Source organism: Ambystoma mexicanum, chromosome 13 (genome assembly GCF_040938575.1).
Source record: "Ambystoma mexicanum isolate Mex_15411 chromosome 13, UKY_AmexF1_1, whole genome shotgun sequence".
NCBI lineage: Eukaryota > Metazoa > Chordata > Amphibia > Caudata > Ambystomatidae > Ambystoma > Ambystoma mexicanum.
Genome location: NC_090938.1, coordinates 158,506,383 through 158,578,471, shown reverse-complemented (window position 1 = coordinate 158,578,471; position 72,089 = coordinate 158,506,383).

The window sequence follows — 72,089 nt, the reverse complement described above, 5'->3', positions numbered from 1 at the left end:
ACATCTACAGGAATTCCCCAAATAAGACTCTTAAAATGTTCTAATATCCACTTTACTCCAAGTGCTTCTTTTTCTATTGTCGAATAACTTCGCTCAGCACCTCTTAATGTCCTTGATGCAAACGCTATGGGAACTACTTCTCCATTTTGAACTTGTTCCAAAATACCACCTAAACCTACATTGCTTGCATCCACTGCTATTCTTGTTCTGGCACTTGAATCAAACAATTTCAAAGCTGGTGCTTTATTAATCATAGTCTTTATCTTTTCAAACTCCTTTTTACATTCTTCTGACCAAACATATTTCATTCCTTTGCACATTAACTTCCTCATGCTTTCAGTGTTATCAGAGTAGTGATCAATAAATTTGGAATAATATTCTGTGAGACCCAAAAAACTCCTCAACTGGTCTTTATTATTTGGTTCTGCAATTTTAAGAATGGTGTCCACCAAAGATTCTTTAGGCATAATGCCTTTATCACTTATTCGGTGACCCAAATATGTCACTTCATTTTGTTTTATTTTACACTTTTCAATCTTGAGTGTCATTCCCTTCTGCTGTAACATTTGCAGCACAGCTAACAATTTTGCATCATGCTCCTCTTGAGAATTTCCTGACACCAAAATATCGTCCTGGAAGTAATACACTCCTTGTAGACCTTCAAACAGATGATGCATTAACCGCTGGAACACTGCAGCAGCCGAAGCTAACCCAAACGGCATTCTCTTGTACCTAAAAGCTCCCAATGGCGTCACAAAAGATGTCAAATGTCTCGATCCTTCCTCAAGTACCACCTGATGGTAGGCCGACGACAAATCCAAAGTCGTGAAAAATGTTGCTGGACTCATAGTGGATAACATCTCTCCAATATTCGGTAAGGGATGTCGATCAATCCATATGTTGGCATTTAAATCTCTTAAATCGACACACATCCTGATGGATACATCTGTTTTTTTAACCAATACAATAGGCGATAACCATTCCGAACTTTCAATTGGTTCAATGACATCTTGCTTGCATAGTTTCTCTAACTCAGCCTTTAATGCATCTCTGGTGCCGATGGATATACTTCTCACTTTATGTACAACTGGTGTCACACCTCGTTTGAGAATAATGCGATGCTCAAATCCTTTAAGCAAACCAATCTTGTCATTGAAGACATTTGGAAAAGTTTTTGCCAAACCCTCTGCATTGTCACACACCTTTTCAGAAATGCACAGAATGGGTACACTTTCTCCTGGATGAATTTTGATATTCAATGCAGCTTGCTCCCACCATCCTACTATTGAAAAACCATCCTCCGCCACATACAATCTGCAGTATGTCTTGCGTCCTTCAAATTTCAATTTCACCCAAACACAACCTATAATATTGATAGGTGTCTTTCCATAACCTGTTGCTCTGGTGTTTGTCATCTGTAAATCTTCCATCTTCTTCTTCAAAACATTTACATACGTTTGTACATCAACCATAGTATAAGGGGATCCTGTATCCACCATCACTTGTAACGTTACACCATCAATATCCATAGGAACCCAAGATCCTACTCCATCATCTCTTGGTGTGACAGTAAGTATCTGGACTCTATCCTCTGCCCGATCTGTTATTGCTACCAAATTACTGGAATCAGCATTCTCCTCGACAGCTCTCACGCCCACGGTAGTTGCATTTCTGCTTCTATAAAATCGACCAGTAATCCTACCAAATCTACCATTAAATCTGCTTCTTCCTCTGTTGGTGCGACACATCTTTTCAAAATGTCCACTATGTCCACACCTAAAACACTCTGCTGAGAATGCTGGACACTCTTTTTCCATGTTTTCGTGTTTGCTCCATCCACAATATGTACACCTATCACTTTGCTTGAATGCACCTCCTCCATCTTGTCTGTAACCACCAGATGTCTCTGACCTGACCATTCTCTTGACCATGGCAATCAGTTTTTCTTCTTGGTTGTTTTGCTGTTCATCATCTATCCCTTGGACTGACTTAATTCCAGTGAACTCTGGTTTACTTTGAACCTCCCTCATACATTTTTCACCCATTTCCATTGACCTGGCTATCTCCATAGTCTTTTCTAATGTGGGATTTTTCGCCTGCCACAGTCGTTGCTGAATGCGCGGGTCAGCCACATGCAACACTATCTGATCCCTCAAATATTCATCCGTGACCCCTGTGAAAGCACATGTGGTCATTAGTCCTCTCAATGCAGCTACATATGAATCAATACTTTCTTCTTTGCCCTGTTTTCTTGTGAAAAATCTGTATCTTTCCAAAACAATGTCGGACTTATTACCAAAATGTTTGTTCAATTTAGCAACTGCTATATCATACTTCCTTGACCCACTTGACGCTTCACCCCATGTTTCTTCATCCTGTTCTAGATCAGGTAATGATCTAAATATCCTCAAAGCTTCAGTACCAATGCAGTGTAACAAAGTTGCTTCTTTTTGATCATCATTGAATTTAGCCCCTCCAATCGCTCTCAAATAAACATGAAAATTGTCTTGCCACTGCTCCCAAGGGCATGTTGGATTACCAGGAGCCGACAAGAATTTTATAGGAGCAGCCGTGTTTTGCATGGCTAAAGCTTGATGATGATTAGTATGTAATGCCCTACTCATATGTAGTATCTTCTGAATTGTTAGTATACTTCTTTGTTTATTATCATTTGCTCTTTACAACATTTTTTTTTTTTTTTAATTTGCCCAACTTCCTGTCTTACGGCAAAAAAAACCACAAACTAAAGTCAGTAATGCCGTGCACCTATAAGCGTTGTATTAATCTCCGTTTGTTTATCTCCTTCGATACGTTGTAACTGTAACAAACAGCTGATCGCCGTAAGCGCGATCGTACCAAAACAAGTTTTTTTTTTTTTTTTAAATGGCGGCACGCAACTCACGTACGAGGGTCCTTTACTCTAGCCTCAAACGACGGTTGATCCACACACTCTCGCGCTGCCCTCGATATCCCTGGTAAAGTGATTTCTTAACTTCCTTGATGTAATGTTACTGCTTCCTGATGCCGCTCACCCGTTCTTCGTCATTAATGTCTCCTCCGGCACAGCAGCTCACACAAACCGACCTTTACACCATATAACCTTCACTTCCTCTCTTTCTCCTGTCGGGGGCTCCCTCCACTGATCAGCATCCTCGTCGCCAATTGTTGTGAAATTCTTAATGATGTTGACACAGGTAACGCATGTATATTTGGATTATTTATCAGTTTAATCGGAGGAGCCCCCGAAACGGCCTTCTCAGCCAAGCCACATCTTCGTATATGATTCCATCAACATTCTGGAATCATATACGAAGATGTAACCATGGTAACAAACCAACATTCTCACAACTGCGGCGATGCTTAATCAATAAAAGATCCCAAACCTGGCTCCAAGTTTTTGCCTTCCTGCAATCACTAAATCACCCCTGTGGCACGGCGGCTCGTGAGGGAAACACCCCGCAATGCCCTGTACATTGACTTGGCACTGTGATACATTTTAAGGCACGCACCATTGTAGTATTCATGCGAAACTGCTTCGGTGCCCCGTGTAGAACATAAAACACGCCACCCAACCACGTAAACATTCTAAATTATCCACCCCAACGGGTTCTGGTTTGAAAGTAAACCTTGCTTGCCTCCCCTGTTTAACACTACCGTGGACTTGAGTTTGTTCAGAAGAAGTACTTCCCTTTAAACCACTGCATATAGGCGCCTTATAAATGCCATATCATATGCTGCGCTAACAAACGCATGCCGAAAGCATTTCCCCCTTCTCTACTGTATGTCCGTTCCAGAGTAGGCTCCTTCACCGTAACCCCTTTGTGTCTCAGCGCGTTATAAATGCCCCTTACATCTGCCATCCTCGTTGGAAGCCAGTTCTTGCCCCACATGCCGAATGCGTGTTAATGAATTGGCACCTAAACGCGCGCTGCAACCGTGCTGCAAAGGCAAAAACATAATTCCCATAGCCGGCACTGTATCCCAATTGTCCAACAAGCGGGGCAATTTTCCAACTGACAGAAACAAGTTACTGCTGGACCTGCCGAAACCTTATCCACATTATCTCCCCCTCAGCCTGCACACGTGATTTGAACTTGCTTCAAATGTTCCAAGTAAACTTCCACACTTAAGAAAAACATGCAGCCCATACTTTAAAATTTGAGAGTGACTGTATAAAACTACCTGCCATGGCGTCCAATTTAAAAGCAATGGCTATCCACTTGTATTTTCACCAGCCACAATACCAAACCGTAATTGCCCCTGGTGCGGTGACCACACGGTGCAAAATGTACAGGTGCCATACCCACCTATTTGAGCCTGACACGGGGCCCTAACCGTAATTAAACCTGCCTCTACTTTCAAATGCAGCCTTTCCACCCATAATGAACTGTCTGCAAACTTAAAACTGCCCAGGAACCACGTCCAGCACCTGGTGCCAAGCCAGTGTGGTTAAATGTTAAATGTTAAAGGTATTTGTACTGCACACCGTCACCAACGGAATTGGTCCCCAGGCACTCTGGCGGTTCTGTAAACGATAAGGTGGGATGGGTTAGTAAGGTGAAGAGGGAGTAGGATAGTGAGAGGAGTGGTGTTCTGTTGGCAGCTCCAGCTCGGTATACACCAGATACTGAGCTTTGGTGCAGGTATTGGATCGGTGTCAGTCCGCGTGTGCTGTTGCTCCGGCTTATGTGTTGTTGCAGTGTTGTGAAGTGCATGCGGCTTGTGGTGCGAGAGATGGTTGTGTGAGTTTTTGAGTGAGATAAGTATGCAGAGTTTGAGGTTATATTGGTTAGTGGGTTACCTGACCTTTAGCATGCTAACATTCACAGTTTTCTCTGAGTGTGGCACTTGTTGGCCTTCACAGTCTTATCTAGAAGCGGCGCAGGTCAATGTTCAGAGTTCTATCTAGGTGTGGGCATGCTAACATTCACAATCTTATCTAGAAGCGGCGCAGGCTGGTGTTCACAGTTCTAAGTGTGGCACATGCTAACCTTCAAGTTTCATCTGGGCGCGGGCATGCTATCCTTCAATCAAAACCTATCTGGATGCGACGCAGGCTAATGTTCACAATTCTGGCTAAGTGTGGACATGCTAATATTCACAATTCTATCTAAGTGTGGACATGCTAATATTTACCAATCTGTCTAAGTGTGGACATGCCAATATTCACAATTCCATCTAGATGCGACATAGGCTAATGTTCACAATTCTATCTAAGTGCGGACATGCCAATATTCACAATTCCACCTCGATGCGACGCAGGCTAATGTTCACAATTCTATCTAAGTGTGGACATGCCAATATTCACAATTCCATCTATATACGACACAGGATAATATTCACAATTCTAGCTAAGTGTGGACATGCTAATATTCACAATTTTAGCTAAGTGTGGACATGCTAATATTCACAATTCTATCTAAGTGTGGACATGCTAATATTTACAATTTTAGCTAAGTGTGGACATGCTAATATTCACAATGTTAACTAAGTGTGGACATGCTAATATTTACAATTCTATCTAAGTGTGGACATGCTAATATTTACCAATCTGTCTAAGTGTGGACATGCCAATATTCACAATTTTAGCTAAGTGTGGACATGCTAATATTTACCAATCTGTCTAAGTGTGGACATGCCAATATTCACAATTCCATCTAGATGTGACGCAGGCTAATATTCACAATTCTAGCTAAGTGTGGACATGCTAATATTATGGCACTCTATGTCATTGGGAGGAAAGATAGAGTGGCAGTGGTTTTCTGGAGTAGAGTAATTGCTCCACTCCCCACCCATGCCACACTCACAGTTTTTGTTGGTGTCTGTTGACTGCTGACTTCACTGGCTTCCCCTGCGGACACATCTTGGAGCTGCCAATGTAGGAGCCGTCCTTGGCCTTTGTGTCCTTAGCCACAGGGGCTGCTGGGCAGAGGGCTGCCCTAGGAGGGTTTATGATTTGTGGCCAAGAGACCAATCAGGATGCCGGGGGAGGGTTGGGAGGCGGGATTGGGCTGGGGAAGGAGGGTGGGAGGGAGGAAGGGGACTGGAGCGCCGAGCGCGCTAAAAGCCATTTTCAAACACTTTTACAGTGTTTGAAATGGTTGTGGGGCCATCTGGGGGCTAAACTCACCGTGGGCAGCATCTTCCAGAGTGATGGAGGTGGCGAGGACGCCACGCTCGTTTTGTTTCGCTGCCCTGCCGCATGATGCACACCTGATGTAGTCCAAACCCTCGAAAAGCACCAACCTGCTGCCGTATAAGACTAAATCTATCAATTGCAACCCTTGTCCCCGCACCACGGTCTAATCCCTTCCAAAGCAAAAAACACTATGAAGTATTACCATCTTGACCCATATTCACCTGCACCGCGTTTCAATCCCTTCCTTCCATAACAAACATGATGCATAAATGCGGCCTCACTAGGCTGCCTCGGTCTAAGCACAGAGTCTTCAACACAGCCGACTGCATGAGGCTCGTTCAGAATGTGTTGTTTCAAACCCCTCAACATGCCCCCTTTTACCCACACGGCACCGCCGCTAACCAGAAACCCCTATCTACCGCCTATCGTATGCAAGCGCCTCGAAACGCCTGGTGAATAGGCGCTATATTTTTATAACTACCATATTATACGTGGTTTAATCCATTCCACAACATAGACGATGCATTTGATTCATAATTAGAAGTACATTTCTTTCGACGCATTTTCTTTACTATTCGCATGTCGTGCTCAAAACATACCTACACAAATCCACTGCATCCACCCCTCCCCCCAGGTGCGAACGCGAAAAACCATTCCCTCTGGCCTTAAGGCCCATCAAATCCTCATGCACTTTTCATCCACTGCACACGAGGCCCGACAAAAATTAGCTCAATGTTTACACATATCCAAATGCATTGCAAAAGTTCATCAAAACATTGGCCAAAAGTGGACGATGGTGCCCAATAAAAATTACCTCGACAAACCCAACTAACAAACCCGGCTCTCTGCGCCGCAAACTTAGCTCACACCCAAGCAGTGTCCCCGCCGCCACCCCAATGTGACCCGGCACCACCACCTCCCGCGAACTAAATAAAGGCAGTCCCCCATGGCCCCACCACGGCCAACAAAGCATCACAACCTCCATACTCACCAAATCCAAGAACCCGGAATTGGTCTGCTGCTGCCCAACGAGAATCCAACTGGAATCAAACAGGCGATTGTCAGTTGAATGTAATCCAACGGATGAGAACTGCAACAGAGGCCGCCTTTGCAGTCCTCATCTGTATTTGTAGGCCTTCCCAGGGCCTGGCCGGAAATGCCCGCCCTGGGGACGCCCTCCCCCCACCATGACAAAGCGGAAGGGGGGAACTTCCCTGCGGAGGGGGGGGGCTGCCAGAGGGCTAGTACGTCCCCTTTTCATGCATAGGTGCATAGGTGGGTTGTGTGTTCCAGTGGTGACTAATCTGATCCAGAGGATTGTGTGGGATATGCTGGTGAGGAGTTGGAAGCGGCAGGTTAGTAGTTGGTTGATTTCATTTCAGTCCCTATTGTGCCGTTGGGAGTGTTGACTTTGTGCTGGTCATTGGGAGTTGAACAGCCAAGTTTTCAGTCGTTTTCTGAAGGTGAAATTGTGTTCTATTTTCCTGATTTGCTTTGACATTGTGTTCCATAAATTGGCAATTAGGTGTGAGAATGCGGTTCCTCCAAATGTACTTTCTTTTTGTATTGTTTCCTTTAGATTATTAATGAATTTGGCTCCTTGTCCGTGTAGTGTTTTATGGGCAATGTGGACGGCAATGCAGAGGGCTTTGAAATGAATTAATGTTTTTACTGGGAGCCAGTGTAGACTCCTTAGCGCTGCTGTGATGATGCTCAGGAGTATCGTTGCTGCAGTGTTTTGGATGCACTGGAGTTTTTTGGTGAGCCGTTCTGGCATGCCAAAGTAGAGACTGTTTGCATAGTTGATTCTTGATAAAAACCAGGAATATGATTGCAATGAAATAAATGAGATGAAATAAATTAATAGACAAACCAAAATGAGCTTCGAGGGGATTGGGTCCTCCGACGTATTCCATATCTATGACAGGTAATGTCCACAGCTGTGCTGCTTCGAAAAATCTTTGGCGTCTGCATCCTGCGTCGATGACGTCGATGCGCCGTCCCCGGGACCTCCTCCGACGGCCGCCGTCACCCGATGTGATAAGTAGGACGCACGACACCCATAGCCTCAGTTCCGTTTTTTCTGCAAACATGTTCTCTTCGTGGATCTCGGTACGCCTCGACTCATTGGAGTTGCTGTTTTCTATTCTCGGTTCGTTGAACCTGTTCGGTTGGTTGTGAAGACCTGTTTGTGGCGATGTCTTTCTCATCTTCGACCCTGCATCCGGGCTTCAAGAACTGTGGGCACTGTGGGTCAAAGATGTCGGTCACGGACTCGCACGACGCCTGCCTCTGGTGCCTCGGGGAGGCCCACGATACGGACGACTGTGTCGACTGCCAGTCGCTCACTGCGAAGGCCTTGCGGGAACGCAAGAAGAAGCTGTCGCTAGGCCGGTTGTCTAAGCCCCGGAAGTCGAGGTCTGCAGGGCTTTCGACCGATGACTCGAGGGGTGACTCTCCGCATCGTCGTCGGAAGTCCGGGGGTCTCCTTCCGGGAGTCGGTCACGCCACTCCTCCGCCTCTTCTAGGCATTCCAGGAAGCGCCGGCATAGGTCGCCTTCCGCGTCCTCTTCCGAGGACTCCGCCCGTCGGCGATTCGCTTATCCCTCCATGCAAGCGACACCGGAGGAATGGGCTTCCTTCGGGAAGCAGATGCTAGCGATTCTAGAATCGCAGGGCACAGGTCCATCCGCGCCTCCGAGTGGGGTCGGTTGGCACCGGTCGAGAGACACCGCCCGTACGCCTTTGGGCTCGGGTGGTCAGCACGGCTTGCGGGAGAGGTCCCGCTCGGACACGGGTAGCCGTTCTCGCCATGCCCGTTCCAGGTCCCGGTCCTCGACACGCTCGAGACCGCGTGATCCTGTGCCGTCTTCGAAGAAGACGTCGACACCTGTGGCGCGGAGGTCGTCGAAGATTTCTCTCGAGGTTCCGTCTTCGATTGGGTCGTCGACGCCGTCGGCGCCCAGGTTGTCGAGAGACACGCTCGGAGCTCCGGCTTCGAGGACTGTGTCGACGCTGCAGATGATGGAGGCGTTGCAGCTGACGTCGACGCCGATTTGCTCGATGTCGACGCCTTTTCTGTTGACGCCGGCACCGACTCGTTCAGCGCCCTCGACGCCTTTTCTGTCGACGCCGGCGCCGACTCATTCGGCGCCCTCGACGCCTTTCGAGGCGATGGTGTCAGAGGGGCCCCATGGCACGGGGTTTGCCCCTAAAAAGTCTGTGGCTAAGGTCTGGCACTGCTTTGGTCCACAGAGGTCTTCTTCTCCTCGCCTGGAGTACATTTCAGAGGGTGATGAAGGCTCTGATGGCAGCCTAGTTCCGGTTACGGTTCCAGATGACCTTATCTCGGGCCATAGCCAGTTTGATGACCTGAGGCATTCACTGCATGATGCCAGTGGACTGGACACCTCTCCGGAGGTGGAATTTTGTCGGCCGGAGCCTGGCACTCATGCCGATTCGTCATATCGGCGCCTTATGTCTCGGGTTACCGAGTACTTGGGTTGGTCAGCTCCCCCAGGGGAGTTCGTTCAGGATGATCTCACGGACATCCTTGATCTCGGTCCACCCACTGACCCGGTTTTGCCTTTTCATATGGCTCTGCAGAGAAGGGTGCCGGCAGCTTGGACTGCTCCGGAGAGTCTCCCGGAAGTGGGCAAGTCTTTGTCGTGAAAATACCGTCCAGCCAGTAGCGACCCCTGCTACTTGTCTAGGCACCCCACCCCGGAGAGTTTGGTGGTGCAGGCGGCTACGGCGTCGGCAAAGCAGGCGTCGTATCCTACCATCCCTCCGGATAGCGACGACAAACATTTTGACGGCTGGGCGAAGAAAGTGTTTTCTTCTGGGGGTTTGGTGCTTCAGGCGGCCAACTCCATATGTGCCTTGTCTCGTTTCACACACACTCTGTGGAACTGTGTTGCATTAGCGGCTGATCATATTCCCGAAGGGGACGAACGGGATGGTTTCCTTGCTATGGTTCAGGATGGCAAGGATGCCATGTGTGAGGCCGTTCAGTCGGGTTTGGACTTGGCGGATTGTGTCAGCCGGTCCATGGCAGCGAGCACCGTAATGCGCAGGTTTGCGTGGTTGCGCAAGTCTGGGTTCGCTCCTGATGTGCAGTCCCGGCTCCTCAACATGCCCTTTGACGGTGAACACCTTTTTGGCAGCAAGGCTGACAAGAGCCTTGAGAGGTTGCAGACCTCCAAAGCTGCAGCAAAGTCGTTGGGCGCTGCAGTTCGCCAACCTCTGCCTTTTCGTCCTAGGGGACAGCAATGGAGGGGAGGTTCCTTTCGCTATTACTCGTCCTTCAGTAAAGCGAGAGGAGCTAGCAGTCAAAGAGGCCATCGTAAGAGTGCCAGAGGTGGAAACAAAGGTACTTGAGGTGCCAAGGCCGCTCGGGCAGTTGCCTTTTTGCCGTCAGGCAACGCCGCAGCCGCTACCACTCAGTCATGAGGCCAGGTCCCATGGTTTGCCGGTTGGGGGAAGGCTGGCGCAGCATCTTGTAGAGTGGCAAGCCATTACTTCGGATGTGTGGGTTCTGGAGATCATAACCCACGGCTACTGTCTTCCTTTTCGGCAGAGGCCTCACGACAATCCACCAGGGAACCTCTCTTTGAAGAGTCCGGATCCGCTCCTTGCGCAGCAAATTCAAGCCCTGCTGGAGAAAGGCACCATAGAACTGGTGCCTGTAGCGGAGAGGAACAAGGGATGGTATTACCCTTATTTTTTTATTTCAAAGAAAGACGGGGGATTGAGACCCATCATGGACTTGCGAGGTTTGAACAAACTCCTCAGGAAGGACAAGTTCAAGATGGTGACTCTTTCTCAAGTCCTCCAGGCCCTTCAACTTCAGGACTGTTGGTGTCTCTTAACCTCAAGGATGCTTACTTCCATATGCCGATCCATCCCGAGCACAAGAAGTACCTGAGGTTAGCGGTTGGCGACTCGCACTTTCAGATTCGGGTCCTGGCGTTCGGATTGACCTCCTCCCCGAGGGTTTTCACCAAGCTCATGGTGGTGGTGGCAGCGCATCTCAGGAAAGGGGGATTCATGTCTACCCCTACCTGGACGATTGGTTGATCAGGGGGAGCTCTCCCGAGCAAGTCCTGGATCATCTGTCCGTCACCTGCCACTCCCTTCATAGGCTGGGCTTCTCCCTCAATTTAAAGAAGTCCCATTTGACACTAATGCAGCGGCTCCAGTACATCGGAGCAGTGCTCGACACGTCCCTGGGGCAGTGTTTTCCTCCTCAGGTGAGGGCTCTTCACATTCAGCAGATGGTGCACAAGTTTCAGTTTGCCCAGAATCTCCCAACATCCGAAATTCTTGAGACTGCTCGGCCTCATGGCATCCTGCATTCTTCTGGTGCCAGAGGCTCGTCTGCGGATGAGATCTTTGCAGTGGGCACTCAAGCTCCAGTGGTATCAGTCCTCCGGCAGGCTGTCGGACCCTGTTCAGGTGCCACCCTCGGTTGCCCGGGACCTTCTGTGGTGGGCCGTCGAGGGCAATCTGATGAAAGGGGGCCCATTTTGGCTGCCCTGGCCGGAGGTGACGATCGTGACGGACGCATCCCTCACGGGATGGGGAGCTCATGCCAACGAGTTGACAGTCAGCGGTCTTTGGTCTCCGTCGGAGTCCAGACTCCATATCAATCTGTTGGAGCTGAGGGCCGTCAGGCTAGCCCTGAAGGCTTTTCTGCCGACTGTGCACGGAAAGAGTGTCCTGATTCTAACAGACAACACGGTGGCCATGCACTCCTCAACAAAAAGGAGGGGCAGGGTCACTTCCGCTGTGCATCTTGGCTGTTCATCTGGCCGGAGACGACAACGAGACGGCAGACGCTCTGAGCAGGCAGAGCATGAGCTCTCACGAGTGGGAGCTGGCTCAGGAGATTGTCCTGGAGATCTTCGCCCTTTGGGGGACCCCTCAAGTGGATCTCTTCGCCTCCAGTGTCAACCGGAAGTGCGAAAGGTTTTGCTGGCGGGAATTTCCTCCAAAAGGAGCCTTAGGAGACGCGTTCGTGGTGGAGTGGTCATTCCCACTGTTGTACGCGTTTTCTCCAGTCCCCGTCATCCCGCAAGTGCTGCGGAGGTTACGGAGGTTCGGTTCCCGGATGATCCTCATTGCTCCAGCGTGGGCCCGGAGGACGTGGTACCCGGACCTTCTAGACTTGTCCATCTGCTCTCCACGTCGTCTTCCCTACCTAGACGATCTGCTCTCAGGGGAGGGGGGTCAGGTTCTCCATCCAGAGGTCAGATCCCTCAATCTTCACGCTTGGCTTCTGAAAGGTTGAGGTATAAGGATTGGGACCTCCCTGAAGATGTGATAGAGGTGTTGCTCTCGGCCAGGAGGCCAGCAACTAAGTCTCTGTACCGTTGCCGTTGGAGAAAGTTCTGCGACTGGTGCAGAGTTCAGAATGTGGATCCTTTTGAATGTGACATTCCCAGGGTTCTGTCTTTTTTGCTTTCTTTGGCCCACAGGGGCTTGCAAGTGGGGACCATTAAAGGTTACCTGGCGGCACTGTCCATATTTAAGCGCTCGTCTGAAGAGTGTTCCTATTTCAAAATTCCTTTAATTTCGCAGTTTCTGAAAGGGCTCACTAATGTGTTCCCTCCGGCACCTTTTCTGGTGCCAGGCTGGGATTTGAACCTTGTTCTTAAGTTTCTTATGGGTGCTCCGTTTGAGCCTTTACATTCTTGCCCTTTGAGGCTGTTGACTCTGAAAACTGTCTTTTTGGTTGCGGTTACTTCCGCTCGCAGAGTGAGTGAGTTACAGGCACTTTCAGTTAAGCCACCCTTCACTGTGTTTCATAATGACTGGGTTGTCCTTAGAGTTCGTCCTTCTTTTCTTCCGAAGGTGGTTTCGGAATTTCATTTGAGCCAGAAGGTGGTTCTTCCGGCGTTCTATCCTCCTCCACATCCTGGTAAGGAAGAGGAGAGGCTCCATAGGCTTGATCCTCGGAGAGCGTTGAGCTTTTATATTTCGCGCATGTCCCGGGTCAGAGTGGACAATCAACTTTTCATTGGTTACGCTGGAAAGCGTTTGGGACAAGCTGTGACCAAACAGACTTTGTCTCGTTGGATTATTTTAGCTATCTCTGAGTGTTACCGCTTGGCGGGTAAGGACCCTCCGGCTCGCTTGCGGGCCCATTCTACCAGAAGAGTGGCTGCGTCTACTGCCCTGCAGAGGGGAGTTTCTATTCGTCACATCTGTGATGCAGCCACCTGGGCTTCAGTACATACTTTTGTACGTCACTATTCCCTCGATTCCATCAGAGGGCAAGATCTGGCCTTTGGCAAGGCAGTTCTCTATTCCGCAATTTGATTGGGCATGCTAAATTTGTATTCAAAATTCTTTCCCACCTCCTTGCTTGGTGCTGCTTTGGGAGTCTGTCATAGATATGGAATACATCGGAGGACCCAATCCCCTCGAAGAACAAGTTACTTTCTTACCTGGTAACATTCTTTCGATGGGGTGGTCCGACGACATATTCCATATCGCTCCCTCCCTGCCTTCCCCGCTGCAGAATTTCTTTTGCGATTGCAGCTTGCGTTCCGCAAGGCCTTGTGTGTCTGACTGGCAGAAAACTGGTAGCACACGTTCTGGGAAAAAACTATAACTGAGGCTATGGGCGTCATGCGTCCTACTTATCACATCGGGTGATGTCAGCCGTCAGAGGAGGTCCTCGGGGACGGCGCATCGACGTCATCGATGCAGGACGCAGACGCCAAAGATTTTCTGAAGCAGCACAGCTGTGGACATTACCTGTCATAGATATGGAATACGTCGTCGGACCATCCCATCGAAAGAACGTTACCAGGTAAGAATGTAACTTGTTCATCTACAAGTAAAACTATAATACTTACTCCGTTTTCCAAAATCCCTGCTTTGAGCAAAGACATCCGTCTGTTCTGTGCTCCTTTGAAGATTGCTGACACCGCTCCCTTAGCGAACTCTGTTAACGTTGACATTTCAAAGCTAATTTCAGCACAATGTGAGAAGATCCCAGAGCTCGATACACAAGGGGTATCTGATACCACTATATTACAAGTCATTAAATCACTGCCGGAAAAAGAAAAGGAGCGTAGACCTCACCTGACAATAGTGGAAGAAACTTCAGAGAGTGAAGAAGTATTTTCAGATATTTCAGTCCACGCAAGCATCAGAGGAGTGATGTCCTCGCATACAGCTTCTCCAGACTATCATACGCAGTGCTCAATGGATTCAAGTATTTCATTAGCCTCTTCCTATATTCAACCAACTCAGAGGCGACGTCTATCTACCAAAGAACAAATCAAATCACCTACCAACAATGGACTAATTGAAATCACCTTGGTGGCGGTACATTCAACGATACAAAGTTTATTTAAATTATTTGAATCCCTTGAGTCTAAAATCAATCAACAATCTTCTCAAATTGAACAAGTAGCAATTGGATTGTAAAACATCGTTATAGTCACCCTTCACCATCACTGCAGAATCAATCTAGTGAAATAATTGAGAATATGGACGTTCAAAATGCAAGGACGCACCTGGTCACAGCAAGCACAGTAGTCCAGGCACTACCAGTCTTTACGCAAATTATACGTCTGATTGAATCTGATGAAGTGATTACAGTGGATCTCAACTCATCATGGGTGAGTGTAGAGAATCAACCTGCTGACTGTTCTCAGAATACAAGGAAAGAAACTTATGATGTCTTTAACAAACGTTCCCGCGTGAAAGGATGAGCTAGACATCTAATGACTAAACCCTACCAAACAAATAGCAAAGTAAATAAAATATCTAATTCTCAATCTCGTGTCCAGGTAATTGACCTGACTAAATCTACCCAAGGATTCCAAAAATTGAAGTCAGTCACAAAAGTGATAGCAGTATCAGAAACAAATACACACACGACCCATAATGAAGGCACAAGATACCAAAAGCAAATGTTTGCAGCACAACAATTGAACCACTCGCCTTTAAACCAACTGGTAACTATCCTTGAAACAGATGCAGTAGACAATTCGGCCGCACACAGATCACTTTCAGTCTTGGCAAAGTGCACACAGCCATCACTGACAAACACTGAACTGCAGGTGCCAAAAGAAAAAGAAGACACAAAAAATATAAACGACCAGACTGCAATTATTAAAGCAGCAGTGGATGCCTAACTTCTACAACGTGTAACTGAAACTACAATTACCGCTCCCCTAAAAGTGTTGGTCCAATAGTACCTCATTCAAGTATTAGAGAAAATCTTCATTCCTGTATGGGTCAACAAAAGACATTAGATTGTAACATCAGCACAAATGGCTGTGTAGCTTTACCTGTAAAGACACAGCAAAGAAGTGTTCCATTAAAAGAAAATACAAACAACCAAGTAAATGCGGAATCTAATTCTAAATATCATAAAATGGAAAATAAAAAGAACAGTTACTCAAACTACCACACACTGATATTGAAATGTTGCGATGCCCCATATGAAAAATACGACCGGTGCCGGACAAGCATCTTAAATATATTTAATGACGTACATGAATTGGAGGATATCACGTCGGCCGATATTGTTCAGGTTGAAGTTATATGTGACATAAACTTATCTATTGTACGGCTATGGATTAAGTCAGGTTTAGTCCTGAACACACTTTGGAGAGCAAAAATTTAGCTATTTAAAATGGGCTTTCTATTGGTGCAGGACCCGGAACGAGCTGCCCAAAAGAAAAGAGTGGAATAACAAACACCTCTAAAAATCAATCAAATAGAATGCCAATGTTCCTATTGCGATTTGGCTCCAAAAATACATACACAAGAAGGAGTCTACATACAAGCACAACCATTACTTCAAGAGAACAAAAATGAAATGGTGTCATTGGCAAGTTGGAATTCTAGGGGGAATAGCCATTTGCAATGGGGTCAAAACACAAACATAAATGAAGTTGACATCGTAGCACTACAGGAGACGTGGATGATATCAGCTCCAGTGTGGGATGATCACGACTTGATTCTGCTTCCATCGATACCTGCCCATAAAGGGTGCCCTATGGCAGGCTTGCTAGTTGCAGTAAAAATCAGCTCAGGTCTAAGCCTATAATCATGGGCATCTCCTAATAATTTTACCCAACTCGTCAGAATTTCAAATGGCAAACAAGAACTTGCACTTATTAATCTATATAGAAATCCAGCAGCCATTTCTGACAAAACCTTTTATAAAGATCTATCTGCCTGGTTTGAACTTATAGCAAAATCAAACGAAATCACAGCAACAATATTGTTTGGAGATCTTAATCTTAATTGTACTGAACTAACAAGTGGGATAAAAACTCAGGAGGTTATCAAATGGAACAACTTCATGAAAGATGCCAATATGAGGATGGCTAATGGCTCTTTACTGGGTGATGGTCCATCGCAGCCCACATTGCAGAGAGGAATTTCTAGGAGTTCCACTGATTATGCATTTTTATCTGAAGATCTATTCATGATGGCGACAAAATTCGAAATAATAAAACAAACATCAAGCGATCATCACATGTTGATAATAACGTGACCATGGATTGACATTTTAACTGTATGACGACTACAATGGATGACCCAGAGACTAACTGTTAACAATGCCAAATCACGCTTCAAATGGTCTCCTGATAAATTATCCTCATTCAATAATGTGCTTTGTGTTCAACAATCGTGGCTTCACTTTGAATCTTATGTAGGAGCATTGTCATCGTTCAAAAATGTGTACAATTCTAAAGACATCTGTTTGAAGAGACATAATCACACATTTGATCTCCAAATCCAATAAGCAAAAAAAAACCTATAGAAGAGAACTGAGATCTTCTTATCAGCTCCCCTTCGTTAATAGAATACAAGCACGCAAATCCATAAAATGCAGGTACAGAAACTGGATACGAGCAAACAAAGCAAAAATGTTTCAACGAGATAGTGAAACCTTTATGCTCGCAGCATCCAATAAAAATGCTTCACAAATTTGGACACTATTGAATAAAAGATCGGGACAGAGACAGGTCCAGTCCCAGTTAAATGGTGTACCAGAGAATCAATGGGTAGCGCACTTCTTGGAATTATATGCTGATAAGAACTTTGATGTTTACAACTACAAAATTCAGACTGAGTCGCTGTGGTTCCTTGGGTGTTGTGAGGTAATAATAGAAGAATTCATACTCAAGTCATCATCCTCACGTGCTGCAGGCCCAGATGGCCTCACAAACCACCTGCTGAAACAACATCCTAAGCATTGTGCGATTATTCTTAACAACATCTTTCAACATATCCTCAGCACACAAAAGATAGCAGAATCTTGGTGCTCGTCTCTCATAGTTCTCATATTCAAGAAGGGCGATCAAGGAATTCCATCAAATTATCGGCCCATTGCCTTACTGGACTCCCCTGGAAAAAATGTCTCTCGTTTAATCTTGAGAGATTTTAATAGATGGACCCAAGCTGGTAAACATCATGACCGGTACCAAACAGGATTTGTGGCAGGAATGGGCACAGCAGTAAACTTATTAACACTCACAGGGTAATTCATAGAATTTCGCACAAAAGTGGCGCACGTGGCTGGCGCACAGTGTGCGCGTGCGAATGTCTGCGCCAGCCGCGTGCGCTAAAATCGATATCCGCGCACAGCGTATTCATGGATTTCAGCCTCCAAAAACAGCCGTGGCGCAGAGCGGCACAGCGACCCTGCAGCTGCGCCAGTTACGCCCCCAAGAACGCCCTCGCGCAAGGAAAAGCCATCAAAATTCCCAATTATTGCAAAGGGCTGTGCTAACCCTGGACCAGTATACAGGGCTGCCAAACAGCAAACAGCGAGCGGGGAACGTGTATTACTGCAGTGCGCGGGAAGTTCCACAAGCGATTTCAGCAGGGTACGTGTATTTCTAGGGTGCGGGGAAGTTCAACACGCGATTACAGCAGGGTACGTGTATTACAGAGGTGCGCGGGAAGTTCCACACGCGATTCCAGCAGGGTACATGCATTTCTGGGGTGCGGGGAATTTTTACACGCGATTTCAGCAGGGTACCAGTATTACTGGGGTGCGCGGGAAGTTCCACACGCGATTTCAGCAGGGTACGTGTATTTCTGGGGCGCCAGGAACTTTTATATGCAATTTCAGCAGGGTACCTGTATTACTGGGGTGCGCAGGAAGTTACACACGTGATTACAGCAGGGTACGAGTATTACAGGGGTGCGCGGGAAGTCCCACACGCGATTCCAGCAGGGTACGTGTATTTCTGGGGTGCGGGAAAGTTTCACACGCGATTTCAGCAGGGTACCTGTATTACTGGGGTGCGCGGGAAGTTCCACACGCGATTCCAGCAGGGTACGTGTATTACTGGGGTGCGTGGAAGTGTAACACACGATCACAGCAGGGTACCTGTATTACTGGGGTGCGCGGGAAGCTCCACACGCGATTTCAGCAGGGTGCGTGTATTACTGGGGTGCGCGGAAAGTTCCACACGCAATTTCAGCAGGGTGCGTGTATTACTGGGGTGCGCGGGAAGTTCCACACGCGATTTCAGCAGGGTACGTGTATTACTGGGGTGCGCGGAAAGTTCCACACACGATTTCAGCAGGGTGCGTGTATTACTGGGGTGCGCGGAAAGTTCCACACACGATTTCAGCAGGGTGCGTGTATTACTGGGGTGCGGGGGAAGTTCCACACGGGATATCAGCAGGGTACGTGTATTACTGGGGTGCGGGCAAGTTTCACACGCGATAGGCCCTGTGCGAGTGGGGTACGTGTATTTCGGGGACGCAGGGGAGTCCTACACGTGAATTGGCAGTGTGGGTCCTCCCAGGTGTTCCGTATACACCCTCCACGGCCCCTGCAGGCAGACCACACCACAGGGGACTACCCTGCAACCCTGGTCATGTCCCGCAGGCAGCCCATCCACCATGGGCATGCCCCCCCAGCCAAGCCACATGTCACCTTGCACTAGTGATCACCAACGCATTACCCCCTTGCACCCCCACCACACAGCAGTGCAGGGCACCTGACGGCAGGCACACACTCATCTCCCCCAGCACCCCCACCCCCCAGCAATGCAGGGTACCTGCCAGCAAGCCCCCACTCATGTCCCCTTGTACCCCCACCCCCAGCACTGAGGGTCACCTGCCAGCAGGCCCCCCCTCATGTCCCCTTGCACACCCACCCCCCAGCAGTGCAGGGCACCTGCCAGCAGGCCCCCACTCATGTACCACTCGTGTCCCCTTGCACCCCCACCCCCCAGCAGTGTGGGGCACCTGCCAGCAGGCCCCCACTCGTGTCCCACTCATGTCACCTTGCACCCCCACCCCCCAGCAGTGCAGGGCACCTGCCAGCAGGCCCCCACTCATGTCCCCTTGCACCCCCACCCCCCAGCACTAAGGGTCACCTGCCAGCAGGCCCCCACTCATGTCCCCTTGCACCCCCAGCACTGAGGGGCACCTGCCAGCAGGCCCCCACTCATGTCCCCTTGCACCCCCACACCCCAGTACTGAGGGCCACCTGCCAGCAGGCCCCCACTCATGTCCCCTTGCACACCCATCCCCCAGCAGTGCGGGGCACCTGCCAGCAGGCCCCCACTCATGTCCCACTCATGTCCCCTTGCACCCCCACCCCCCCAGCAGTGTGGGGCACCTGCCAGCAGGCCCCCACTAATGTCCCACTCATGTCCCCTTGCACCCCCACCCCCCAGCAGTGCAGGGAACCTGCCAGCAGGCCCCCACTGATGTCCCCTTGCACCCCCACCCCCCAGCACTGAGGGCCACCTGCCAGCAGGCCCCCACTCATGTCCCCTTGCACACCCACCCCCCAGCAGTGCAGGGCACCTGCCAACAGGCCCCGACACATGTCCCCTGCACCCCCACCCCCCAGCAGTGCGGGGCACCTGCCTGCAGGCCCTGACACATGTGCCCCAGCCAACACGTCATCGCAATCTAGATCCCTGGCCCTTATGGCCAGCCTCCACATCCCAAAGACCCACACAAGTATTGCATCCACCCACATAGAAATGCCAATTACATGATACAACCCCAATGGCAAGTATGTAAATGAACACATGTCAGTCACACACACACAATGGGGGCAAGTGAATCTCAAAACCCATATCATGACATGCATGAAACCAATGAGATAATACCACACATTGAAGTTTGAAGAAAAAAATGTATTAAAAGCAACATGAATGGAATTAAAAACAAACAAACGACAATGGAAATTAAAAAAGAAAAGCTGCATGTCCGTAAAATAATGAAAAACAACTAATCATAATCCAAAGGAAAGCTGTCCAAAGTCACAGTTCCAAAAATGAAATCCAAGTGAAAAACAAAAGTGAAAATCATTGCTCCACGGGGAAATCCAAAAAAAAACTAGAATCCAACAGTTAACTATATACAGATGAACAATCCAGGGTCCATGATCCCAACTGAAGAAATGAAACCTATCAAAAACTACTACCTAATAAAAAAAACTATATACAAAAATGTGATCCATTGTCCAAAAGGTCCAAAAAAAACAAAGGAAACCTAACACTATCTAACTATTTACAAGGGCAGCGGGCAAGTCCAACGGCTCACATGTTGATGTTCCGGGCCAGGGCATCATGGAACTCCTGCTCAATCTCCCGGAGGCGGTCCTCTTCCATGGCCCCGAGGGTTCGCAGGGATGATGACATCTGGAACTCCAGGTCCCTGTGAATGGCCTCGAGGCACTCGGCCCGCCTCAGGGCCCTACGCATGGAGTTCTCCGCCCTGACCATCGTGAGCCGCGCCTCTTCCGCCCGCTGCCGCTCCGCATCTATAGCATGGCCCAACCACTGCCATATGGAAGACACTTCCCGTCCAGGGTCCTCCTGCCCTCCGGCTATGCCTGCCCCTCCGATGATGAAGGCCCCGAGCCATCATGGCTCCCACCTTGTTGCTGCTGCTGCTGTGCCGCTGCCTGTGCCCTGGCTCCTGCTGCCAGCACATCTTCCTCCAGCTGGGGTGCAGTTGTTGAGGTGCCCACCCCTGCTGGACGTCCGACTCCCGACTGTGGCAGGGATGTGTCCTCCACCAGCCTGGCCGCAGGGTCAGAGGCAGCTCCACAGGGCACCCAGGTGACACATGGGTGGGAAGATGGCACGGACGACGACTGGCGCATAGGGCGTTCAGTTGAGGAGGGGGTCGGAACAAGGTCCACAAAACGGAGGAATCCGGTCATGGTGAGCTGTCCCAGTGGGTCAATGCGGTCAACGAGCCATGCGAGAAGACGTGCAGTCTCCTCATGAAAAGACTGCAGGTCAGCTCGCATGGCACGTTGATGCAACGCCACCCCACCCAGGACAGGCTCAACCCGGTGCTGGATAGCCACATCCGCAGGGAGAGGAAGGCCAGTTGGTGTAAGCCAATCCCCTCCCTGAGAACGGGTCTGGACGTAGGTATCCCTGCTGGTGCAAGATGATGCAGTCACAGGATCGGTGACAGGATTACACACAGGCACCTCCGCAGCGGCCTGTGCTGCCTCCCGTCCCTGCCCCTGCACTGCACCACTAGAACCAGTGGAATCCCCACCTCCAGACCCCGTCTCTGTCCCTTGCACGGCCTCCTCCTCCACCAAACCCCCCACCAACCTGGATGACTCCGTGCCATCTTCCTTCGTTGGGCCCTGTGGGGTCTCAGCTGCCCCTTCGGCTGCCGAGGAGTCCAACTCCAACCTCCGCCTCTTGGACCTCCCCTCGGCAGCTGCGACCTGGGACGCGGCACCGGACTCCTCACTCCATGACGAGATGACAACCTGGAAGGGGAGCCGGGCCTTGCATCTCCGGCTGGCGGTGCGATCCCTGCTGTTGTGCTCCACAGCACCTTCTCCGCCCTCTTCATCAGTTGACGCTGCAGACAGGGAGAGATAGGAGACAGGCATCAGGGCACTGTACAATGGACTCATACACATATGACAGTTGTACATGAGTGGCATTGTCAAACTTCAGACATGGCATCACAATCCCCAACACACATGCCATTGCAACTCACACACACATGAGCTATTCCACAGCCATATTGCAACAGCCAGCACCATCCATACACATACAAACAGCATGAGCAGCCAAAGGTGAGCCAGACATCACATGAAACACAGGGAGTGCACTAGACATGCACACACACCACCACAATTACATGCATGTGTACACCTCAGCCAACTGTCGCAGTGATGAGATTGGCATCCATGTCACATCTGCCAATCAGTCTTCTACATATCAGTCTCACATGCATCCATTTTGCATCACTGTTGCACCCATGTCAAATACACACACATGCACATGTACATGGTGCAGATACATGGAGCTGGAACCAACATCCATGTGTGAAACCACAACCATGCCAACTTACATACACAGTAATCAAAACATGTGTGCTCACACATTTGCATTTGGCCTGCATGCATGTGTCTCACACATGAAAGGACTTGCATGTGTCAGCCTCACAGCCCTGTACATACACATCCGTACATGGTCCTACAAAACCACATGTACAACCTCCACACTACTGGCACACCACCACACGCACAGCTTCCAATCAGTATGCATGTACACTTACCGCTCGACTCCAGACGGGTCTGCCTCTCAAGGACCTGGATGTGCAGCGCTGGGCGAATGCGTTCCAGGACCCTCATCTGATGTTCCGACAGGTGGCCACGGCGCCCCTTAGCATCCACTGCCTTCAAGAGGCGCCGGGCCTTGAGGGTCCTGGACCTGAAGTCCCCGAGCGCTTCTTGACATGTTGGAAGTCGCGGACTGCCACCCCCTCCTCGTTGATGGCAGTCACGATGTCCGTCCAGATCCGAGTCCGTCCTTCCTTGTCGGCGGCCGACCTTCCGAAGAGGGCATCATACTGCCCCAGGACTTGCTCCACCAGCTGGTGGCCCTCTGCCTCTCTGGCTGGGGGTTGCCAGTGGTGCCAGATGGTGTAGTGCCCGACATGGCAACCCCAGAAGCAGGTGTGGGTGGGTAACCGGGTCCTGGGGCTGGGCTGTGGAGCGATGGAATAGCAGTCGGGAGTCTTCGGTTCCAGCAGGGGTGGTCACAGCAACAGCATCCCGGGCTGACGTGCAGGCAGCAAAAGGCAGGGCACGTGGGCAGCAGGCAATCAGGCAGCAGCAGATTGCAGGTGGGAGCATGCTCGGGGCTCTGGGGGGCAGTAATTTGGCCTTCTGGGCAGGAGCGTGGTCTTCCGTGTGCGAACGCGTGGCCAGCTTGATACGGAGTGATTTGGCACGTGAAAATCTAGCACGTCAGCTTGTAATTTGAGGAAAGGCCCTTAGCGCATAAGCACGTCAGCACGCGTACGCGATTTCATTGGACGAAAGGCCCTTAGCTCGTAAGCCTTCTGTGACGTGCGCGGACGTTTCCCTGAACCCGGGTGCATGTTACACGTCCAAGAACTGCACGTCGAGTGTCAGCTCGTGTAATTGGAGGTTAGGGCCTTAGCGAGTATACGCGGAAGTGACTTTGGACGTGTGGGCCGGTTCAAAAGGTGCGTGTAGGACGTCATTTCCTTGTACGTGCTTTTCGTGGAGAGCGATTGGGTGAATTCTGTACTTCTTGTCGGTTCACACGCAATTTACTTCACAGCGTTTCTAGTTCGTACTCCCTGTTACCGCTGACAGCTTTTTTCTGATTTTCTGTTGGGCCTGTTTCCTCAAAAGCGTTCACTTCTTCTTTTGTCCTGTCTCCTCAGACAGTGTACAATTCTTCTTTTGGTGGGGGTGTTGCCAACGCGCCCACGCGCATATTTTTCACGCTCATTTTCCAGGCAGATGGTGAGTTGCGCACGTATTTACCAACTGTGCTTGCCCCGTGTGTCGCGTACCCCTTCAGAGGTCATTGTAGGCTGTGTGTAACACGCGTACGTTCATTTTTGTGTTTCTGGGTGCCACAGCGTAGTGCGGGTTCATTTTTCCACGCACGTGGTCTACGAGGGGTTGCGTGCACGTTATTTTCTGTTTTTGGGGTGCCTGTGCGTTGCGTGACCCGTCATCTTTCCCCAGGGGTCACATACAGCCTTGCTAGAGCACTAGGGTACGAATTCCACCTAGTACCCTACCCCTTTGACCCCCAATTGCCCAGGACAATAGTTTACTGCAACTCCCATATGCACAACAACATCAGTGCCATGGTTGGGAGGCGACCAAGCGGTAAGGGTGGCAAAGGTGGCCGAGCCTCAAGAGGTGGCCGTGGTAGGCGCGGTAGGGGACGTGGCCGGGATTTGCAGGGTACCCCTAGCCCCCCATGTGTGGAGGACCAGTCAGGGACACCCATGCCCCCCCCCATAGTTGAGGGAAACGTGGCTGACACCATCTCTGCTCAGCCCTTGTTGGACCGGCCCATTGTGGCACCTGACTTGGCAGAGGGTGACTCCCAGGCTGACTTCCAGGTCGCCAAGTCTAGGCCACGTGTGGCGGTGCAAGTTGGTGTCACCAGGCCACGTGGATCAGGGGCAGCTATGTCATCTGCTGCCTCGAGTAGGCAGGGTGGGGAGGCTGCAGGGGCAGCTGCAGCTCCATCCACCCCAGCTCTGACTCTCCCAGCCAGGGCAGTGTTGGTCCCAGTCCATCTTGCTAACGTTCCCCCTGACTACGTAACACTTCAGCCAATGCCTGCACCAAGTCCCATGCTCAGTGTGCATTCCCACACTCCAACTACCCAGTCCACCGGTGCTCCTGCCCCTAGTGGCCAGAGCGGCGTAGGCCACTAAGGATCCCCACCACCTTCCAAAAAAAAGAGGAAGAGTGCTCGTCCACTACAGGCTGATACCCCAGACACGGCTACGCAGTCCGGAACGCAAAGGAAGCCTAGCTTCAATGATGCTGAACGTGATGCACTTGTGCAGTATGTGTCTGCACATGACAGCGAAATGTTGATCACTTCAGGGTGCAAGACCACACCTGCTCAACGTCAGGCACACTGGCAGACTGTCGCGGACATCATAAGTGCCCTTGGATTAGTGAGGTGCACAGCTGGTGAGTGCTACAAGCGCTGGAATGACCTTAAGCGCAGGGCAAAGAAAAAGCTGGCCTCAAGTCATGCAGCTACTCTGGTGACTGGAGGTGGGTCTCCACAAGAGGACATTGAACTCACTGTACACAAGTCTGTTGCTGGGACCTACGTCACAGAGGAACAGATCCAAGGTGTGGGAGAACTGCCAGATTACGAGGCATTGTCCGGTGAGTGCACATGCATGGGTGTAATCCATGTGTATGTTGTGTGTGTGAGGGGTTCTGATTGAGTGCCAGGTGAGGGTGTGTGTGCCTGAGTGGTTTGGGTCACTCATGTGCTTCATCCAAAACATTCTGCGTGCCTGGATTTGGGTATTACAGTATCCCTTCTGCCCACAGTAGACATTTTGTGCAACATCACGCCAGTTGCCCTTGAAGTGGCATCTTGCAACAACATTGTTCCGTATTTCTCATTGTTCATTCAGGCTGATTGTTTCGATCCCCCCCACTTTCACTACGCATTTCTCAGCCCTAATGTCAAACGATATGTGACATGCCTATGGTACATGCCATCTGTGTGTTGGCATGTGTCATGTATGTGGATTGGACATGCCACTCACAGGCCAATGTGTGATGGCTCTGCTAGCCAGCATGCAGCTAATGTGTTGCTCTTCCGTCTTGGTGTCATCAGTGTCTGACATTTTCCTCCCCTTCAAACTCAGTGACAGTGCATGCATGGGAGGGTTATAGTCATGTGGGACATGTGTCAATCAAGTACTAGTTCTGTAGCTTGTGAGGCCTAATTGTGTGCCATCGTGCTAATGCCTGTTTCCATTTTTTGTCTTTCATGTTTCTGCAGGGGATGACGCACTTGATGCTGTTGAGGGTGAGGAGATGGTGCAGACCCAGGAGGGATCTCAGGCACGTCCGGGCACCAGTGTGGGACGGGGTGTGGTGGTGGGTGAAAACCCACTCTTGCTGCAGACCGTTCTCTCCAGGGGTGTGTCTGGCTGCACCTCCCCAGACCTCTAGTCAGGTGTTGATTCGGATGATGAGACCTATGTGGCTTCGCAGGTAGGTGTTTCTGGGAGGGATTCTGTTCTGTCCGACCCACCTGCACCAGGGGTACAGCCTACTATGGGGATGTCAGTGTTGGTAGGTCCGCCTTTGGTGGTTACGGATGCAGGGCCACACTCCGCAACATCTGATCCTGTTCCTGGGCCAGCAGATCAGAGGGGGAATGCAGTCCTGCAGCCTCAGGCAGTGCCGACACAGCAAGGCACAGTTCGCTTTGCCCCAGACAGGTGTGGTGCCCGCCAACGCGGTGGCCAGACGCCACCAGGCAATACTGCATGGGAGAAATCCATATACGGTATGACAAACCAACAGGCAGCAGCATCTGAGATGATGGCTCAAGCTATGGAGAGGGTGGCCACTTCCATTGTCCCCCCAGAAAGACAGATGGAGCAACTACAGCAGGCGACAGACTCCATTTGCCGATCACTCAGGGAGGACATGTTGGCATCCAACAGGGACAGACGGGCGGCCCTGGACACTCTGCGGGAAGCCATTTCTTTAGAGTCCCAGGGCCAGAGGGAAGCCCTGAGGGTAGAAGTCCATCACCTCAGGCAGACTCTTGTGGACCTTGAGGCTTCCACTGTCACGAGGACAGAACAGCTGCTGGAGTGGGTCACACGTACGCTCTCAGCAGAGATGTAGGCAACTCGGGAGGAGGTCCGGGCATCACGTCAGGTGGTGCATGGGGATCTCCGCACCATATTCCTCCAGAACGAGACCTTCCACACCCGCATGCTTGCTGCCATGGAGGACCAGACTAGAGCTTTGCGTGGGCTGCCTCCCATAGCACCACCACCTCCTGTGGCGGCAGCAGCACAGGGTGATGAGAGCGACCACAGCGATTCTGATTCTCTCACGATAGCGTAGCCGTGCAGGCCATGAGCCCATGGAGGTGTTTTTTTCTCGCAACATCCACACAGGTGGCTGTTGGTGTGCACCCTGTCCTCGGACCTCCTGGGTGGCCACCCCCACCCCAACTGGCCCCCACATGGCCATTTTTGATTTTTGGTTTTTGATTTTTGAGTTTTTGTTACAGTGTGTTGCCTTGTGTGGCTCCTGTGGGCATCCACTGTATTCTGGCTGGGCACATGCAGGCTTGTCATGAGTTTGGGTTAGATGCTTGGGTTCGTGAGGCACACACCCCTCCTGCTTCCCGTTTCCATGGGCTTGCAAATGGTGTGCCCAAGTGACAGTGACTTACACAGTGACGTTGGACTCCCATGACATGTGTGGGCAGTCTGTAGTCAATACTGTGTATACATTCCTAGTGCATATTGTTGTAGTATTGTACACTGCATGGTGTATTGATGTGTGTTTGTGCATCCATGTCTCCCTCCTAATTTGCAGGTTCATTCCTCATGTCTTCACAAGGCTGTCTACTTTGGAGATGGAGTTCATGTTGTAAGCAGTGCACTTCCAGATTTGCGTGGCACCAACACTGTACAGATGGAAGATGTGCTAGCATCACCAGGTTGTAAGACTACGGGCCTCATTACAACTCAGGCGTTAAGGGTTAACGCCACCGTTAACCCTTAACGCCTGATTCTGATTTTAACGCCTGCTTTTAGCAGGCGTTAAAATCCATGGCGCTAACCTGCCATGGTGCTAATTACGCCGCCGTAATTTACGGCGGCGTAATTAGCGCCTTCCCCACTCCCATTATGCCCTATGGGGCAAAAATGGGAATGGGGAAGGGAAAATGGGAAATGGGGATTTACCGCCCCACTCACCTTGGAATGGGGCGGTAAATCCGCCATCCACAATGGTGTAAACAGAGTTTACACCATGGTGGTAAAGTTGGTGCACTTAGCACCAAGGTTGTAATGAGGCCCTACGTATCCTTTAACTTAGTACTGTCATGTGAATGCTATGTTTGGGGTTGGCTAGCTGCATTGTATTGTGGTAAGTCTTTGGTCATGTGTATTGTCAGTTCTACATTAATCGGAGAATATTGTGTGTGGCCATTTTCCATTCGGGACACTGTACTTTGTGACACTTGTGTCATGTTTTGGGGATTCCTTTGTTTGCTCTCACATAGCATGACATGCCATGGTGTGTTGGGTGGCGGTGCTGGGGAGGTGTTGGGTGACATGGCACTGTTGCCATGTTGTATCTTGCAAGGGGGTAATGATTTTGGCAGCATAGAAGTGTGTCGTTTGATGACACAGCATTGGTGGTGTTTGTGTAGGCAGGGATGCACACAATGGAACACTACCAGGTGAACAATCTCAGGCTGGTATGGTTGTGACAGTTGACTGTCACTTGACTCATCATCATTGATAGGTAGCTGGTATGTGCCAGGGCTGTGTGCACTCCACAGGGGTGTGATTTTAGGTGAAGTAATTAGGCACCAGCTGCGTACGGGCTGCCTCACCACGTGCCCTTTCCTCTCCCATGCGCAGCGGGCGTGCATGTGGTTGGGGATGTCGAGGCACCACCATGTCCACGGGCAGGCCCCGGCGTGTTGCAACGTTGTGCAGGACACATGCTGCCACTATGATCCTTCACACTACTGGGGGACTGTATAACAGCTGCCTGCCAGAACGGTCAAGGGAGCGAAAGCGTGACTCGAGCACTCCGAATGTGCACTCCACTATGCCCTGGGTTGCAATATGGGCTGTGTTGTATCTTACCTCGGGTGGCATGGTGGGGTTCCGAATTGGCGTCATCATGTGGGTGCTCAGAGGGTAGGCACTGTCCCCTGGGGAGGTGGTGATGGGTATCATTAGTGGGGTTGTGACATTACTCAGTATCTGACATGCATGCATGTGCTGTGGCATTTATACTCACCGATCAGCCATGTATCGCCATGCCGCCCAGCTTCTAGGTCCCGGTTTAGGGTTGACATTCTGTAAATGAAACTGTCGTGGGTGGACCCTAGATAGTTGGCATATACTGAGGTGATGATTCCCTTGGCATCACATACTACCTGGACGTTGATGGAATGCCAGTGCTTGCGGTTTCTATAGATGTGCTCAGATGCCCTGGGGGGACGTAGAGCCACATGGTTGCAGTCAATGGCACCTAGCACTTTGGGGAAGTGTGCCACCCCGTAAAAATGTTGGACGACAGCCTGCCTTTCTGCAGGTGTTCTGGGCAGGTATATGTGCCTGCGTACTGATGGGCGTGCAGTCATGATGGCCAAGACCTGATGTAGACAGCATGACTGCGTGGCCTGTGACACCCCCCCCCCAATATGGCACTTGTCTGCTGAAATGATCCAGTGGCCAAGAAGTGCAGTACATTAAGGACCTTCTCCAGGGGGCTGAGTGCCTGGGAGCAGAGGGTGGGTGATGTGAGGTCATCCTCCCACTCACTGACCAGGTCGAGTATTATGTGAGGTGGAAACCTGTACCTCCCAGACACGTGGTCATCAGGCATCCCAAAAAGGCTGGTTCTGGGTGTAAAAATTCTGGCCCTGACTATCCTCCTCCTCCTCCTGCGGTATCCCACGGCCACTGCTGCTAGAAACGGTATATTCATCCTGGCGTCTGAGCTTGTTTGTTGTTTGTGCGCACTTTTATGCTGCACGGGTCGACGTACGCCTGCTTCCTGCTGGCGTATTTGTTTCCGGATTAGCGCGTCTTTTTTGGCGTGTGCGTGCGGGCGTTCCGCGCATTTGCCTCCTGTACTTCCACGCCCACCACAGTAATACACGTACCCCGCTCGCCGAGGCTCAATCGCATGTAAAACTTCCCGCGAGCCCCTGAAGTACACGTACCCCGGTCGCCCAGGACCAATCGCGTGTAAAACTTCCCGCGAGCCCCTGAAGTACACATACCCCGCTCGCCCAGGCCCAATCACGTGTAAAACTTCCTGCGAGCCCCTGAAGTACACGTACCCCGCTCGCCCAGGCCCAATCGCGTGTAAAACTTCCCGCGAGCCCCTGAAGTACACGTACCCCGCTCACCCAGGCCCAATCGCGTGTAAAACTTCCCGCGAGCCCCTGAAGTACACGTACCCCGCTCGCCCAGGCACAATCGCGTGTGAAACTTCCCGCGCACCCCTGAAATACACGCTATTTTTGACACAGCGGGTGTCCGTGTTTGTCGCGTACCCCTTTGCACGTCATTTGGCCTAGAGGGCCACAGTATGGGACATTCATCAGAGCTGTATATACAGCGTTTTGTTAGCACACATTTTTTTAATGCGCAGGGACGCTACCGCCTGCCTTCGTGTGGCGGACATGTGTTGATGTACATAGTTGACTTTTGGTTTGTGTCATGGGATCGCCATTTCACTGCTGTGGGGTGGGGGTGCAGGGGACATGAGTGGGGGCCTGCTGGCAGGTGCCCCTCAGTGCTGGTGGGTGGGGGTGCTGGGGGACATGGGTGGGGGCCTGCTGGTAGGTGCCCTGCACTGCTGGTGGTTGGGGGTGCTGGGGGACATGAGTGGGGGCCTGCTGACAGGTGCCCTGCACTGCTGGAGGGTGGGGGCACAAGGGGACATGAGTGGGGGCCTGCTGGCAGGTATCCTACACCGCTGGGGTGTGGGAGTGCAAGGGGACATGATTGGGGGCCTGCTGACAGGTGCCCTACACTGCTGTGGGGTGGGGGTGCAAGGGGACATGAGTGGGGGCCTGCTGGCAGGTGCCCCTCAGTGCTGGTGGGTGGGGGTGCTGGGGGACATGAGTGGGGGCCTGCTGGCAGGTGCCCTGCACTGCTGGTGGGTGGGGGTGCTGGGGGACATGAGTGGGGGCCTGCTGGCAGGTGCCCTGCACTGCTGGGGGTGGGGGTGCAAGGGGACATGAGTGGGGGCCTGCTGGCAGGTGCCCTGCACTGCTGGGGAGTGGGTATGCTGGGGGACATGAGTGGGTGCCTGCTGGCAGGTGCCCTGCACTGCTGGGAGGTGGGGGTGCAAGGGGACTAGAGTGGAACATGAGTGGGGGCCTGCTGGCAGGTGCCCTGCACTGCTGGTGGGTGGGGGTGCAAGGGGACATGAGTGGGGGCCTGCTGGCAGGTGCCCTGCACTGCTGGGGGGTGGGGGTGCAAGGGGACATGAGTGGGACATGAGTGGGGGCCTGCTGGCAGGTGCCCTGCACTGCTGGGGGGTGGGGGTGCAAGGGGACATGAGTGGGGGCCTGCTGGCAGATGCCCTGCACTGCTGGGGGGTGGGGCTGCAAGGGGACATGAGTGGGGGCCTGCTGGCAGGTGCCCTGCACTGCTGGGGGTTGGGGTGCTGGGGGACATGAGTGGGGGCCTGCTGGCAGGTGCCCTGCACTGCTGGGGGCCGGGTGTGCTGGGGGACGTGAGTGGGGGCCTGCTGGCAGGTGCCATGCACTGCTGGGGGGTGGGGGTACTGGGGGGCATGAGTGGGGCCCTGCTGGCAGGTGCCCTGCACTGCTGGGGGGGTGGGGGTGCAAGGGGACATGAGTGGGACATTAGTGGGTGCCTGCTGGCAGGTGCCCTGCACTGCTGGGGGGTGGGGGTGCAAGGGGACATGAGTGGGGGCCTGCTGGCAGGTGCCCTGCACTGCTGGGGGTTGGGGTGCTGGGGGACATGAGTGGGGGCCTGCTGGCAGGTGCCCTGCACTGCTGGGGGCCGGGTGTGCTGGGGGACGTGAGTGGGGGCCTGCTGGCAGGTGCCATGCACTGCTGGGGGTGGGGTGCAAGGGGACATGAGTGGGGGCCTGCTGGCAGGTGCCCTGCACTGCTGGGGGGTGGGGCTGCAAGGGTCATGAGTGGGGGCCTGCTGGCAGGTGCCCTGCACTGCTGGGGGGTGGGGGTGCTGGGGGACATGAGTGGGGGCCTGCTGGCAGGTGCCCTGCACTGCTGGGGGGTGGGGGTGCAAGGGGACATGAGTGGGACATGAGTGGGGGCCTGCTGGCAGGTGCCCTGCACTGCTGGGGGTGGGGGTGCAAGGGGACATGAGTGAGACATGAGTGGGGGCCTGCTGGCAGGTTCCCTGCACTGCTGGGGGGTGGGGGTGCAAGGGGACATGAGTGGGGGCCTGCTGGCAGGTGCCCTGCACTGCTGGGGGGTGGGGTTGCAAGTGGACATGAGTGGGGGCCTGCTGGCAGGTGCCCTGCACTGCTGGGGGTGGGGCTGCAAGGGGACTTGAGTGGGACATGAGTGGGGGCCTGCTGGCAGGTGCCCTGCACTGCTGGGGGGTGGGGGTGCTGGGGGACATGAGTGGGGGCCGGCTTGCAGGTGCCCTGCACTGCTGTGGGTGGGGGTGCTGGGGGACATGAGTGGGTGCCTGCTGGCAGGTGCCCTGCACTGCTGGGGGGTGGGTGTGCTGGGGGACATGAGTGGGGGCCTGCTGGCAGGTGCCCTGCACTGCTGGGGGGTGGGGGTGCAAGGGGACATGAGTGGGACATGAGTGGGGGCCTGGTGGCAGGTGCCCTGCACTGCTGGGGGGTGGGGGTGCAAGGGGACATGAGTGGAGGCCTGCTGGCAGGTGCCCTGCACTTCTGGGGGGTGGGGCTGCAAGGGGACATGAGTGGGACATGAGTGGGGGCCTGCTGGCAGGTACCCTGCACTGCTGGGGGGTGGGGGTGCTGGGGGACATGAGTGGTGGCCTGCTGGCAGGTGCCCTGCACTGCTGGGGGGTGGGGGTGCAAGGGGACATGAGTGGGGGCCTGCTGGCAGGTGCCCTGCACTGCTGTGGGGTGGAGGTGGAAGGAATCATGCGTTGGTGATCAGTAGTGCAAGCTGACATGTGGCTTGCCTGGGGGGCATGCCCATGGTGGATGGGCTGCCTGCGGGACATGAAGTCCCCTGTGGTGTGGGCTGCCTGCAGGGGCCGTGGACAGTGTAGAGGGAACACCTCGGAGGACCCACGCTGCCAATTCACGTGTAGGACTCCCCTGCACCCCAGATATACACATACCCCACTCGCACAGGGCCTGTCGCGTGTAATAATTCCCGCGCACCCCCGAAATACACGTACCCCGCTCGACCAAGGCCAGTCGAGTGTGAAACTTGCCACGCACCCCAGATTTAAACGTACCCAGGCCAATCGCGTGTGAAACTTCACGCGAACCCCAGGAATATACGCACCCCACTCGCACAGGGCCTATCGTGTGTGAGACTTCCCGTGAACCCGAGATTCACACGTACCCAGGCCAATTGCATGTGAAACTTCCCACGCACCCCAGATTTACACGTACCCAGGCCAATCGCGTGTGAAACTTCACGCGAACCCCAGGAATATACGCACCCCACTCGCACAGGGCCTATCGTGTGTGAGACTTCCCGTGAACCTGAGATTCACACGTACCCAGGCCAATTGCATGTGAAACTTCCCGTGCACCCCAGATTTACACGTACCCAGGCCAATCGCGTGTGAAACTTCACGCGAACCCCAGGAATACACGCACCCCACTCTCACAGGGCCTATCGCGTTTGAAACTTCCCGCGAACCCCTGGAATACACGTATCCCGCTCCCCCAGGCACAATCGCGTGTAGAACTTCACGCACACCCCTGAAATACACGTACCCCGCTCCCCCAGGCCCGATCCTGTGTAAAACTTCCCACGCACACACGAAATACACGCACAAGCACATTTTTCACACAGCGTGTGTCGCTGTTTGTCACGTACCCCTTTGCACATCATTTGTCCTAGGGGGCCACAGTATGGGACATTCATCAGAGCTGTATATTCATGCTTTTTGTTAGCGCACATTTTGGTGCACATTTTTTTCCAGCGCTGGGACGCTACCGCCTGCCTTCGTGTGGCGGACGGGTGTGGGTCAGTGCGTGTCTTTGCCCGTGCGCTGGTTTGCCCTATTCGATTCCATGAATACGTGTTGTAGGCGAGCGTGTGGGCGTTCTGCGCACTCGCCTCCTGTACTTCCCTCATGACGCCCACATTTTCACGAGTTGTTCCCCATTCCGAGTGTTACGCCCCGTGTTACGCCTACTTTTGTTATGTGCGCCGCGCTATGTGCGCTTTCGCTGTGGCCTTAGCGCACGCCGTTAGATGACCTGTGCGCCGGCGTGCGCCACGCACTTTTTCAGCACACATCCCTGATTTTACTCGCGCACGGACTTCCATGAATAGATGTGCGCTGGTTTCCCTGCAATATTCGCACTTGCACTGCGATTTTCTCTCTTTCACTGCGAATCGCACGTTTTCGTACGCTTGCGCCGAAATTTTCGGCACACATTAATTCCATGAATCGGCCTGTCAATGCCCTGAAAGAACAAGCTCATAACACCAAAACATCGATATACTTTGCTTTCATACCTTAATTCTGCTTTCAACTCCGTTTCGAGAGTAAAATTAAAAGAACAAATTAATTAAAGCTAATTGTCCTACAAGTCTAATTGATATCATATATATGTTGCATTCTTCTACATCTATACAGATTAGACTTTCTGCTATGGGTCTATTCTCATCAGTGACAAGAAGAGCAAGAGTGCTGAAGCAGGGATGTATACTTGCTTCAGCCCTATTTAACTTTTTCATTCATGATGTGAGAGAAATTTTCCTCACTATGGACTCAGACTCAACTAAAATGAACAAGGTAGCAGTGCAGGCCCTATGGTATGCTAACAATCTTGTTTAAATCTCAAAGACGCCCGTTGGGCTACAAAAGTTATTGTCCGCCCTTACCAAATATTTTGATGACAGTGAACTTACTATGAATCAAAACAAATTACAAATGGTTTTGTATACCCCCAAACGTACCAACAAAAATAAATTTGAATGGAGAATCAAGGATATCTATTTAGATATTGTGCCTAATTATAAATAACTAGGCCTGCATTTTGATTGTAGTCCTTCACATCATTTGCAATTGAGTACTTTAAGAAACAAACTGAGCTCAGCCATATCCCAGAATAGGTTAATCGTATACAAATTTGGCAAATTTTCGATCAATGCCACTAATTTGTTTTGGCGACAAAAAATATCTCCCTCACTATTAAATGGCCTGGAATCGAGAGAAATTATAACATTGAATTATCTCAATAAATTAGAGGCAACATTTTGGAGGCAAATTCTAAATGTCCCACAGTCTACTCCTGGACGTTGGCTGAAGTATGAGCTGGGAGTCACGTCTTTAAAAGCCAAATATCATTGCCAATTATGTGCCCTGTTTCGCAATGCATTCTCTATACCAAAGACGAGACAGTTCTTGCATTGTTGTCATCATATATGCTCTCAACCACTCATGTTTTTGTTCAGAAGTGGATTAAATATGTCTATGAGATTATGGCTACAGCGGAGGTCACCTTAGAGAACTTGATTATGAACCCTGACAGGGCTAAAAAGAAGATCTTTTTCCAAGACTGGATAGATACACGGTCATCCCGTCTCCAATATAAACATTTCAATGGTCAATGCTTTGATGAAAAGAAGATGGGAAATCTTGAACCATACCTGTCCAAAGCTCCGTCACCACAAATACGATTGGCTATTATGAAACTACGATTGAATTTATGGATCACTCGTGATGTTATGGCCCAACGAAAACAAATTAGTGTTGAAGAAAACTTCTGTAGATTTTGCACCAGCTTGTCAATGAAAGAAACTCTTGAACATTTTATTATAGAGTGCATAGCACTGGGTGATTTGAGAAATAGGTTATTTGAGAAACATATGCTTTTAATTTGAAATGTGTTGCCTGAGTACAGATAGGCCATGATAGTGGGCTCCCCAAACATGAGCTTAAGAATAGCAACGGTCAATTTTCTTAATGAGAGATAATGACAACTATATGCATGATAAATAATCAGTCAAATACATTAACATATGTGTATTAATCATTGCCATGAGTCTTGAAATAAGTAATAATATATTTGCCAATGTTCTAGTGTCATAAATGTAAAGAGTGCAACAAATAGAATGTAGCAATACATGATGATTAGGGTTTATACTATACGCAAAACAGTAACATATTGTTTTATGTATTCACGATGAATTGTATTCTTCTGAAATTAATATATTTTATATGTCAAGTGATGATAAGAGTATTATGTTATGGTTTTTTTATATGTAATTTGTGCATTGAAAAAGTTCATTAAAATCAGCTAAATCAATTTAAAAAAAAGATATGGAAATGTATATAAACATGCATTGGCAATGCCAACAGTTTGGGTTTTTGTGTAAGCGTGGTGCAAAAGGGTCAGTACCTGAACATCTAACAAATGCCTAATATTTATACACAAGCCAAAACATTTGGCTTTGCCAATGCTTGTTTTTAACAGGACTTCAGTGGACACTCAAAGTGCTTTTAAATTGAGTGGCTGAAGGTAGACCTGGTTTGACATTTTTATTACACCAGTCATGTGACATGTTTACAGCTCCAATTAAGTCATTAAAGGATAGTTCCGGGACTTTTTTTTTATTGTCCCTACGGGTCGGCCATGTGTTTGTAAGCATAAATCGGTAGATCGTAGGAAACTTTCCTATGGACCTTACCCGACTTTTCGCCCATTATCGCACTCGAAATCAGCCTCCATTTTGTGATAATCCTATCATTCCGCCGCATCGACCTGGCTCACCTGCCTTTGCGGCACTAAATCAAATCCCCCGCCCCTGAGCCTGACATCAGCAGACACGTACTGCCCATTTCAAGCACGTCTCGTGTCAACAATCGCTGCGCCTCAGCTATTGACGTGTTGCCATGGAAATGGCAGGACGCCTCTTTCCCCAATAAGTATAAACAGACCGTTTCACAACATACAGCAGCAGATTTTCGATTCCATTCCTCTCTCTGTGTTACTTTGAGTATTCTGTGACTCGTTTCAGTGCTCTGGTCAGCTACCTTCGCCGCTTGTAGCCCGTGTGAACACCTGTACCATCTCTGTAAATTATTTTACTATCTTTACCGCACAATGGCCACAATAATGCCGTATATGTACGAGCCCGAGTACACCGAGGAAGAACTACTGGAAAGTCAAGCACGCGAAAACGATGGGGATTCGGACGGCAGTTGGGAGGACCAGTCAACGGATGAAGAGCCTGGACCATGTCGCATGGACGGCGTCTCCACCTGGTGCACGTGCAATCGGTGCGAGCTAATGCCAACTGAGGAGGAGAACTGCTGCTGCCGTGAAAATTCCGGGTGCTTGGCCTACATTTCGGAAAGCGAGCAAAGTCTGCAGGAAGGCGAGCAAAGTCCGCAATGCATCACCGAGCTGCCAGAGTTCAGGGAAGCCTGCCTCTCACGGACCGTGTTGAGGATGATGATGGTGCTTATGCACGAACTTCGCGGCACTGTTCGTCCGCGTAATCCGAGTAACGAGTAAGTATACTCTGTTTGTGATGTCAGTGATGCCACCACTATTTCATGGTCGTCTCCCACATATAAAATTACATTTACATATCATTCGAACGCATGTAAATTTGTTCCATATAGTGCATTTTCTAGATATAATTTTTTTCTAAGAAAAATGACATGTGTTACCTGAATCGACATTGATAAGAAAGTTTGGTCAGTTTAATACAGTTTGCATCTTTTTTTTTCACAGGTGGTACAGGCTGGTGGCCTATCGTTGCTTCACTTGGTGGCTTCACGGGAGGCTCGGACACCGCGTTCGGAGAGTAATACCTGCCTGTGCGGTACTTGCCATTAGACAACATTTCCCCAGTGACAGTGGACAATACCGCGGATTTTCCCTCGATGTGCTGCAACCTCAACTTTACAATGTGTAATGTTTATTATTTATGTTTAATTAAAATCTAAAATAAAGCCCAACATATATTTTAACAATGGTTGTTTTGATTTTTTAAATGAATCTAGTGTATATTCTCCTGGGAGGGTGAGGTATTTATAAACTCACCCCCCTACATTCCATGTAGTAGATCCTGCAGCCATCCTCTTACATTCAGTTAGATGGCCTCTCCTTGGTGAGGCCCTGCGGCAAACGGGTCTTGTCTGCACGACCACCGCCCCGATCCACCCCCCGCCCTATCAAAGGCAGTTCGCACCGGGGTACTTGTGCTGGCAAGTGGAGCTGTCAGGGAGCGATAAAGGCCAAGAGGTGCCAAAGACCATGTACACTTCAAAGTGGTCTATAGAGCATGGGTTGTTGTTCCCATGTCTACCTCCAGACCCCGTGTCTCCTGCCAAGCATCCCCCCTCACGCTGGACGGCCCCCTGCAATCCACATAAGTGTGTCTCCATTCACGAGTCTTCCTGTGTCTTGTCTGCACGACCACCGCCCCGATCCACCCCCCGCCCTATCAAAGGCAGTTCGCACCGGGGTACTTGTGCTGGCAAGTGGAGCTGTCAGGGAGCGATAAAGGCCAAGAGGTGCCAAAGACCATGTACACTTCAAAGTGGTCTATAGAGCATGGGTTGTTGTTCCCATGTCTATCTCCAGACCCCGTGTCTCCTGCCAAGCATCCCCCCTCACGCTGGACGGCCCCCTGCAATCCACATAAGTGTGTCTCCATTCACGAGTCTTCCTGTGTCTTGTCTGCACGACCACCGCCCCGATCCACCCCCCGCCCTATCAAAGGCAGTTCGCACCGGGGTACTTGTGCTGGCAAGTGGAGCTGTCAGGGAGCGATAAAGGCCAAGAGGTGCCAAAGACCATGTACACTTCAAAGTGGTCTATAGAGCATGGGTTGTTGTTCCCATGTCTACCTCCAGACCCCGTGTCTCCTGCCAAGCATCCCCGCTCACGCTGGACGGCCCCCTGCAGACCGCATAATGCCACGACATATACACGTCATTCATTCACAAACACACCCCTGTTTCGAATTCTTTATAACCCACTTCATATTTCTAATGAGAACTTCTTTGCGCTTTGCTAGTCAACCCGTGAAGGTGCTGGTTATCTGCTCTTCGTCTCTGTGAACTTCCGTGACCACTTTGAGCAAACTCGTCAGTTTGCAACCTGTGAACTGCTCCCTGTTCTACGACAAGAAACTACTCTGATCCCTGCATCTAACTGTTTGTTCGTCAAGGTAAGTCCATGTACCATAATCATTTTGCGTCCAATTTTTTAATTTATATCTATTTGCTAGTAGTCATCAAATTGCATCCATGTTTTCTTTTCGTTCACGACAGTACATGCAAGGAACTAGTCACATGTTCTGAGTTTAGTCAAATTACTTTTTCTATTTTTTGAAAGTTATTGAAATACTTATCCGCATGTGAATAACATGTATAGTTCCAAGAACCAAAACGGACCTTGCATTGAACCTTTTATGTGTCATTTAATGTTTTAACACATTGGTATTCATAGAGAATTGTTGATCTTTACTTTTCAGAACTTTCCATAATGCCTGCCTGTTCCATTGGCGGTTGCCCTTCGAAGACCCATAACAAATCTGAAGGTACTATAATGCATGTTTTCCCTAAGACAATAGATCAGATAAGAGAATGGGTCCGATATTGCGGATATCCAGCCTCTGAGATAGAAAGTAGAGTCCTAGAAGTCTTTGCGGACAAGAGGGGTGATCGATACCGCATCTGCAGCAGGCACTTTAGCCCAGACATGTACTCCACATCATTGCTAATAAGGACGAAAACACCGCGAGCGAGGCGAAAATTGCTCTCAACCGCTATTCCCACTCTATTCGTCCACATCCCTCCACTGGTGAGTCAAGTTTACGTATTTATCTCTCGGCATTGCGGTAGTGTTTAGCATTAGCTAACAATAATTTCCCCATTTATGTATCCACTCAATATGAAGGCTGAAGATTCTCCATCCGTGTCGTTATTGCAGTCATCAGCCACTTCAAGCGCCTATCGGGTAATCTTACTTAGCTATTCTGACACTGACTTGTTTTAGGCATGTAAATCAATAGTTTTAATTGATCGTGTAATTATTTTACCTAATGGTACACCACAGTACTCGTCCTCTAGTCTTTGTTTTCAGTTATAATTATTGTTATCCAAAATAATGTAAGTACTGTCTTTCAGGGAGATGCTGAGGAGTCCAACGCATTGACGACAACCGTAGATGTCACTCAGATGCTCGAGGTACGTTTCCGGACAGTTCCATCGATGGAGATCATCAGATCTTGCATTCTTGTAGCGTGATTGTTACACACAATGTTTCTTTCGTTTTTAGCCATTGGTATGTCCTTCTGTCGTCGCCCTCCTATGTGTCTTCTTTTTTCAATATTGTGTTCATTACTAATGAAAGTCCTATGTTTCAGGGAGTCGATGGAGCATTAGTCCAAGAGGAAGGGGGAGCATGCAGTTACGGGTCGGCGCAACAGCTTGCAGAAGTGTGCACCGCAGTTACAGCGTCCCTTGATGTTCTTATGCATTTCGAGGTATGGATACTGACAGATCAATCATGCGAGATCAAATGACGTGATTACATCCGCTATACTTCCTTCTTTATTAACGCAAGTACTATGTTTCAGGGAGCTGACGGAGCTTCTTCAACAAGAACATCACCCCTAGTAGTTGATGCAGATCTCTGGGTGGTGACACTTCCAACGATGGAGCAAATCGAATCATATTTGGATATCCATTATTTATTTTAGACAACTGATCATTTGTGCAGGTCTATTTAGATGAGCCGTTGACGCCTGCAGAAAGTTTATGTTCTTTTAAACAAAATAGAAAACCATACTACTGCAATTACTGTGTTTCAGGGAGTTGCTGAAGCGTCATCTTCAATAATATCATCAATGGAAGTCTATGCGGAGCCCGAGGTATGGATCTTGACAGTTCAATCTAACTAGATCAACAATGCGTGAACTATTGTCGTTTGAATGTTCTACACAATGCGTTCATTCGTGTTTTGCTATTGAGATGTACGTATGGGTATTGGTCCCCAAGTACATTTTGTGTTTTCAATATTATTATACATACTAATGAAAGTTCTATGTTTCAGCGAGTCGATGGAGCCTCAGTGAGTGATGGATGTGCTTATCATGAAAGTATAGTCGTTGCAGCGCGAGAGGAAGTGGAGACATGCACACACGAGTCGGAGCAACAGCGTCCAGATGTTGAAGTTCGAGGAAAGAAAGTTTCAAAGAAAAGAAAGCAAAAGAAGGTTAGTGTCCTGTTCACTATATTATGTTGTCTTTCACTGTCAATAGTTCAATACTGTAAGTTGTGTTTAAACTGAACATCCCTTTTCTAATCTGTCCTCTAGTTGCGAGTGGGTGTAAGAACTAGATCTACACAGACAGTGAAGCGAACGAGAGATGTTGCTTGTCAAACCTTTTGGCAGGGACTTGAGACTGGAGATGCATCGTGCCAATGGGAAGAATATGAAGTGATTGACAACGGAGCTATACCACCACCAGCCATTGATAGTGAATGTCCTCCTGGTAGTTTGGATGCAGTCGTAGATCAATTCACAGAATCCACACCCGCAAAAAATAAGAGCACGCGAAAGTTGAAGACATTGTTTTTTTCTCCCATCTCCGGACAAGGAACAGATGTTGCAATGGAAGAGAATGAAGTGGACGACAATGAAACACCATCAATATCACTCAGCATAGCGGAAGACGATATCAGAGATTGTACCTTTCATGCGAGTGACATGTCCTCAACGTTACAGGCCGAACCAGCTGGGATGCAGAGTGACAGTATAAGGAAAGAGGCCAAATTCATTGTATTCGATAGCTGTTTGATGGATATTATTATGATGATGAAATGTGGGCATTGGGTTGGTGGGGAAGTATGTGGGGAGCCATTGATTAATGTGACTCGTGCAATTCGAGGCACTAACCTTAAAATACATGCCACCTGTACACAATATCATCCGTTCGCATGGTCTGCACAACCCATGCTGGGGCAACTGCCAGCAGGCAATCTACTTTGTGCAGCGGCCGCACTTTTTAGTGGTTCAAGTTTTAAAAAGTTACAGTATTTCTTTCAGTTTGTGGGAATCCATTTCATTGCGAAAAGTCAGTTCTACAAATACCAAACCGATTATCTATTTCCAGCCATCAGCGAAGCTTGGAGAATGGAAAAAATGTCAATGGAAAGTACATTCGCGGGCAAACGCTTCAGGCTAGCCGGTGATGGACAATGCGACAGTCCAGGATTTTCAGCCAAGTACTGCACCTACCACTTTCAGGACATGGAAAGTAAGAAAATTGTGAGTTCGGTGGTCGTGCAGGTGTCACAAAGTACATCCTCAGTGGCCATGGAGAAAGTTGGCTTTGTAGCATCATTGCAAGAACTACAATCGCGGGGAATGGTGATCGACCTGATAGCCACGGACAGACACGTTTCAATTGCCAAGACAATGAGAGAACAGTACAAAAATATAAATCACCAATTTGACGTTTGGCATCTTGCAAAATCAATCAATAAAAAATTGTCGGCTGCAGGAAAAAAAAAAGATATGCAAGGTATTTCACAGTGGTCCAAGTCAATCAGCAACCATCTTTGGTGGAGCTCAAAAACATGTGAAGGGTCGTTGGAAATTCTACTGGAAAAATGGCGGTCAGTAATGTTGCACTGTAGCAACGTACATCGATGGTCGACAAATGAGCATTTCCACAAATGTGAACATGGCCATTTGTCCACAGAGGAGGCACGGAAGAAGAAGTGGTTGATTCCTTCATCACCCACTCACAAGGCCATTGAAAAGATTGTATTTGATAAAACTATAACAAGAGATTTGAGGGGACTCACGGAATTCTGCCACACAGGAGATTTGGAGGTGTTCCACAATATGTGCCTAAAGTACAGGCCCAAAAGATTGCATTTTGGCATGGAAGGCATGATAAATCGGACTCTTCTAGCGGTCTTGGCACATAACCATAATGTTGGCCGTCAACAAAGTAGGACGACCGGAACTTTAGGGACGCTTCGCTACAATAAGGCCTTCACTAAAAGAAGTAAACAATGGGTGATCAAACCAGTGTTTGAGGATATGCAATATGAGTTTATTGAGAGACTTATCGTAGATGTCCTCGATAGGCACATACATGGAGTGGTGAACGAACCTATGCAGGGGACAACTGCATTGCCACCCAACATTGCCTCTGTTCCATGTCCACCTAAAGCAGAGCTCATTGAGAAATACACATCACGGTTTAAATGATTGTAATTCGATTGTCTGTTCTCTCGAGTCTCCTCATGTTGCAGGCCCATTGCAATTAAACCAAACAGTAATATAAATCATTTTTACAAAAATTATAGAATGTTTCCGTATTACAAACACATGGCCGACCCATAGGGACAATAAAAAAAAAGGCACGCAGACAAGATGCCCTTACACTAACTGGAGCTAACTAGAAATGTGTGCTCGCTCAAAGTGAAGGTCAGCTGCTTTGATGTTTTGCTCGGGTGGCGGAACGGCCCACGACCCAATATAAGGTTCTATTGTGATTTGACCTTGACAGGCCGGGACCATCCTGAAAGACTAAGAAAAGATAATGAATAAAATTTCAGAAACGAAACGATGAGCCACGTTCATTAGAAGAAGTAACGTCGGCAAAGAAGGAGTGGTGTTTCGGGTCTGCCCTACACAGAGACACAATGGAAAATGCAAATATAATGTAAGTAACTTTTGATGAGTTTATACCGCAATTTCATTACTATACAGTGGCTTTAAAGACGGGTTCAGTTGTACTTGTTCGTTCTATGTGGCATAGTGTTTTCTACCGCGCACTATCTGGAGGAGAAACATCTGCTTTTACTGAAGCACCTCAAAACCTTCCTCTTTGCTTCTGCTTTCTCTCTCCCTCTCCCCTGCTACAACTGGTCCACTGTCTGCGACCTCGGTCCTGGGCCCTTCCACTCTCCACCTGCACTGCCTCCCTGTCAACCCCTGCACTGGGGGACTGTCTCAGTATCCTACAGCCCCCCCTTCCCAGCACTTGTTCTGCACTTACCTTGCACTTGCCACCAGCTGGCCCTATTTATTTATTATTTTATGCTACTTACCTTGTACTCCACTCCCCCCCCCTCCATGCCTCGCCACGCCTTTAAACACTTGTGTACACCCAGTAGCGCTGTCCTCGCTATGAAATGAATAATTTTAATAAGGATCTGATGGTGAGACTAATTTCATTTTTTATGTTTTTAGGTACATCATTCACTACTGTCTGTGTCACGAGTACCAGACACCGGCGGACGGCTTCTACAGCCGCCAGTTGCTTCTCCGCGTGAACAACGTTACCACCCTGACCATTTTATGGGACGATCGCCAAGTACAAGTATGCCCTTACGCGGTACTAACGGTTAGATGCAACATACCTACCGTTGTGGTGGCCTAGTGCCTCGTTGTTGGAACAGCCATGCGATTATCAGTGCGACAGAAGAGCTTATTTTTATCGTAAACCAACACCCTGTGTACTGCACACGAACATCGCTTCCCTCAAGATGAACTAATTTGGATCGAGAGCAAAGAAAAATGCAAATCGCTGAATATTCTCTAAACATTTGATGTCCAATAAACGTACTTTGCCAAATGTACAATCTTGCCGTTTGCTTTTAAACCACGGTTTCACATTCCGAATTGTGGTGCTGCATTGTGAGATGCTCTAAGACCCTGTGTACAGCAAAGGACCATCGCGTTCCTCAATACGAACTTTTTGGAACATGAGCAAATAAAAATGCAAATCGCTGAATATTCTCTAAACATTTGATGTCAAATAAATGTACTTTACCACATTTACAATCTTGCGGTTTGATTTCAAAGTACAGTTTCATATTCCGAATTGTGGTGCGCTGTATTGTGAGCTGATCTGTGTTGATTTCCGGGGTCTGTGTGGAGTCGCGTAGAAGACGCCTGGGCGCGTTTGCCTACGCAGCTCAGTCACGTCACGGATAGAGGCGGGGAATATGAATGTTTTGATAAAGTCTGTTTCAGGGGCGGGGGATTTGATTTAGTGCCGCAAAGGCAGGTGAGCCAGGTCGATGCGGCGGAATGATAGGATTATCACAAAATGGAGGCTGATTTCGAGTGCGATAATGGGCGAAAAGTCGGGTAAGGTCCATAGGAAAGTTTCCTACGATCTACCGATTTATGCTTACAAACACATGGCCGACCCGTAGGGACAATAAAAAAAAAGTCCCGGAACTATCCTTTAACTTTCGAGAAGACTGCTTTGAAAAAACACTAGCAGGCACTGAGCACAATGTTTGATGGTAAGGCTTCATTACAGTGAGCTAAAAGAGTTTTGGGTTGGGGAGGGTCAGGAACTGGGTGGGAACGGTCATAGGGATTATCATGGGCGTGGACAGTCAATGGGTGCACAAATAACCAAACACCTTCAAGCATTGTGTCCCTCCTTGTATGCCATTTCTCCCTATCTGTACTGTAATGCAATAGTTTCGACTTATATATGCCACCTAATAGCCCAAACTAATGCAAGTGTTTTATTTCCACACAAAGCTATGCCTTTGTTATATAGTCTTTTAGGCAGTCTGTGGCATTGTAGAAGAGTGTTGAGATAGGGCAAGATATTTACCACGTGAGAACCCTATAAGAGATACTGCACGAGAACTCATATTGAAGTGCGGTAACAGCGACACTGGATGAGAACCAAGGTCTACTGAAAAGGGCTGTAAGAGTTGCAATCCTGTAGTAATACTTGTTGTGCTGCATGTCGTATCCCAGAATGTGCGAAACAGAGCAGAATAGAACAACTTTAACAAATGAAAAATGCAACTGCGTCCAGTGCTGTCGCTTCAATGGTTCCGGCATGCGACTTGTAGCTGTAGACCTTCATGTAGATCGCAGCCAACCCTCAAGAACCTCCAACCAAAACTAAGAGTAGGACTTGGTCCCGGACATAGCATCCCCATGCCCAGGCAAAGAAACAACCCCAATTCCAAAGCCACTTTCCCAGTGGAATTTCCACACTTGAAATTCAGCAGAACCCTAGCCCAGACGTCTAAAACACAGATTTAATATTAAAACAAAAAGGACACAATTATAATGTGCTTCGGTGCTATAAATGGTCTGGTTCTCACCGTCCCTCAGTAACTGCACTTCTGATTTTTGGCCGTATTGAGAGCGCCGACTCCTCCAAGCCAGAGGAGAGTACCGGTACTCAATCCCCTTGTCTATGCCCGAAGCCTTCCCAGCTCAGCTCTCACACTTTTTCTGGTGAAGCGCCAAAATGCAGAAAAGCACAGCCTGATGTTTTTCTCTATGTCAACAAGCAGAGCAATAAGCGAGGTTGATGGACCAGGCACAGGGGTCAGGCTGATTTATAAATGAAGTAATGCACACCATCAAACTTTCTATTGTACCCTAATTTATCAATTAATTTATCAATACATTAATGCTAAAATGAAATAAGGTTTGAATCTTTCAAGAAGTTGCACAATTAGAAATCCACCACATTGTTTTGGTCCCTTAGCATGTATCAGCCACTTTGGGTAGGAGTTTTTAGCATGATAACAATAAAACTGAAAATGCAAAGAGAGCCAGTTGACAAAAATCCATGACGGTACAGACAACACCAAGAACCAACAGAGAAGGGAACCAACCGTAAGAATTAAAGCAACAACGCAAGGCTGAACCGAACACGAGGGGCAATCCAATCAGGACAGAACAATAGCTAACAAAGCTGACACAAACAACACCCAAAACTATCAACCTTACCCACTACCAATCACCCTCCTGACAGACATGACAACATGTCCCCATGTGTAAACCGCCAACCCAACGCAACTTTGCATCCATACTATTCAACTAGTACCTCACGCTTACAAGACAACCATCTTCAAACCAACACCTCCATATAAGCTAACCCACCAGCCAAAACGAGACCACTAGCGCTACACAAAGAAACCCACACCCAAGCTATTAAGTAGAAGATGAAATGCACCAGACTGATTTACACGAAACCCTAGCAGAATTCCTGGAGATGGACTGACATCTGAAACGACTAACCTGACACACACAAAAAAATTAAACTGAGACATAGGTATGATGAACAAGATCTCTGTGAGGAAGACATTTATCTAAACCTTGAAAGACACACACAATGAGTGTGCGTCTCTTCGGACAACAATGCTAATAACCAACCCTACTAAAACCTCACCCCTCTTCATACACCTCTCAAACCCTAACTAAACACAACCATACCTCTTACACCGCAGCACCTCGCATGCACTTCCCACACCACAACAACAAACACACCTCACAGAGCCTTACACAACAGCACACGGCAGACACCGACCGGATACCACACCAAAAAGCTCTGCGAACAGTGTTAAGCGAACTGAAGCTGCCAACAGCACATCACAGCTCCCTTGCTCTTTCTCCAAACTGTGTCCTACTAACATACCCTAACCTACCCCCTTTTCTTGCAGATCTGCCAGAGCGCCAAGGCATCACTACGGCGGTGATAGTGCGCAGTATAAATATCCTTTAACATTAACATGATCCAATGCAGCCTACCTTTATACTTTCACACTCAGGCAGGCACAATCATTTGGCGTTTATCTAACCCCACAAGTAGGGATGGATTTAAGATTACTCTAAGAAGTGCAACAAAATCACTGAAATTCGGGTTTGCCTGAATGCCCATGAATGTGCCCATCCTTGTGCAAGCAATCAGAATGTCATTGATGGACCACTAACATGCAAGTGTTAGGGAGAGCTATCCTCTCTCTGCAATTAGCAGATGGAAGAAAAGTAACCCCTTCCAACCAGAGTTTCATGGTCTGGTGCCCCCAGTAGAATCTGCAGAGCGACCTTTGAATTACCAGGCTTGAAGTGAAGTTACACAAATAAAAGTCTGCAAGCAAACTACTTAGGATGATCAGGTTTGAAGCTAAGTTATATATCTATCTGCTCATTGTTTCATTTATGCAGCCACCCTGTATCCCTCAGCAGGTTTCAATAGGGATTTCGAGAGTTTATGTGCACCGTTTCTCTTTAAGCATAGTAGTTCAGCCATAGGTCATAGTTCTCCAAATAGTATTACTTGTTGTGCTGATCTTCCTTTCTTCCTTTCCTTCAGACTTGCAACTTTTATACCAAAACAGGGGGAAATTAGTCTGTGATTGATGTATATTTTTGAGAGATGACTGTATTAGCCAGATAGAATCAAATTTCAAGTGAATGCCTTAAATGTACACCATTATACTGAGCTTTTGGTTGTAAGCACTGAATTTAATGTTTTAGTGTGCTGGGATTTCAAGGGACTTATACATTATGTCAGAGAGAGAGAGAGAGAGAGAGAGACATATGATTGGAGTGTGGGTAAATGGGGAGAGAGACAAATAGAAAGTGATGCAAAAAGATAATAAAACACAATGAGCATGATGTACGTAGAAAGTGAGATACATAGAGAACTATGTGAGTGGATCGGGGGAGACAGAATACGTTTAATAGAAATGGGTCGGGTAAACTCGGTTGTGCCCCGGCACAAAAGCATTTTAACGCACTACTGTCTGGCATCAATAACCTGAGTACTGTCCCCTTTAAAAAGCAAATAGTGTTCCCCCCTGCCCCAGCTCATTCATCTACTGAACCTGTCTTCCAGCAACGATCTAGATGCCAAATACATTTATGATGAAGCTTGCTGCCCTAGGTGGGTGATGTTTTTTTTATGTATATGTGATTACAAATTGAAAAGTTGATACGATTTGGCTGTGTGTTGATTTTTTATGCCAGTGATATGTTTTTATTTTGTGTCCCTTCTTTAGACTCAAAGCCAACTGATGAAGGGCTGACACCCAAAACATGTTGTTCCAGGTGTGTGGGGTGTAATCAACGCACCCAAACTAACGCACCCAGAGGGCCATGTAAAAAAGACCTACCTGTCATTAACAATGGGAAAGCAGCATTTTTAATTCACAAAGGCAGAAGAAATTCAAAGGTACCTTTCACATAAAAAACAGGATTATTAAACACTGACACCAAAACCGCTTTGCAATGGTGCCTTCCTGCAAGGGAAATCCAGAGAAGGCTAAAACAAAAGTATAATCCAAGTGTAGATTGGAAAAGCACCCCACATTACTGGCTGAGAAATAAATGCAGCAATTTTCACGGAAATTGCCAAGCATCAAAAGGTGGTACACTGTGACAATTCAGACCCACTTTGCAGCAGAAAAACAAACAACAGATGAAAGAAACAGACCAGTACTTTCAGCACACAAGCAAAAGTGAACCCTGATCAGTAAAACCATATTGTATATCAAAGAATCAAGGCTGATGCTAGAAAATGCTATAAGTGAGTTCATATCAAGGAAAATGGGCAGAATTCCCAAAGAACACCCCCACTGAAAACCTGGCTTGCATCCCACCTGTTTACAACTACAATAAAATGTGGCTTGCCTGAAAGGTGTTGAAAACAGACTTTTCCCTAGACCTACTGTCTCTGAGGGTAGTTCTGAGCAGGCCAAATTTTCTTGCTGGTGCATGACCAAAGTAGGGGGAGGTGTGAACACAGGGGCTATAATTAAGGCTACAATCTGGAGAAACAATACAGGAAAATAGAAGCTTTTCAGGTGGTCCCCTTCAAATATGAAGTGAGGATGCCAGGTGTCTGTAGTGGCGGATCTCTGAAGCAAATGCATCCCGCATTTACGATCTGCACCCTACACCTCACACAACAAAGAGACTAATAAAACCAATGGCCCAGAGAGGCAAATGGCGCTGGAGGCAGCAAGCCTCTGATTTGCATATGCCAAAGATGTCCTATAAATTGAAAAGGACTATTAACATTTAGGCTTTTTTCTCAGCAACCATAAGTCATATATTCTTATAAATGTTTCATTTTTTAGATCATTTCTGTGTGATTTTGGAGATAAAAAATTCTTCCACCTGCGACTAGGGGAACTGTAATGGCCATCTAATATGGGTTTCTGGCTGATGTGAACATTTTCAAAATGTGAGAGTTGGCAAGCGGGTGTGGGGTTAAACTAGGAATATGGGTAATAAATGATATGTTCCTAACTATTATGCTTTGGCAAAAATGGCAGAAAATTGCCATACGGCCATGCAAAATGGTGCATACCCAGCTGTTGTTTTATTAAATTCCCCCTGATTAGCTGGATCGGAAAATGTATGGATTATAGCAGTTACTAGTAAAATTATACAGTTGTGCCACATAACTTGTTTCTGCCAAGAATGTCACATGAGAACAAATGGGGATTGCAAATTAAGCTGCCATATGTCTGCTCCAGACTACTAAGCCAATCTTTAGAGAAGGGATGGATTTGGGGGGAGAGAGAAGGGTCTGTCCAATCCTATTTGCAAGAACTCTTGCAGGGTACGCCCCTAGATATTAAACTTAATGGTGTCATCACTGCTATATAAAGTTGATGCACTATGAGGAAGGGACAGAGCTGCTGAAATGTACCATCCGACAGCCGCAAGGAAACAACAAAAGGAGATTTTGCAGAGATTGCTTCTGGGTGGAGCTGTCTATTTTTGAGAAGGCCTACATTCTGTCTGGGTCCTATTGTGGTGAGCTGAGGCCATCCTTGAGAGTGGAGTGACCAGACCACTGCCCTGTCCTTCCAAAGGGTTCTGACATGCAGTTGGCTTTCCTGAACTTTAAACAGAGTTTTTCTATGTAAGTAGAATTGAACTCTGTGCAACCAAAAGGTGGGGGGATATGCTTGTCTTAAATCCTTTCCCTTTAAAGTGCTGGGGGGTAGTAACATTGTGTATATCATTAGCCTATTTAACTAAAAAATATTAATTTAATTAATTCCCCTTGGCAGAATACCACATGGTGATTTTTTCATTTATTTGATATTAACAAAGTTCATTCCCTGTGTGAGCTGATAACTATAGACTGTAATTTAATTATGTGCTCCTATTTATCTTGTTCACCCTGACTTCTTTAGGAAGAGGGGTGTATTTGTCCCAAAACAAACAAAATAAATCCTAAACTATTCAGCATTCCCAACATAGGCCTTTAAGTGGAGAGGGGTCGGAAATCCAAAGTGCTCAAATCATCCCAATTCTTGTTATCCAGCTTCCCCAACAAAGCCCTTTAAGTGAAGGGAGTCTGAAATCCAAAATTCCCAAATCATTCAAGGTTTTCTGTCTGATTTTACCAACACAGACCAAAGTAGGGGGGCGGGGAGTCTGAAATACAAAATGCTAAATCCCCTTGTGTTTACTTTAAAGCAAAAGTGTGAATGAAATCATAATTGCCATATGCATTTGCACACATTTGTAAAACTAAACTGCTAGCATTTTAAGCGTGCAGGAAAACCAAAATTGTACAACATTGCAAATGGAAAGTGATGTTATTCAGGGACTGGTGTTGATGATCATTTATTTTGAAATTTATATAAAGTAAAATATTGTGATTAAAGTTTTTCCAACACAATTCTGTGAGTTTTTTATGTAGATAGAAGTTTATTGTGTTGTGCAACGGATAACGTGATGTTTGACATTTTAGTGCAATTTTCTTAACATCTAATTCAAATAAATATAAATATATTTCCTGTAAACTGGCCTGGTTCTTGGCTCATTGGTAGCTCAGAGGGAGGGATCCAGGGGGTATTAAATGGATTGGAAATAGGGCTGAAGAAAAGAACAACCATTAAACCGTTTATTGTGTGACACTTAGCTTGGGGAGTGAAGGCACTCCCTGGATTGAGGGTGGCCTCTCAATAAACCGGTACAGGTGAGAATTCATACTACAGTACTGATTAGACGCAGTATAAATGCCTAACATCATGATATAACTTCTTAATTATAGGATTATATGAACACCTGTTGCATGTAATCTGTCTAAAGAGCATTGGCGATTTATTGGATTTCACAAACAATTTGTGACCTTGCTTTGGTGAACGATGGATGCAAGTATTGCTATATAAATAATATAGACATAAAGCAGTGAAGCCGTGAGGAACTGCACAATAATCTTTACTTATATTTGAAATTAGGACACAGATTTTGGAGTGGACTGTTCTTTTAATTCAAGTGTGTGTTAGTAGCACAGACAATTGTGCTCAGTCCTTTGTGGTTCAAGCTTCCCCTTCAAGAAAAGTGTGCTGTTCAAGTACAACAGCTAGTCCTATGGCATGTGCGCTTAGAGGCGTAGCCAGGATTGTCTAACAAGTGGGGCCTGAAGCTAAGGTAGTTGGACGCATTGTGGTGACATTAACATCTGTAAATGCCTACACAGCACTGCTGAGTGGTCATTTACAGATTTTGGGTGGGCCTTGCCCGCTCAGGCGCTACCATGGCTACGCCTCTGAGGAGTGAGGCATAATGCAATGCACTCTTATAGGTCTTCTTTCCTGAGTGAGGCACATATAATCCTGAGAGTCACTGTGCTGGGTTATTATTCAAAATGCACTTTTGGCATGTATTCCTGTGTCCTCTGTAAGGAGAGAGGGAGACTGCATTCTGGAAAATCAAGTTTTGTTGTGGCATTCGTATGCATTGTGGCATTTGGTTGGTGTCGGGGGGAAATTCTGCCGGGGTCGGCCGGGCCGTCCGCAGACCTCCAGGCAGGGAAGCCCCAACTCCTCCCGTGTATATCCCAGATGAGATAGAGTATGAGACACACACAAGGAGCAAGGTGACTCTGCTGTTTATTAGACAAAACGGCAGGGATGGGTCAAGGAGCGTACGCGTCCGTCCTGACACACACACAATCGTGGGGCTCGCAGGCCCTTTTTACTGTATTATGACGCGCTACTTGCGTCACTTCAGAAAGTTAACAAAAAACCTATCGCCACTCTTAATTGGTTGCTCGAGTGGTAGGGTTAGTATAGCACACATATAGAGAACAATGTTAGTGGACCAAGGGTAGTCAGGTGATATATCTGGGTCGTCCCTACAATTAGATACATGAGAATTGTTACATGAAGACTCCTGAGGATTGGTTAATATTACTGTCGTCAGTGATAGGAGCCCCATGTTCTGATTGGTGCGCCCGTGAGCCTCCCAGCCTGGGACCACCGCCGTTCCCAGCTCTTGGTGTACCTGCAATTTGCAACAATGTTTCATTATGGGTACGTGCAGACAATGTGAGGATTTATTCATAGCTGGAAGGCTGACCGCTCCCACTGTCGCAGATGTCCATTGCCTTTCAAGTGTATCTGCCTGTGTCTCGTAGCGAGGGATCCAGACGCCTCTTTTCTCCTGGGTTTGGCACCTCGTCAGGTTCGGCTTGGTCACGTGGGGAGGGACGTGTTTGAGGCAGAATTCTGCATAATTAATATTGCTTTTCCACTGTGTGTCTGGTTTAATTTGCAGGTGTGACCTTAACGTTGGTGCGCGGAGTGCGAGGTTGCAACATCGTGCCTTTGATGCTTTGCTCTTGGAATGTGGGTTTGCAACATTGCGTCCTTGGCTGGTTGTTCCACCCGGCTCTTTCTGCAAGTTCAGCAACTTGACTCTTGCTTTGTTAATGTCCACGGGAGCTCTTGTTTGAGGCCTACTTGGGCCTGGTATATAGGTGGAACCGTCTCATGCACAGGCACTTTAGGTTATAGTCTCATATTGTCTTATGGCCAGTATCGTGTCTTTGTTATAATTCTCATTACGGCACCTAAGTGTAGGAGAAGCGTAAGCAAGCTCTTTAGATGAGTTCATGATGCGTCTTGCGTTTCTGCATTTCTGAAAGCCTATATGGAAAACAATAAAGATGCACGTCCGTGAGTATGTCTGTCGCCTACGTCATAGCACTGAGTATATTCTTCATGTAGATTGGTGCGGGAGTGTTCAGTGTGTATATTTGTACAGATGTGCTTCCCGTTGTCTAGGTCGTCATGGCATCTCTAACGACGTGTAGATTTTAGTCTAATTGGTCCGTGCCGCAGGCATCGGCATGGGCGGGGCGGGCTGCTGGGCAGGCAGATGGACACATCCGTATGTTCCTGTACCAGGGTATCTGGTCGTCTGGTAGATGGGCAAACTCTTCTCGTGGCGGGTGCTTGGGCCGTGAACCTTTAGGCCAAGCTCGAGAGGTGAAGGACGGGAGTCTGGTCTTCCATTCTCCCACTTCAGTCCCCCCTCTGGTCGACTTGTCGACCACAAACATATCCTTCTCGTTATCTCCTCTTACTCGCCATATCTTAGTTATTCCTCCTAGATGTCCATAATGATTCACATGATCTTCGAATGGCCAATACATATATTCACAGGTTCCTCCAGGAGTACAGTATACCCATTTCCCTATGTAGCTCCTGGGGTTTCTTGGGTTCTCGATCTTCACTGATGGTGGGTCTAGATGGTTGGTGATAATTTGGGTGCGCAACTTCTCCCTCTCCTGTATTATCACACCTGTATGTTGGCCGTCATCTGCTGGCATCAAGGGGTGCATTCCCACCATTTCGAGCAACTCGTCAGTGGTACGTGCCTTCCGGGCCTTCCAAAATCTAATTATGATCAGCGTAGCTCCAGCCAAAATAGTACACCCCACTATTATTTTTAGTCCATCTGACAGCCAGGATGGCATCCATGACCATAATAGTGAGAACCAGCTCTTATCCTTGTTTACACCGTTACTTTCATCCATCATTTTGGAGTGCATCTGGGCCAATTGTGAAACTGCTTCAGTCAGTGTACCATTGTCAGCATCGTTGGCAGGTATGAACGTGCAGCATGATTGTCCTATCTTTGCACAAACTCCTCCTTCCATTGCTGTGAGAAGGTCCAATACATATCTGTTCTGTAGTGCTACCATCCTTATAGCTCGCAGCTCCTCTTTTATTGCGTTGAACCCATTTACTGTAGAATTGATGGTCATCATTAGTTCCCATCTAGTTATTTGGAGCCATTTTGCGTTTGCGTAAGCCTGCAGTCCCGGATGTATTATTGAGGAGAAGAACATTGCTGCTCTGCTGAATAGTCTGTGTTCTGGCGGTATTGAGGTTAGTGCCGTTTCCGACCTTCCCCACAGGTAATTTCCTGTCAGTGGCTCTCCTTGTCTTTTTCTTCTATGTAGGACAGTATCATTGCTGTTGGTCCTGTTCCCTTGCTCCTCCTGAAGTGGTGCAGACCTCTTTTTTCTTTTGTCCCCTTCATCCATTTTGGGAAAGTTCGCCACATTGACATGCTTCTTAGGTACCACTAGTGATGGTACATTGACGTGCACCATTGTGCACACACCATTCCACAGGGGAGGCAGTGTATGGTATGCCTTTTCTCCACAAGCCCAATAATGGTCCATTATTACTGCTGTTCCTGCTCCCCCTCAGGTAACTCCATCACACTTGCACAATTGGTGTTATATCCTACGTCCACCTCTCCTTTATGCTGGTAGCATACCTTGGGCGCAGTCAACGGTAGTATTGTTATTGGGTCTTCATCTGTTTCTACCCACGTGAGCATTGGTACATACTTGATCCACGTCGTCCAACATCGGTGATTGTGTGCCTCGATAGTTGAGATAGTTTCTTTTGTTACCATGTTGCTGCCAATCACTCCTATCTCCCAGCTGTTGTCCAAATATACTTTCCCCGTTATCGTCACCAGTGGCCTCTCCCAGCATCCTAATTTACCAGGAACTTCAGTGGCGTACCAATCACATGGTAGATACTGCAGTGTTACTTTCTTTGTTTCTCCTTTTGCGGAGCCACTTGTTATGTATCTGAATGCCTCAGCATGTAAACTGCTCTTGTGGTAACTCAAATAGGTCTTGAGGAAGTTGTTTTCATATGGGTATGAGTCTCGTGTCTTCCATGTCATGTGCACTACTGTCCCTTGAAATCTTCCTTTCGTTTGGAACAGTGCCAAGTATATTATGCACTGTGCTGTCTTTTCATCTATTTCTGTGGCAACAAATGTTCGTGAAGCACTCATGGCGTATGGTATTAATGAGCAAACGTAGCAGCTGTCCTCAGTTGTCTGCTTACCAATGCGGGTCATGTGTTGGTACCATATGTTGTTTGTGACGTTTGCTGAATCTTGTACATAATTATCAATACCTTTATTGTCTGAGTATGTGTTGCGTTTAACTCTATCTTGCTTGGGTGCAATGTTACTACTATCACCTGACGTAACACCTGTTGCAGCAGGGGACGGGGGTATATTAGGTTTGGGTGCAGCAATAAAATCAATAGCATAGCTGTACTGCCATACAGAGGCAGCCAAGAACCCGGTGATCATCAAAATCCCTATTACTTTTATTACATATGCTACTCTCACCGGCATTTTTGCTCTTACCTTGCTGCAGTCCTGGCAGCGTATTCTTGCGACGTTAAAGTTGCCCGCCTAAAATTCTTAAAAATGCTTGTTATTTAATGTTAGTTTTTTGTTTCCTTTAAGCTCTCCCTATCAAATAGTCATTCAGTGCCCATGCGAAGAGCTGTTCCCACGATACTCTAAGCGATCTGTCTCTTAGGACCGGCAAGTATTGGCGGAGGTGGGGCATGGAATATTCTATGGCCAAGAGGAATGCTGTGTAGTAGACACGTACCCTTCTCTTTTTTAGGTATGTTGGCCTTTTTATTTCGTATACAAATTGGTGTGACAATTCTTCTGGGTAGTCATCGTCTGGGAGTACCATCTACGCCTGGGCAGTGAACTTGTTAGTCAGATATTTTCTTAACAATACAATAATACGCAGTTCCTGTATGTGCGAGAGAAAAAAGAGAACATTCACGTGTTTACATGTGTATTTGTGCAGGCAATGTCTTTCAGTTCAGTTATAACTATACTTGGGGGTCAATGAGCGGGGGGTTTGGGCTCAGATGGCGGAAGTATTTTTACTCTTTGAGCGTGTGACCATGGGGTGGGCAGTATGGGGATCACCCCTTTCTTCGTCAGTTATTGTCTCCGGGTAAGCTGGATAGTGACATGGTAAGGGAACAATTGGGTCGTTGTCTGTGGTAGAACTTCCTTCCGCTGTCAGGGATGTTGTTGCTGTTCTTCCAATGGACCTGTCGTTGGCGCTGGGGCGGGTCTGCAGTTTGTAGATCTTTACATCATGTAGGTGATTCCAGGCACGCTTGCCCTTCAGTTTTACTGCTCTTGTTGATACGTCCTCTACCAGATGGGGGCCAGTGAACCTCCTATCGTTCCATTTCCTATTGAAGTTGCGGAGTAGCACGTGGTCACCTTTGGCAAGTTTGCACAAGTTCTCCTTTTCCAATTCTGTACTGGCGCCTTCTTCTTGATTGCTGGTAGACCCGCCCCGTGTGCGCTCGAGCTGTTGAGACACAAACACAACACTAGTAATCAAAGAAGACACATATTGATACATTTCATCACCTAACACACTTGCTGAACTTTCGTGGTCAGTGAATGCCCTTGACGTTGGCGTTAGGGGAAGGCACATTTGACGTCCAGTAACCACCTCGTGAGGGGTGAGGTGGTGGTCGGACCCTGGCCTATTCCTTAATTCAAATAGGGCTAATGGAAGGCAATACAACCAGCTTTTCTTTGTTGTTTGTTGTATTTTTGCAATTGCCTCCTTCAAGAGGCCATTCAGGCGTTCACATACACCATTAGCCTGTGGGTGGTATGCACATGCAAATTTGTGTTTTATGCTCAGTAGGGATGTGATATGCTGGAACATTTCGTTTGCGAAATGCGGGCCATTGTCTGACCTTAAAACCTCGCACACTCCCCACCTGGGGAAGACCTCCCTTACTAGGAATTTGGCTGCTCTAAATGCATCTGGGTGTGAACAGGGCCCTGCTTCAATCCACCTAGAAAATGGGCATACTACTACAATCATATACCTATTACCTTGACATATGTTGATCATATCAACATAGTCAATATGGAGATGCCGAAAAGGTCCCTCTGGCCGGGGTATGGTACCTCTTATCACCTTTAGGGTATGACCGGCCGTAAACTGTTGACATGTGAGACAATTGCTGATAAAATTCGACACATGAGAATTTAACTCGGGACAGAACCAATCTAATTCGTGCTGCAATTATTTCCTTGCCTGTATGGGCTGGGTGATGTAATTGGCTCAGGGCAGTGTTTAAAAGTGCCAATGGTATTACAACTTTTCCAGTGCCACCCTGGCGCCATAGTGCGTCGGTTGGTGACATTGTACATCCTCTTTTTACCCATATTTCTTTTTCGGCCATTGGTGCAGCCGCTTGTAGCTCCATAATCTGTGTGGCTGGGAGATGGGTGTACCCTTCTCTTATCAACATCTCCCTAGCCATTCCCCTCCCTCTCCCTCTCTGTGAGTCTGTGGGGTTCCATATCTCACCAAAGTATGCAGCATATTTCGCATGTGCATCTGCTGCTGCATTCCCTTTTGAGACGTGGTCTTCACCATTGGTGTGTGCGGTACATTTGACTAGGGCTAGTTCTTGGGGGTCGTTTATTACTTCAATTAGTTCAGCCAATAAGAGGGCATGTTGTACTGGAGTGCCATCAGCTCTCCTAAACCCTCTTCTTCTCCATTTTGATAGCCCTGAGTGGACAGTGGATGTAACATATGCACTGTCGGAATATATGGTTACTCGTTTGTCAAAACTTTCCTTTAATGCCAATATTAGTGCAACCAGTTCCGCGGCTTGAGCAGAGTAATGCTGTGGTAATTGTACACATTTCATAGCCACACACACCGGCGCCTCCATCATTTTTACCACTGCTGCCCCAGTCCTTCGTATCCCATCTCCTTGATCAATAGTTGATGACCCATCAATAAACAAAAGCTCACCTCCCTCTAGTGCGTTTTCTTCAACTTTTCTAGTACATGAGTAAATTTCAGTTATTTGGGTGCAGCCATGGGCGTAATCTCCCTCCTAAATTACTTCTGCTAGGAACCTTGCAGGGTTAACCGTGCTACATCTAACAATTGCTAGTTCAGCTCTAGACAAAATGATCTCATAACCTGATGCCCTCTGTGTTGTTAGTGTGGACTTGGGTTTATTCAGTATTGCAAATAGTGCATGCTCCACAAACAGTGTAGTTGGACACCCCATGGTTATTGCTGATGCTTTTTCCACTGCAAAAGCAGCTGCAGCGAGGCCTTGTTCGCAAGGGAAGTGACCTAACATCACAGGGTCTAAGTGGCCGCTGTAAAATGCTACTGGTTTATAGCCCATGCTAGTTTTTTGGGCCAATACTGCTTTCATCACTGCTGAGTCGCAATGTGAAAATATGAAAAATCGGCGCTCATAGTCTGGGGATGCCAGTACTGGAGCAGTTGATATCGCGTCTTTCAATTCGTCAAAGGCCTCCCTCATTTCCATAGTCCACCCCAACTTTTTCTCCCCTTTATTTGCTTCCTTCAAACCCTCAAGCAGGGGTCCTATGTATGAACTGTAATCAAACACCCATGCTCTACAGTAGTTGCACAGCCCCAGAAATTGCTGCAGTTCTCTCACAGTCTGTGGCATTGGAGTGTTTGAAATGGCCTGTGCTCTTTGTGGTGCAATCCTTCTTCCATGTTGGGATATCAGTTGGCCAATGTAAAGTACCTGTTCCTGACAGTATTGTATCTTTTCCATGTCTACCTTGTCCCCTTTTTCAGCCAATATCGTCAACATTTTTAACGAGTCCTCTCTGCATTTACTTTCGTTTGTACTGCAAATTATTATGTCATCCACATACTGTAACACTGTGCTTTCCACTTCAACGTTACCCAAATCCATCTGTATTACTCTATTGAAAATTGAGGGTGATTCACAATACCCCTGTGGTAGTCTGGTATGTTTCCACTTTGTATTTCGGTAAGTGAAGCTTGTCAAATCTTGTGAGTCTGGGTGTAATGGTATTGAGAAAAAAGCATTTTTAAGGTCAATCACTGTAAATCGTGATGCTTCTGCTGGAATGCCACATAATATCGTGGCCGGGTTTGCTGTTACTGGATACTCTGCTTCCACTATGTTGTTCAAGGGCCTGAGGTCCTGTATGAAGCGCCAAGACCCCCCCTTTAGCCTTGCGCACTGGGTACACAGCCGTGTTACATGGTGACTCTGAGGGGACCAATATGCCATTGTTTATAAGGGCCGTTATGGTTTCATATATGCCCTCATCTGCCTCTTTTGACAGTGGGTACTGTTTCACTCTTGGTAGTATGGCACCTTTTTTTAATTTTATCCTTACACCCCCTATGCTTTTTATGCATCCCACGTCATAAGGGCTAATAGTCCATAATGATTTGGGCACCTTTGACATATCCTCCTTAAAGAATGGGACTGGGGTGCATGCTGGTGCCTCAAGTGCCATTGCAATTTTCTGTGCTACTTGTTTGTGAGCCACTCTTAACCATATTTCTACACTCATCATGAACACCATTTCACCGTCCTCCTTTTCTTCTGAAAACAGCTCCTCATCTGACACCTGGGTCAGCCTACATCCTTCTGCTAGTGCTATCACTGCCCTCCATGCTCTCCCTTCTTTATCTTGGGCGTGCACAGCAATATAATCAGCTGTTGCAATAATGCTCTCAATGTCCATTACAAAACACCTTTCCTTCTTGTTCATTAACAGGTGTTTCTGGTCGGAACAGATAGGCTGCTGGCCTTCTCCATATTTTCCCTTCTATCCCTGGCATCCATGCAAATGCCATGTCTGTTCCATACTGGAATAGCTCGCCATCTACTGGCTCCGCCCTAATCGCTGTCTGTCCACAGTATGCTTGCATAATTTGTCGTGCTGCGAGCATGTTAATCCCTGGAGTAGAGCAAATTATGCCATCCTCTGTAAAGGAGATCGTCATATTCAACCTGTTCATTATGTCCCTCCCCAGTATATTTACTGGTGAGGCACTATAATACAAAAGTGGAACCGACAGATCATAATCTCCAATAGATAAGGGAACGTTATCAGTAAAGGGAACCAACCCTTTAGCCCCAGAAATTCCTTGGGTGTTCATGGCTTCGCCTGACATCTTAAATTTACCTTCCCTTATGTAAGACCGGGTTGCCCCGGTGTCAACAAGGAATGATAATTTTTTGTCACCTATCGTTACCTCTATGCGTGGCTCCTCCGCACAATTAGGTGTTACTGACAGGATGGGACACACCAAGGCCGTCTGTGGGCTGTCCTATTGGGGGTACAATGATTGGCCATTCCCTGTGTAAGGGTTGTGTCCCAACACCGTCACCCTACCCAATTGCGTTTGTTGAGTTTGGGGTTGTTGTGTTAATTGTTGTTGTTGGTCACTTCCTTGTTGTAACGTCTGCTGTTGTTGTATGCCCTGCTGTTCTTGTTCATTCCATGCTGGTGTACCTGGCCTGACCCTACACGTACGTGACATGTGTCCTAATAATCCGCAACTCCAACACACGGGTGGTTCCCTGCTTTGCCATGGGAAGCTCCCTGTGTTATCCTGGTATACTGGTTGCCCTGTGGGGTAGGAATTTCTAAGTCCTCCCACCTGCTGTTGGGTATTATATCCGTATCCTCTCCCTCTCATTAATCCTCCTCTCCCTCTGTTATAACTATAATACCCAGCTCCTTGCATTGGGTACCCTCTTCCCATGTTTGGTGCGTGTAATTGCAGTGGCGGGACTTGTTGTGTTATAGTCTGTGGAGGTGCTATTTGAGCGGGATCTTGTGCAGCCACTACTTGTATGGGGCTTTGGGCCATTGGTGTGGGCGTAGTTATTAGTGCCCCTTCCATTGTATATTTAGTAAGTTTTTTCTGCACTAGTTTAGCCTCTTCTGTCTTCCTGTCTTCTTCCTTTTGTTTCATTTTTCCTTGCCATGTCCTGCAATGATGTACTATAGTCAGTTGTATTTCTGGCCATGGTTTTGCTTCCATTCCCACTACTTTCTTTAGTTGTTTCTGAACCCCTTCTGGGAGCCCTTGTACTAGTATATGATAAAATATGGCTGGTGTTTTGTCCCATTGTTCTCTAGTTTCCATGCGCCACTTCTCTTGGATATCCTGGATATAATCAACAGGATCCTCATTCTCACGCATCTTACGGGAAGTAATTGCTCCTATGTCTGATGTGTCTGGGTACTGTACTCTCAGTGCCTGCCATAGCGCATGTCTGCAGTTTGCAAATGGTGCCCCATCATGCGATGTGTTTGTTATTGTTACCCCATGGAATCCCGCTCTCTTCCAAATGTCATCCGCTCTATCCCCTAATATTGATATTAACAGGCCCTTCACGTCTCCTACTGCTAGTTTCTGTCCTGTGGTGTGTTTTTCCATTTCATATATCCACTTACCCGCACCTCCACTTAGTGATGGGAGCCTACATTTTATATTTTCTTTATCCGTATGCTTCCAAGGGACGTACTGTGGTCTTACCCCTCCTCTCTCCAACAATGGCATTAAGTTGTGTCTTGTGTCACCCTTTATGTTCCTTAATATCGAGTACTCACACCCCTCCTCTTCTTCCTGTTCCTTTACCTCTTCAATCTCGTCCTTATTACCCCTGCTCCTAACTCCTTCTCCATCCTTTCCCCTCTTTTCGTCATTTCCTGTGTTTAATGCGGGCGTGTTTATTTGTCTGTCTTGCCTGCGACTAGGGAGGTCTCTAAGCCGACATGCATAGGGTGTCAGTTCGTCCATGAATGGCGCAAGCTTTATTTTGTGCAGCGAGCATGCAGTGGTTGAGCATGTAGGGTGTGATGGGGGAGGGCGTGATGGACATGGTGATGGTGTGGTTTCATGGGTTTGTCTTTCCACTAGTCCTTTCACTCCCTCCTCACTTCTCTCCAGTTCCTCCCTTCTCCTACTGATCCATGGCGAGTCTATGTTTGTTCGAGTGAGGTATAGCTTATCTAAGCTTTCCCTTTCACTCTTCCTTCCTTCCCTCTCTACTCCCTCTTCCTCCTCACTACAAAAATCATTCATAAATGGTACCCCCCACTCTGCCTTTTTCCCTTTTATTGTTACGGTTTCTAAATCTATTAGGTCTATTTCTCCTTTTCCTTTGTTACCGACTGCTCCCCCTAGTGCTGATGTTGTTGCTACTTCTCTACTTCTATATACATCCCCCCATTTTTCACTCTCCCTACTCCTCCCTTCTCTTTCCCCTTCACTTCTCTCCTCCATCTCCCTACTATTTTCCTCCCTTTTCCTTTTCAATTCCTCCATTACTTCGTTGCTCATCTGTTCCAGTATCCTTTCATCCTCCTTCTTCCTTTCCCATTTCACCCTTTCTCTTTCTACTATACTTTCTATTACTTTCCCCTCTTCATATTTCTTAGCTGTCTCTGATAGTACCCTCCTCTTCCATATTTCCATTTCCTTTTCCTTTTCTTCTTCTTCCTTCTTCTTCTCTCTCAGCACTACTCTTGATACCCTGTCTGCTGCTGCTTTTACCCTTTCAGCTTCTCTCTTTTGCTCCGCATTTCGTTCCCTTAATTTTTCCAATTCGTTCTTACCTTCTTTCCTTTTCCTCACTCTCTCTCTTTCCTCCCTCTCAAGCTGTTTGATCAATTCATTCTGCTCATCCCTTAGCTTTGCTAATCTTTCCTCCAAAATCTCTTCCCTTTGCCGTAATAGCTCCTCCCCCCTCATTTCACTCTCTCTTGCACTATCCTCGTCTGTTCTCTTTACTACCTCCCTCTCTTCTCCAGTTAGTGAACCTCGTAATTTTAATAATATTTGTGCAGCTACCCACTCATCATTTCCTATCTCTACAGTCTGTTCTTCTCCAATCCTCCCCTCCCCCACTGGTATCTTCCTATGAGCCACATATGGTGGAGGGCTGTATGCCGGGTTCGAGTATCCTTCAGCCGCCCTTAACTGTCCTTCTATTTCTCCTAATTCTCTTAAAGGGTACAACCCTCCTCCCTCTGTTTTCACTCCCGGTGTTATGGGTATCTCGTTGCTTGGTTCCTTCTTTATGTCCTCTGATTTATCACTCTTTTCTCCTCCCTCTCCTCCGTTCCCTGTATTCTTTGTGCCTTCACGCCCCTCTTTCCCATCCTCTCCTTCTTTCTTAATCTCCTTTTCTTCCGGTGTTTCTCCCATAGTGAACATTCCATTTGGTCCTGGTCGGGACCCCTGGAACATCCTCCATAAGTTAATCACCTCCACATGGTTTGCCAACTTCTTCCCCTTATATGTATTGTGCAGATGGTTTAGCAGTGAATGTTGGGCATATGGATCGAAACTACCATTAGGCGGCCATGGTGTTAACATTTTGTTATCCGTCCCCTGGGTCCACTCTATGCTGTACTTAATTAATTTCTCCCTATGGGGTGGCAGTGTGGTGCATATGTGTTGTAGTGGGGTAGTGAGGGTGTTCCCCCACCCTCCCGACCCTGTCCCGTGTGACATAGTGGCGCTCCACTTGTTACCCTTCCCCCCACTAGCAGTTTACAATATACAACTTTATATTGTTTACCTGGCCCCTCAAGTGTGGGGACTTACGACAATCCTTTGAGAGATTATGCAATAAAAATTATTAAAAAAAAAATAATAAAATATGTATATATGTGTATGATTTTATTTTGTATATTCCTTCCCTTACGGCCCCCTACGGCCGAAGCGCACGCAGCCCCCTGCGGCTGCGTACCCTTTACGAAGCTCTTATACAGTCGTCCTGTTTCCCCATCTCCTCCCCTTTTACACTTGCCGTGGCCAGCGTTCTCCGTGCGCAGCCACGCCTCTCTCCCCTTCTCCTTTTCCCGATCCATTCGTTTATCGTTTATCTCCGTGTCCGCTCCCTTATCATATTTCTCTTCCCCACTACTCTCAAAACCAAAGTTCCTCGTGCTCGCGATATCCTATTAAAGCCCTACTGGTGACGTCACCGATTTCTTCGAGCTACTGGTACATTCTTCATATGTTCTTTAAGTTCAAAATACACTTGCGACCTACCCCCGCTAACCCTACAGCTGTCTTCCTGTCACTCCTGGAACAAGGTAATCAAATCAATAATATAATCGGACTGCGCACGCTGCGTCGCCTCGCGTGTGATACGCCCCTCAACAGGAGGGCTTAACCAGCCAATTATCTTCCGTAATGGGCAACTAGGCAACTAGCTACCGCCTACAGGGAAACGTCATCTACCTATCGAGTTTCTTGCTCGAACAATAGGGATCCTCGTCTACTCATTGATCAATAAATGCCAAATCGTAGGAAACCACACACACCCACCCTTACACGTAGTCGCGATTTAGGCCAATCAGTGTCTTACAAGCGGCCGCACGTGATGTTTTCGTGCTCCGCCCCCCTCTTCCGCGTAACGTATCCGACTGCTCTCGCACTCGTTTCGCTACCATTCATTCCATTGGCAACACTAAGTTGTTAGACCTTCGCCGTGCATCTGTACAACACCTCCCTCCTCCCTTATTTACTTCCTCCCCCTCCCTCACAATTTCACATTGCTTGTTGTGCGTGTCATGCTCACCAAGTTCTCTCGATGCAGGGCCGCTCGACTGCGTGCACCCCTCCAAGCGGCTCGCCACCTCCCCTCGTCTGGACCACGTCTGGACACTCGCCAACCGCGGGCGGGATACTTCTCAACCGGCTCCCGAGGGCCAATATCCGGATTGCGCTGTCCGGTCTTCTCGCAGCTCCGCGATGGTCCTGTAGTCCTCAGAAGGGGGCAACGGCAGAGGGGGCCGCGCCGCCGGGCCTCCTCGCAACGGGAGTGCCTGGAAAAAGTAAAAAATAAAAAGTTGATCTTAAACAGATCTCAACAGTGCCTCCAACTTGTCGGGGGGAAATTCTGCCGGGGTCGGCCGGGCCGTCCGCAGACCTCCAGGCAGGGAGGCCCCAACTCCTCCCGTGTATATCCCAGATGAGATAGAGTATGAGACACACACAAGGAGCAAGGTGACTCTGCTGTTTATTAGACAAAACGGCAGGGATGGGTCAAGGAGCGTACGCGTCCGTCCTGACACACACACAATCGTGGGGCTCGCAGGCCCTTTTTACTGTATTATGACGCGCTACTTGCGTCACTTCAGAAAGTTAACAAAAAACCTATCGCCACTCTTAATTGGTTGCTCGAGTGGTAGGGTTAGTATAGCACACATATAGAGAACAATGTTAGTGGACCAAGGGTAGTCAGGTGATATATCTGGGTCGTCCCTACAATTAGATACATGAGAATTGTTACATGAAGACTCCTGAGGATTGGTTAATATTACTGTCGTCAGTGATAGGAGCCCCATGTTCTGATTGGTGCGCCCGTGAGCCTCCCAGCCTGGGACCAGCGCCGTTCCCAGCTCTCGGTGTACCTGCAATTTGCAACAATGTTTCATTATGGGTACGTGCAGACAATGTGAGGATTTATTCATAGCTGGAAGGCTGACCGCTCCCACTGTCGCAGATGTCCATTGCCTTTCAAGTGTATCTGCCTGTGTCTCGTAGCGAGGGATCCAGACGCCTCTTTTCTCCTGGGTTTGGCACCTCGTCAGGTTCGGCTTGGTCACGTGGGGAGGGACCGTGTTTGAGGCAGAATTCTGCATAATTAATATTGCTTTTCCACTGTGTGTCTGGTTTAATTTGCAGGTGTGACCTTAACGTTGGTGCGCGGGGTGCGAGGTTGCAACATCGTGCCTTTGATGCTTTGCTCTTGGAATGTGGGTTTGCAACATTGCGACCTTGGCTGGTTGTTCCACCCGGCTCTTTCTGCAGGATCAGCAACTTGACTCTTGCTTTGTTAATGTCCACGGGAGCTCTTGTTTGAGGCCTACTTGGGCCTGGTATATAGGTGGAACCGTCTCAAGCACAGGCACTTTAGGTTATAGTCTCATATTGTCTTATGGCCAGTATCGTGTCTTTGTTATAATTCTCATTACGGCACCTAAGTGTAGGAGAAGCGTAAGCAAGCTCTTTAGATGAGTTCATGATGCGTCTTGCGTTTCTGCATTTCTGAAAGCCTATATGGAAAACAATAAAGATGCACGTCCGTGAGTATGTCTGTCGCCTACGTCATAGCACTGAGTATATTCTTCATGTAGATTGGTGCGGGAGTGTTCAGTGTGTATATTTGTACAGATGTGCTTCCCGTTGTCTAGGTCGTCATGGCATCTCTAACGACGTGTAGATTTTAGTCTAATTGGTCCGTGCCGCAGGCATCGGCATGGGCGGGGCGGGGTGCTGGGCAGGCAGATGGACACATCCGTATGTTCCTGTACCAGGGTATCTGGTCGTCTGGTAGATGGGCAAACTCTTCTCGTGGCGGGTGCTTGGGCCGTGAACCTTTAGGCCAAGCTCGAGAGGTGAAGGACGGGAGCCTGGTCTTCCATCCTCCCACTTCATTGGCGTTCCTTGTAATTCAATCCCTGCTACATTCAACCTTTATTCAAGAGATTCAGGGGCATGAGAGCTCTGCAATCTTCCAACTTCCTGCTACTATCTTTACCAAGATTTCACAAACAACACATAGAGATCACAGATTTGCAGTAGAGGTGCCGTCCTTTGCCCCTCTCTCTCTCTTTCACTATTTCTCACTCTTGCTCTCTATGCCTGATGTAAAAAGGCAAGTGTTGCCTCACGTACTGTCCCAGTACTCTTTTCAGTACTAATGCACTCATCTATTTCCTCTCCTACCACACCCTTGCTTTCCTCCCCACACTCCCTCGTGCATCTTTAAGACCAAACTGCCTCTTATCTTGTTGTGCAAAGTGTTCTGCATAAGTTTGTTGCAAATGTTCAATAAATAAAAGTGAGGTTTCACCTCACAATGAAAGCTATATCCGCATATGATGGCGATGCCTGGGCCTCTGAATCTGGGCTGTGATATGTTATCTCCATATACAGATTTACTCACTTGTTATCAGATTTTGCTAATTATACATTACTAAGCAGAGCAGAACTGAATTCCTGAATTCAGTATCATATCACAAGCAATCAGGAATGTTTCTTAATATAGGCCATGGCTTGCATACATGTTGGATCTCAAAACGGCATACATAACTTAACATATATATATATATATATATATATATATATATATATATATATATATGTATTTCTGAGGTTTGTGGAATCTGCTTAGATTCACATGCTGTGCATAGGCCGACATCTAGTGGAAGCTGCAGAATATTACAGTTTGTTTTTCGAAACTCGAAAATGGGCGTCGACACAGGGCGTGCCAGTAATACTATCCCTAGTGTGATGTCCACTGTACCCATGATCCCTCACGCGTCTAGGACCCTCAGATTGTTTTTTTCTGCCATACTGGTCGGAAGCATCCCGCGGAGTTCCCTGGCCTTAGCCATAATTTTGCTAAATATCGTGATATTTCAACATTTTCTCCACCCCAACGTCGAGTCACCGACCTTCGACACTCGATGCTAGCGGAGAAGAAAAACAACCGTTGAGAGCTGCATGACGGAATTGGGCCTCGGAAGGCCTCTGGCCTCGGCCCGGGCCTTGGAAGGCCTCTGGCCTCGGCCCTCCAAGTAGGGAGAGTGGGGGGTGGTACATACTCTACACTCTAAATATATACAGGCATTTCTTATATATTCCTACACACACTAGCCCGCTGCCACAGGGTGCGTATGGAGGGTACCCCTTTCCAATTCTGCCACAAGTACAACCGCAAGTACCCTTGAGTTGACAGGCACGCCGCGTGCAACCTCTGCTTGCCGAGGGACCACCACGAGGCCAACTGCAGAGCGTGTAGTCGGTTTAAACCGAAAACCCTTAAGGACCGTTTGACCAAACGTTGGGCCCACCACGCCAGGCAACAGGAGGCCATGGCAGCGCCTTCAGTGATGGCAGCGACGCCGTGCTTTCGGACGGCGAGGGCAACGTGGCATCGAGAGACAGCCAAGCGCAAGTCCCCGACCTCGGAAGGTTGTCCGGCAGGGCAGCTATGGGGAAAACCCCCGGCGACACGAGCACTACCCACACCACTTCCACCAAACACACGAAGTCCCACAGAGACTCGACGCGCACGTCGAGTTCTCGGAAAGAGGCACACAGAGAACGGTCCACCGAATCGGTGTCCTCTGGGCGTTCTCGAACTAGATCGCCGCATGACTCCAGGCAGCCATCCACTGTTGCCAAAAGTGCCTCGCTCCCTAAGGTTACGGAGGTTTGATCGTCGGAAGACGAAGCCGACCTCTATCCCCAGGCCACACTCCAGGAGTCGGCGTCAGCAAACCGCGTGACGCTTGTTCCCGAGTCCCGAACTCCACACTCTAGAGATAGGGACACTATCCCCTAACCTTGATGCCAGACGTCGAAAATCTCTGAAGGGGCGAAAACACTGGGGAACCACTCTTCCACTCACGGGGAGGGGGGAAAACAACAAAAGAAACATTCTCTACCTTCTTCTACACCACAGAAGCAGTCAGACAGGTCACAGTCTTCTACTCCACAGAAACAGACAGACAAGTCTCAGTCTTCTGTCATTTTAACCAAGACCCCTGCACAAGGCAATATGTCCAGTCAGGATAAAACAGGGAAACTCTCCCAGGCAAGAGTAATTCACAACTCTAAGGAATGGTCTGGTGACGACATAGACAGAGTTATGTCTAGGATGTCATCCTTGGCAGACTTCTATGCCAAGAATCCTGAGCACTTCCTCTCCTATACCCCTGACGGGGCTACACCCTCGGGCTCTAGTTACCCGATACCCCCAAGTAAGAAATCCCGGGTTGAAGCACCAACACAAGGTCGGTCTTCGGACCCTTTCTGTATACAGCCCTACTCTCAATATAATGAGGATCCACGTTTTATTGAGGATCCAGATTTGGGCACGTTGGGAGACCAAACTGGGACGGCCTACTATGGGGATGACGAGGACCAAGAGGAGGACGAGGACGACCCAGAAACCTACAGGGTAGATTCCCCAGTAGACAGAGAACCCCCAGTTACCTACTCCCCTGTCGACAACCAACCTCTCTTGAATGAAGTTTTGTCCAGAACAGCAGAATACTTCCACATTGACACGCAGGAAACACAGGAAGAGAGGGACTTTGCCGAGGAATTAGTGGGAGAAAGGAGACCTGTTGCCCAGGCCATCCCTATCCTCAAATCTATACAAAGGAGAATAGACCCTTCCCTTGTAAATCCTAACTTCACCAGGGCGGTAAACCCCAGGATCGAAAAACTAGAGAACAAGGAGAGCAAGAAGATTTATGGTTTGGGTAGGAAAGTAGCCTCCACTTCCGCCTACCAGGCAAGGATTGCAAACTCCACCACCCTACTGGCGAGTTACAACTGCCACCAGTGGGAAGAAGTCGCGGCACTCATCGACTCCGCCCCAGAACCCCTAAAAAGCCAGTTGGCACAGGTTGCGTCGGAGGGAAGAGCCGTGTCCGGTTGCATCTTAAAAGCAACCTTTGATGCCGCAGATAACGCCGGCAGATTGATAGCAGAGAGCACTGTTATCAAAAGACATGCTTGTTTAAGGCAATCTGGGTTCAAACCCGAGACCCAAGCATCTTTAATAGACAAACCGGTGGAGCCTGATCTACTGTCTGGCAAGGCAGTAGAGGACGCTCTTAAAAATGCCAAAGATGAGTACGAGACTCTTAAATCCCTGTGCCAATTAACCAACAAACCCCCGAATCAAAGGGGGAATGGCAATTTTCGTCGCCCATGCGGCCAAAATTCCCAAAGAGGCTCCAACTACTCCCAGGGGCAGGGTACACCATGGAACAACAGCAGCCAGCAGTCTACCCAGGGTTATGGTAGGGGTAACAAAAGAGGACGTGGTAAGGGTAGAGGCAGCCACAACACAGTCGGCGGCACGCCTCCCCCAAAACAGTGATGCTCCGTTCAGGGTCCCTTCTCACGCATCCCCAGTAGGGGGACGCATTTCCAACTTCACCCAAGCTTGGGGAGGGATCACATCAGACAGATGGGTGCTGTCCACAGTGTCCGCAGGATACTGCATAGAACTGTTAGAGCGTCCCCTTAACCACCCTCCACGTCAAAAAGTACACTCATTAGATCACCAGAAGATGCTCCTCGAAGAAATCGCCAATCTTCTAGCAAAGGACGCAATAGAACTCGTCCCGGGACACCAGGTAAACAAGGGTATTTATTCAACTTACTTCCTTGTGCCAAAAAAAGATTTGACAATGCGCCCAGTATTGGACTTACAGCCTGCAAACAAGTATGTCAAGCTCCAAAAATTTTGCATGACTACTCTCCAAGAGGTAATCCCCCTCCTACAAAAGGGGGATTACATGGCAACATTGGACATAAAAGATGCCTATTTTCATATTTCCATGTTCCCAGCTCACAGAAGATACTTGCGCTTCAAGGTGGACAGTCAGCACTACCAGTTCAAGGTACTGCCCTTTGGGATAGCCTCGGCTCCAAGGGTATTCACCAAGGTACTGGCGGTGGCGGCGGCACACCTACGCAGGGAGGCAATCCCAGTGTACCCTTACCTGGATGACTGGCTCATCACGGGGGAGACCCCAGTAATTTGCAGAACAAACATTCAAAGAACTATCGACCTCCTCTTCGAATTAGGTTTCTCCATAAACGAGAAAAAGTCAAGTCTGGTGCCAAGCACCTCCAAACAGTTCCTAGGAGCTGTCCTAAACACACAAGAGGGGTTGGCCTTTCCATCAGAGGAAAGAATTCGGAATATACTGCTGCAAATTTTGCAATATCAGGCCGGTCGCCAGATAACGGTATGCAATGCGTTTGCTGGGCATGATGGCGTCATGTATTTACCTGGTCCCCCACTTGCGCATGCGTCCCATGCAGGAATGGTTGGCGAAACAGTGGTCTCAGGCAAGTGGTCAGTGTGACGATCTAGTGGTCGTTACGCCAACACTTGTACAAAGCCTTCACTGGTGGACAAGAGAAAATCTGGCCAAGGGGAAACCCTTTTACGATCCCGAGATACAGGCTGTAGTCACAATGGACGCATGCCTGTCAGGGTGGGGAGCACACCATCTCCACCACACAGCTCAGGGTCTCTGGTCTCACTCAGTAGCCAAGAATCATATCAATCTGTTAGAGCTTCTGACAGAATTCAGAGCGCTTCAAGCGTTCGAGCCCTACCTGTTGAACCTGTCAGTGCAGATCCGGACGGACAGCACAACAGCCATGTTTTACCTGAACAAATCTGTCCAAGCTTGCCCAGAAAATTGGGCACTCAAACGGAACATCTTCCTGTCATCTCAACATGTTCCAGGGGATATCAATTCTCTGGCGGACGCTTTGAGCAGAGACTCCCTCCCAGAGGAACACGAATGGTGTCTACACAGAGATATTGTAGATCTCTTCTCTCAGTGGGGTTTCCCCACTATAGACCTATTTGCCACAAGCGAAAACAGACAGTGCCCAGGATTCGCATCCAGGTTTCCCGAACCAGACTCCGAGGGGAACGC